This window comes from Mus musculus, chromosome 18, assembly GCF_000001635.26.
Source record: "Mus musculus strain C57BL/6J chromosome 18, GRCm38.p6 C57BL/6J".
Classification (NCBI taxonomy): Eukaryota; Metazoa; Chordata; class Mammalia; order Rodentia; family Muridae; genus Mus; species Mus musculus.
The window spans coordinates 69166788-69238876 of NC_000084.6; the positions used below are offsets into that span (position 1 = coordinate 69166788).

Below are 72089 nucleotides of genomic sequence, written 5' to 3' on the forward strand. Positions count from 1 at the left end.
TTGAAGAAGAAAAGTGGCTCACAGTTTAAGGGTACACTCCATCAGGATAGGGAGGTCACAGCAGCAAGAGATTCACAGAGCATCCGAAACCCAGAAGCAGAAAGGGATGAAACTCACTAGTGTCCAAAAGGCTTGGATAGCCACAACTGTCTTTCTCTGCCCTTTGAAACACTTATAGTCTGTCTTGGGAAGGCTCCCTTTCATGCCTGCAGCTTTCCTCGACAGATGTCCCATGGTCCTACTATTTCTAATGTCCTGGAGTCTTCACTGCAAACCGGCTTCAACTTTATGCAGTAGCATCTCAGGACTTCTATGGAGGAACTCTGAATCTGCCGCACATTGTCTGGCCTCAGCTGTTCTCCATGGCTCCATCAATGTTTAATGTATTCCTCTCTCTATGCTTCTAATTGTGACTGTGATGTTACCAACTTCGACAGGCTCCTGACATCCCGAGTCCCCCCTGGAACAATGGGCTGAACTTTGAACTGTGAGCCAGAAGAAACAGTTTCTCCCTTAAAATGCTTTGTCAGAGTATTTTATTATAGCAAGAGTAAGAGAAACAGCGACAGGAAATGAACACAGATCTTTTCATAACAACCCAGAAAAGGGTCCACAGAGTCTTGGATGCTTCTGATCTACTCTAAGATGGGAGAAGGATCTGCTAAGCTGCGTGAAATGAAATCCTCTCTCAGCCTTGGAATCTGTTAGGATTGTGGAAGAGGAAATCCTGTGTGGTTAAGAAGAAAAGCATGTCTACATCTCTAAGTCCCCAGATTTAGTCTGTATAATATGCATACACTCTTTATGGTGTTTTGCCTTGACCTAGGACAGACCTTCAGGATTCCTAGAAAAAAATTAAAGATAAGAGTCCTTGCTATTGTGGCTTATAATGCACACACACACACACACACACACACACAGAGTGTCAGCTAACACTCCAAGTATCAAGATTTTAACGTGGAAATTCATAAAGCATAATGTATTCTCTTTTGTTTTCAGGAAAATGACTGGAGTGGAGAACAAGCAGTTGGATTATTTGTCACTTAAAGGGGCCATTTTTGAATTTGTGAAGAACAAAGCCAAGGGCTGTGAGATTCCAGGGGCTCTGGAGCAAAGATAAAGAAGAGGTAATTCAAGGCTGGTAATAAGCTTGAGTCAGACTTACTGGAAGTCACAGTTTGTTTTTAAGCCTTGCTGGCAGCTGATTTAGTTTTAAAGGGTTACAGAAAGTGGACATTATTTACACCGCGCTCATACAGAAACACAAACAGTCTTTCCTCCACACCTGCAGCAGATGGTTAAGGGGAAAAACTGAGCTCACACAACCTCCAGAATCACAAACACACCAAGCTTCCCTACAAGAGTGCCTCTCCGTATGGGGAGCCCAGCCTGCCTTTGCACAAGGGTCACTCGTTTTAAGTTGGACTTGGATGGAGTGCCCCCTTAACCCACCTTTAATTATAAACCTGTCAGGTCATAGACACCGAATAGGTTGCAGGTTGGTCAGTGCCTGAGTGGATGGATATACTCCCAGGAAAATCCAGTGTTTCCTTGGAAAGCAGTGACTCAGAACGTGGCATGTAAGCCTCTGCTGTAATTCAGGACCTGTGGTCATGGTTCTCAGGAAGGAGGGGAGGACTCCAGAGCATCCTGTCTGGACAGAGAACACATTTCAAAGGGAGATTTCTCAGACTGTGTTCCCAGAGTTCTTGGGACGGCATGGGAACTCTTTAGACCTTTGCCTTTGGAGCTTGTCCGTGCCGCCTTTCTCATCCACCCGTCAAATGGTGGTTTTTTTTTTCCTGCATTCTTCTGCAGCCTGTCACTTAAGACTTCATTTCTTCCCATTTACCTAGACAAACTTAGTCTTGCTCTGATTGTTTGCCTTGGCTGGTGTGGCTCTCTTACTTGGGAGTCAAGGACGCAGAGAGGGAAAGAGATCTTCTATAGCTTACAGTCAGGAGAGAGAGTTGTTCTTGGATGTCTTCTTGTCTGTGCTAACATTCTCCACAGAGACTCACATTTGGAGATCAGTATTCGGACACAGTGGAAATCACAGGGGGAAAGCTTCGGGGGAGTGGGGCGGGGCTCCTTCTATGCTCTAGGAAACCCTTCCAGTACCTCAGAATGTGACCTCTCCTCTGTGAAGTGCTATCACCAGGGCAATAGTGTCATCTATGTCTCTTTAAGTAAGAAACCAAAGGCTTCACAGGATATGTTAAAGTAAATATTATCATCCTCCAAGATGGCGTGTTAGTTAACCACAGAGAGACTGCAGCTTATAGACCTTTCCTCATTCCAGACTTTGTCCCCAGATAAAATTCCCTTCCCTGGGCCACGTGCCTCATAGTCCTTCTTCCTATTCAAGACAAGCATATTCTGGGATGCCTGTGTGGTAAGACGTATTCATGGATACTACAGCGGGTATAAGAAACAGGGCTGTGGGTTTGCACTAAATTCAAGATAGAGCGCAGACAGCTGAATACATTAGTACCCAGTTCAGATCAAGGGCCAGAGTTAGAATCAATGGACAGAGAGTTAGAGAAGACACACTCAGGGAAGGGCAAGAGAAAGTCTGGGTAAACTAACCTAACAGGATTTCTGATAAAGAGTCCCTGGTAATCAGACCTAGGGCTGACGGAGGCTAAGAGCCCTGTCACTCTAATTGCTAACTCCATCAGATATGAAAGGTATGTGTGATGGGAAGGGGTCCCCCAAACTGACTCAGTGGGGATGCTTCTTGCTAAAACTAGATCTTTCAAGGAATGCAGATGGCCGTCAGAGCAAGTTCTAGAGGTTAAACACCCTCTGGTTAAGCAAAAGCCGCAGCCACTGCCCAATAAGCCCTCACTCAATGGGTGGAACCTTGGTTATACTGAACAGGGTAGAGATTTCCGGCGAGGGAAACTATGGTTACCATCTGACATGCCTAAGACCAAAACTCAGAAGGGGAGACAGGCTTGCCTGGCATTCATAAACTCCCAGATCCACTCCAGCACCTAGATCCTAAGCTCTGTCAGAAGTTCAGAGTCTATCTCTATTACACAGAAAGCTCAGGACCAGCATGGGCTACATGAGACAAAACAGTGGGAAATAAATAGAGAGAGGTGGGGGTAAGACTCAGAAAACAGTTGATTTGAACAAGAGGAGCTGGAAGGGATTTGAACATCATTCCCTAACCAGCTCCATCAGCCATCAGCGTCTACATAAGGAACCGAGGGGAAGGAATCCAAACCCACCCGCTCACTGGTGTAGAAGCCAAGGCTAGAATTCACATCTCCTGGCTCCCAGAGTCTCTGGAAACTACACTGAAGGAACAGGGCATTCACAGAAGGAGCATGCTGCTAATGCACACTGTGTGCAACAGGAAGACAGGAAAGAGTTTAGTTGTCTTATGGAAAGATCCCTCCAACCAACTCTTCCTCCTTCTCTCATTTCAGGCTCTGTGGCAGCCAATCGAGGCTGCTTCATTTCGCAGCCTTGGGGACCATTTTTTTTCTCTTCTCTGTGTGTGCAGAGAAGGGGTGGGGGACGGAAGCAATGAGCAACTGGCCTTCTTGGAAGCAGATTCCACACGACTCACTCCTGAAGGAAAAAAACATCTGTTGACTCATCCACTTAATGACTGGGTTATCTCCAGCCAGTTTTAAAATAATATTTGCTTTGCTGCATTCTAAAGCAACATGGATAACAAATTAGGGAGAGAGTGAGCTCTCATTAGAGAGTCCTCTACTTTTTCTACATTCTAAAGCACATGGTTAACAAATCAGAGAGAGAGAGAGAGAGAGAGAGAGAGAGAGAGAGAGAGAGAGAGAGAGAGAGAGAGTCCTTATTAGAGAGAATCCCCATTAGATTTTGGACAATCACTAAAACTTTGATTTATAATAACTAAATACAAACTTTGATTTATAATAACTGAGGTCAAGGTGAGCAGAAAATCAGCCAGGAGTTATGTTCAAAGAAGGCTAGCCGATGAGAGGTGAATTAAACAATTCTACAGTTCTTTAAAGCATCCAACAGGACTAAGAGAAGTGACTGGACTCGCCTGTGTTTTAAGACTTCTCATGGCTGCTTTTTGGAATGTAATTTCTTTATCAAATGCCAGGAGAAATAGCAGAGAGCTCCACACATGCCCTGGGGCTGTCTCTGAGCAACAGAGTTCAGATTGGTAGTGTTCATCTAATTATAGGCCATGGCATAATGACCCCAAATCACTAGGTTTTAACTTTTCTACACAGAAGTACTTTATCTTGCATTAAACATCTTCCCTAATTTTACTTGGTTTGCTGGTGAGCCCATTCTAGGAAAAGCCCTTTGTCCCTGAAGAAGAGCCATGGACACTTTCTGGGCTCAGTTCTCCCTGCCTGGCGTCCTTTGCTTCCTTCTTGTTTAAGAAGATGGCAGGTGGCATATCTCAGAAACTAGGTGAGGATGAGGAATCAAGTTCCTTTCCTGTCACATGCCTTTCCATCATCCGATCTTCTGAACTTGTTTCCGGCTGACCCCAGAGGTCAATGACCCATGAGAAGAAGGGAACGCCACTTACAAAAGAACAGAGCTTCACGGAAGGGGATGTAGGTTCAAGTACATTGTATGCTAGGAAAAATATTGAGTCAAATTACACCCCATGAATTATTTACAGTATTTTTCTTTGCTAAATCTAAGCAAACATTCCCCTTGCACCAAATCTACTCCAGGAGTTTTAACTGTTTATTGTAAAATCAGGCTCACAATGGTCCTTTCATGAAACATTTAGCTGTATGTTTAGCGCTAACAAATATCTCACATATATTATGAATGCTTCCTTATTACAAAGCCAAACATTCAGTCCATGAAACTTTCAGCCCTGTATTCCAAATCATTACGAACAAGACGTTTCCTCTCAGGCAATTTATTCTGGTGATGTGGAACCTTTGAATAAATAGTGACGCTAGTATTTTTTTTAATAGCTGTTTCCCACCACATATTGCAAAGGAAACGTTAACAAGGGCTGGATTCATAACTCATCATTGAACAAGTCACAGATTTAACAACATTTATGGCAAACCATAAATTATTTTATATGTGAATGTTCTGCCACTTGGATAATTTCATTTGGCTGCATGTTCTCCACCCTAATCATTTTAAACAGGAAGATGCCCCATCTATACCACATCCTCCGTCACCACAGGACATGGTAAGAGAGCCGCTTCCGAAGATGGCATGGCATGTTTCTGTATTAACTTAACCTAGCTTTTACTCCCCCGTTTAAAAGGACAGATTTCTAAGATAGAGCAACAATACCACCAGAAGGAGTGCTCATGTCTCACTGTTTCTCTAGACAACTCCTTTGGTCTTCTTGGTTTCCAGTATAGCATTCTTGCCAGGGTGTTGTCATTTTTAGAAGCACTGGGGTTTGAGCCAGGGGCTCTCTTGCTTTATGCTGTTCTATCAATGGCTGTGAACATCGTGAAGGGCTATTTGTTCTGGGATGGCAAGATGCCTCAGGGGGTAAAAGTGCTTTCAGCAAAGTTTGACAACCTGAGTCTGACTCCAGGGGTTCATATGGTGGAAGGAGATAGATAACTGACTCTTGTATGTTATCCTCTGACATGTACATGAACACACAGACTTATACACACACACACAGACAGAGAGAGAGAGAGAGAGAGAGAGAGAGAGAGAGAGAAACAGACACACACACACAGACAGACACACATACACACACAGACATAGAAAGACAGACATACACACACACACACCCAGAGAGAGATACAGAGACAGAGATACAGGTAGAGACAGACAGAGACAGAGAGACTTACAGACCCAGAGACAGATAGACAGACACACAGAGAGACACATACACATAAAAGGAGAGAGAGACACACACACACAGAGGGAGAGAGATAGACAGGCAAACACACACACACACACACACACACACACACACACACACACACTTCCTACTGGTTTTTCTGGCTGTCTGATTTCTTTTCTGATTTCCGTAGTGTTCTCCAGCAAGAGATCTCATTCTGTTTTTACCATTTCCTACTGAACAGTGAGAATAAACTGTATTTCATAAATTTCTGTGTATGATGAAGTCCTGAACTGGGAACACAGTATGGTTTTTGACTAATGTCCATGCTACTTTTTTTTGTCCTCACAAAAACAGCTATTTCTTTCTTCAGTGTAAGGAATCACATAAGGTCTAGCACATCACATTTTGAGGATAGAGGAGGCCTAGCAAGCCTTAGGAGAAAAGCTTTTATAACATGGTCATTCAGCCCCTGAGCCTTGGATTCCAGCTCAGTGCACAGCAACCATATTGTGGCTCACAACCATCAGTAAGGAAAGGCAAGAACCTGGAGGCAGGAGCTGATGCAGAGGGGCGCTGCTTACTTGCTTGCTCCTGGTGACTTGCTCAGTCTGTTCTTATGGAACCCAGAACCATCCAACCCCGTGGTTGTCCCACCCACAATTCATTAGTTAATAAGACAATGTGCTACTGGCTCTGTGTTTACAGCGCCATCTCTTAGAGACAGTCTTCTCAATTGTAGTTCCTTTCTCGGATGACTCTAGCTTGTGTTACGTTGACATAAAATTCGCCAGCATGCAGTCATTGATTGTTTTCTTCCTTGGAGTAAAAATTGTTTTTAAGAAGGAAAAGAAATTTCTCTGGTGGTTTTGATATTTGAGCCTTAATTTTATGAATGAAACAGAAAAAAAAATACAAACAAACTTGAAAGCAGTTAAGTGTCCAAACCACATCAATATAGTCTCTGTAGAGAACTGAGGACCATAATTTATATTTTCTGGAGCTGCTGCCCATGTAGTGTGTTTGTAATCCCACTGCTGTACAATGTTAGGACTGAGATAACAGCAACCAGGATTATCGCAAGGCCATGTTTACAGTTTCTCCTAGAGGTGTTTAGAATGTCGGTCATTTCACTAGAAGCAATCACACCTCAACTAAGTGTGATTTCTGGAGAGTCTACTGCACACTGGAGGGAGTGAAAGTCCAACACTGGACCTGGGGATGTGTGAGCTCACACCTCTGCGATGGTCACCCAGATGAGATAGTAATGTGTCAGTGGCTTTCACTTAGCTTAATCTCATGGACTCTTAAGATCAAGATGAAGAGAATCCGTAGGAAGAGAAATGACTCCACAGTGTACTTTTGAAATGATTAGTTTTGAAGTCACCTCTCATAGTTCAACTAATTATGGACAATTCCAAATGTCTAGCATGGATCATCTTCAAATGTCATATTCTCCCAGTTAAGAACTAACTAAGGCCAGTGCTCCTTAGTTTCTGAGATCAGACAGAATCAAGTACATTCAGAGTATTGGCCATAGACTCAAGTACCATGTTCAGATAGGCACTTTAGTATGTGGACTTAGAAATATATACTACACAGAAGCCAATTTGGTATTTAAAATTGGGTTACTTTCCAAGCTCTTTGCAAAATCTTTGAGTATGGACAGTTCTCCTAATTGAATAGCCTTGTGCATGTCGGGGTCTATTCATCAGACCTTCACGTCCAGTAGGCAGACAATAATGTGGGCTTCTCAAGATCATCGAAATAATTAAAGAATGTGTGCCAAGTGCCAATATCAGTCTACTGCAAAAGTGGATACAAAAGAAATGTAAAAGTCCTTCCCACCTTTTCCCTATTATAGAGTGCATATTGTAAGGTTGAAAATGAGCAATCCCCTTCACAAACAGGAACCAAATAAAGTCAGGGGTGATGGCACACATCTTTAGTTCTAGCACTCAGGAGGCAGAGGTAAACAGATCTCTGAATTCAAGGCTAACCAGGGCTACATCATAAGATCATGTCTCAAATTTTGTTTAATTAACTAACCAAATAAATAAAATCCCAGTATTTTTCCCATTTGATTTTTTTGTATGATACATATAGGCTGAGTACTATATAAATGCATATATATACATATATATAATAGGGAAATAAGCATTATTTATCATTACTTATTATTAATAAGTAGTTCTTATGCATTCATTAAGTCCTTAATATCTGATGCCATATGCTGTGTAAGTCAGGCTTTCCTGATGCTGTGATAAGAGATAAGACACCTGACAAAGCAACTTAAGGGACAGAGGGTTAATTTGGGCTCTTGCTTTCAGAGGAGATACAGATCATCATGATTCAGAAATCATAGTGGCAGGGGCATGACGCTGGCCTGTTTCCTGGGATCTCTAATCCCAAAGCACAAAGTGACCAGGAAGATGGGGCTAAGCTGTAAGACATCATAGCCGACCCCTAGTGACCCACTTCCTCCAATAAAGTTCCACCTCTTAAAGGTTCCATGACCTTGCCAAAGAGCACATGATCTCCAATACTGGGGACTAAGTATTTAAACACACAAACCTGTGGAGGGCATTTCACATTCAACCCACACCTCATGTGGCTGGCTGAAAGCACAGAGCACATTAATTACAATTGTATCATCATAACTGTTGTAGTTATGGGTTGAATGTGAAATCACTCTCCCAAACTTCTGTGTTTCAATACCTGGCCCTCTACTATAGTATCATTTGGGGAGGTACATTTTTTGGAATGGTTGATAAAGGCTGCCCTGAAAGCATCAGTCTTTGAGAGTTACAATCTGCCCTACTTCAGGTTAGGTTCTCCACGTTCTTCAAGGCATGAATGAGTCATCTTGCAAACTCCAGTTACCATGGAACGAGCTGTCCCAGCTGCCTTGCTTCTCCACCATGGCAAACTGAACCCTTAGGTAGAAATAAGTTGCTTCTGCTTCATATTTTGTCACAACAGTGGGAAAAAAAGCCAAATAATTTTATTGCCTCTATTTGTGTATGAACTGACCAATACTTTGTTTCTCTGGAGCTAATAAACTAGTGAGAAAGAAACACATGGACTTGAAAACAGGTAATATGGGCATCTTAAAAAAAGTATAATTAGGGCTGGTGAGATGGCTCAGTGGTTAAGAGCGCCAACTGCTCTTCCAAAGGTTCTGAGTTCAAATCTCAGCAACCACATGGTGGCTCACAACCACCCGTAATGAAATCTGATGCTCTCTTCTGGAGTGACTGAAGACAGCTACAGTGTACTTACATATAATAAATAAATAAATATTTTAAAAGTATAATTGGAAAAAGCATGAATTGAAAATGAAATTGTCTTATGTCAAATGAGTGATTTGATAAAAGGATGCCAAATGATACGGATGGTGAGTCATGCGACATGCAAAACAGAGAGCTGCCCATCTCCACTGGGTGGGGAGTATTGGATGCCTTTTCTGCATTTGAGGCATCAGAACACAAAGAACATGTCACTGGGAAGTGACAAAACAAGGGCAACTATTTCCTTGGTGGCATTCACTAGGCACTGAGTCAGTGGAACTTACTGCTAGCATTAGTTAGGAGAGATAAAACAAAAAAGAAGTATCATGTCTAGTGTCCGTAATTCTTGACATGTTGTATTCTGACTCCCACACGTGCATCATGGCATGCACACACACACACACACACACACACACACACACCAAACACAGAAATAAATGAAGAAAAAAATAAGAAATGAGGCCTGGGGCCAGTAACATGACTCAACAGAAAAAGGCAGTTGTCACACAAGCTTCATAGCATGAATTCAATCCATGAAGATTATTATAGAAGCAAAGGTCCAGGGGCTGAAAGCTGTCCCTGGTCTTTGACCTTCGCTCATCCCCTGTCCCTCTTTCTGTGATACACACACACACACACACACACACACACACACGATAATACTTATTTTTTTAACTTTAAAGAAGTAAAGTCCCAGGGGAATTGCAGGAGACTTACAATTTTGTCCTGATCTCAGAAATAGGAACGACTGTAGTCCAACAGAGGAGAAAGATTGTTGGAAAGGCAGATTAGGTGAAAGCTCAATAGCTAGTATCAGCTGCTCTGATGCCAATATTGGGAAGTGTTTAAGGGCTTCGGTAGCACCGTGAAAAGGTGCTGTGATGGGAAGCCATGGAAGAGTTCAAAGCTCATAAGAGAACTTTAGGAAAATGATCTTGACAAAGGCACGCTGACTCAGGTGGGAGGATGGACTCTATAAATGGGAGATTGGATAAAAGAGTTCTATGACTATTCAGAAGACAGATTACCGTGGACAAAGAGCAGAGGCAATAGGAGGAGGTGGCTGGTGAGAGAACAACTTCCATGGGATGTGGGAGCAAGGGGAAAGAAGAGAAATCTGAAGGGACACAAGATCTTTAACCCCATGAATGTAACAAGGTTTAGATTTCTCTTTCTGCCATAAACATTTAGAAACTGAGCAAAATTAGGAAAAGATTACATTCCCATGTCAGAAAGCAGACAGCATGGGACTCTGACCTCTGAGCGGCAAAGGGGGGTTTAAAAGTGATTCTTCCATGCACTGGCATTCTGCCTAGAAGAAACGGTTAAACTTCCACACCAAGGAAGGGACCCTCAAGCACAGCTGCCCAGAATTGCTCACTTGAAAGCAGAACACTGTGCAAAGGGGCCAATGTAACACAAGATTGAAGAATAGAACAAAAGGGAGTAGAAGGCTATGTTGAAGTACTCCAGAGATCTGAATGGGGTATTCGGCTGAATACCAACCTCTCTGTGTTAGATAAGTGTCTGCAAAGGCAACTTCTTAGCAGGACAATGATCGTGGAGTGTTAAGACTTGCAAAAATGCTTGACAGAATTCATACAAAAAATGAGAAATCATGTTGCTTTCCACTGGTTAGAATGGAGCCAAGCTAGTCATGGTGGCACACACTGGTATGCTGAAAAGATGGGCAACCAGGAGGATCTTGGGGTCAAGGGTAGCCAGAGCTACACTTTAGTGACTGGAGAGGTGACTCGGCAGCGAAGAGCACCTGCTGCTTTAGCAGAAGAACCAGGTTTGGGTTCCAGCACCCAGGTCAGGCAGCTCATAATTGCCCATAAGTTCGGTTTGAGGAAACCTGATACCACTTTCTAGTGTCCTTGTGCAACTGTGCGCATACAGACAACCAAGCACACGTACATATGCACATGCACACCACATACACATAAGTAAAAATAAATACTTAAAGTGGAATCAGATAATTCAATACAAACTTCAGTATATAACCAAGATTATGATTTATAAACAATATGATTTATAAAAACCCCTACAATACAGGTTAATCTTAACCTGCCTTTAAAATATATATTAGTATCCACACAGGGGAGACAGATGGAGTGGGAAAGAGAGAGAATAATTTTTTAATGAGAGAGAAACCAATAACTCCAGGAAGCTACAGATTAAAAAAAAATAGCAGAAGAGGAAAGCCAACTCACATTGAAATAATCAGATCAATGAGAAACAACAAAAAGAGATTTAAAATCACCACTGAATTTGTCTTGTGGGGAGCAGAGGGGTACAGGGACTAATTATGTGGTGCAAGCTGACTTCAAACTCACGATTCGCCTCCTGGTTCAACCTTCTGAACACAGAGAGTATGTGTGTGCCAGAAGCCCAGGCTAATCCTTGAAATTCTGAAAATGAAAATTATATAATTTTAATAGTCCATATGTTCAATAAAATCTTTAAAAAGAGACAAAAACTGGTTTTTTTGCATGGAAAGAAAATGAAAATACAACATGTTGAATTTATAGGAAGCCGTTTAAATGGTATCTAGGGGGAAATTTGCTAATTTAAGTACTTGTGCTAAGCATTTAAGATGCAGAATCTTGTCAGTTACCTAATTTCCCACCTGAAGGAAATGAAAAATAGAGTAAATGAAACTAAAAATGAAATTAAATAGTAAAACTAAGAACAGAAATGAGTAAAGTAGAAAGAAAGTAGATAATTCCAAGGCTTTGGAATTATAGACATCAATAAGAATAACAAACAATTAACAGAATGTGACAGCGTACATACGGGGTAGAATACATCAGAATCTGGAATTGAAAATGGGATGCCCCCATGGAAGGAATGTATTAGGAACTTTGTGCCAATGATTATGATATTTTAGCAATAATAGAATTCTTCAGACACAGATTTCTAAAGCTCTCTTGAGAAGAGGAAAACTGAAAATTCCACATCAAGAAGTTAAAATTGGGGCATGGGAGATGACGCAGTCAGTATAATGCTTGCCACCCAAGTGTGAGGACCTGAGTTCAGATCTTCAACACCCACATATACCGAGTGTGGTAGGGAGCATCTCTTACCCTAGTGCTCAGGCAGAGGCATATGCGGGGAGAGCCCCAGAGATTGTTGTCATTCTGCCCATCCCATCTGTGAGCGCTAGGTTCTACAAGAGACATTGTCTCAGTAATGATAACAACAACAATAATAATATGGTAGAAATAGAAGAAAGTACCTGATATGGCCCTCTGACCTCTGCATGCATGTGCATACATATGCACAGGGGCCCACATGCATACACACAAAGAGATCTAATTCATAAAGTAAACCTTCAAAAATCTATAATCCTTGCACAGTTCTTGACAACTGACAGCATAATGCCAACCATGGAGATTCTTCAAGTAAGCAGAGGCCGAGCAGGGTCTCTCAACTTGACTTGGAAGGCAGCACTGCCCTGCTAGGAAACAAAGGCACATGTCATTTATTAAAAGAAATATACATATTTCATAAAGGAAGCAGCATTAGCAAGATGCTGGCAAGCAGAATCAGCATCTCAGATCTGTTCCTTAATGAGTAAAGTTTATCCCCAGAAGGCAAGGTTAGTTACACCTCTGAACATTCATCAAGGAGCCAGGGAGATGGCCCTGCCAGACAACACCCTAGTTCCCAAGCCCAATGACCTGATTTTGATCACTAGAACTCACATAGTGAAAAGAAAAAAACCAAAGTACTACAAACTCACGTCTGACCTCTACATACATGTACTGAATAACACATGCCCACATGTTTATGTGCACACACACACATACACAATGCAAAAAACACAAAAATATAAAATGAATAAAAGTCAGTCGGAGTAATATACCCAAAATTATAGCTGAAATCATAATATAATTATTGGTCAAACACTAAATGTTGACCCTAAATTTGTGAGCAAGTCTAGAATGCTCGTCCTCACGATGTCTATTCTAAAAGGAACTCCAGTCTTAGGCAATACAATAAGCCTGGGCAGGATGCAGGAGTGGAGTTGGGAGGACATAAGTAAACATTCTTCATTTATATTTTCTAGGTATGCATAAAAACAAAAAACAAAACAAAACAAAAACAACAATAACAACAACAACAAAACAAAACATGTAAGCCATGAGAAAAAAGGCTCCCGGGAGCAAGTGAGTTCATCCAGGTCAGAAAATGCAAAGGTCAATTGTACCTCGATGAAATCTTTTAAAATGTTTGGAAGTTACACTGTGCAGTGCAACATCACATACAATTGAGTCAGCCTCAGGAGGAGTTTTAGAATAAATTTAACAAAATACACTCAAGATCTGTACATCAAACCTCAACAGCCCTACTGAGAAAGATGAAATAGTACAAATGGATGAATATGCCACCCTCATAGACTGAAATATTTACTTTTACAAACATGAAGATTGTCTCCAAATTTACCTAAATTCAATATAATGGCTAATAAAATCTAAGTAGCTTTTTGTAGGAATAAGGTTTTTCTAAGTTACAGGGAATTAAAATTCTTTACAATAGTAGTGGCCACAAATAATTGGGGGATTGTTTGATATTGATATTAAGCAATCTAACAATCTATAATAGCAGTAGCTTAAAGGAAAAAAAAACTACCTACACACACATACACACATACACACATACACACAATCATATCAACAGATGCAGAAAAAAAAACTCCTTAAACATCCAACATTAACTTGTAACAGAGAGTATTTGGTGCCTTATAGAAACAGGAGCTCTTCCTCAACTTTGTAGGGAGTATCCCAAATTACTGTTATCATCATAGTTTAAAAGGGCCAAGACAGCTGTCACCCAATGCCAAAGCCCAGAGGAAGAAACAGTAAAGAAAAACAGAAGACATCAGAGGAGGAAAAGGCAGAAGAGGAAAAGGAAATATGGAAAAGAGCAGAAGAAATCAAAAGAAAAATTTGGGCACATAAAGTATGAAATGCAATGTTCAAAGAAATACTATCTGTTTCCACCTTGGACGCATTACTTACTTGAGCTGCTTCTGTGACCATAGCAAAGTTTAGAAGGTAGGGAGTTCTTTTGGCTTACAGTTGAAGGGGATACAGTCCGTCGTTGCAGGGAAGGGATGCCATCAGGAGACAGAAGCAGATGGTGACATTGTATCTACAGTTCAGGAAATGGAACACCAAGGGCTGCTGCTCAGCCCACTTTTGTCTTTTCAGTGGGTCTGGAAACGGAGCCCAGGGACCAGTGCTGCCCACATTTAATATGGGTCTTTCCCTCTCATTAGCATAATCCTCATAATCCTTCGCAGCCAAGCCATTCTATTTTAAGGTTCATTCTAAGCTAGTCGGTTCCATAAAGGTTGTGAGGTTCCATAAAGGTTGTGAATGGTCAGCGAGGGGTCAAAACAGTGCCGCAAGTCGGAAAGGTGTTGGCACGGAAGTGTCAAAGACAAGTAAGAATCTCTCCTTTCTGATTAAGAGTCTCTCCCTTCTGATATCCGGTGCTAATCAACAGTAGAAAACCCCTTGGCTTGAGCATTATAAAAATGTAAGCATAATGTACTAGGCCTTGGTGAAGTGCTTGAAGCACTTCAAAGACAAAGGGAAGTGTTTAAATTTCAAAGAAGGCAGCCATTGATCAAGTAAGAGTCCAAAGAAACTACTGATTACAGATAGCTCCCTGAATGTGTAAGATTGTTGCCTGGTTCTTTTTAACAAATGCTTGCCCTAAAATGGGATCCATTTATAAAGGTTAGAAAATTCAAACTAAGGGTGAGTCTAATAAAATTAACTCATCAGAAGAGATGATTCCCAATGCATGCATTGACTCTGCCCATCACTTCGATATGCGGAGCTTCATGGGGAGACAAAAAGCAAACCTGCACGAACACAGAAAACCTCGAAGGCACATACTTGGGTGACACTGAACACGCGATCAGTCATCTTGAACTAACAGAATGAAAAAGAATTCAGGTCTTATCTTAATTCTTTAAAACCCTGAGGGCTTTTGTGGCGCTGTGCTAAGCAAAAGCACAAGAGGAAGGCCAAGTGGAGACCTAGCTGGTATGACTATTCTTCAATCCCCTTTTCTAGAAATCAGGTTCCCTGTGCCATGAAACACAGAGGGCTCTCTCCCGACCTGACTCCCTACCTCTCAGAGACTAGTTTCCTTTCTAAGCCTTTGGGACCTTAGTTCTTCCACAACTACAATTCACTACCTGTTTGCTCGCTTGCTCGCTCACTTACATAACTGGATTTTGAAGCAGGGTCATACTATACAGTCCGGCTGCTCTTCTTCTTGAATTCACCATGTATCCCAGGCTGGCCATGGACTTGGATTCCCCTTCAGCCTCTCAGGTGCCAATTACAGGTATGTGCCACCACAGACAGTCATAAATCTGCTCCGAATAAGCCCCACTTCTGTTTCTCTCATGAAAATGTCCTTATCTGATTCCCATGAGCACCTTTGCTGAGAGACAGGATGATTTAATAACTTCTGCCATGCATTTGCAAAATACATGAGCCAACCATTCTTTAACTGAAAGTTTATGCTCTCTTCCCCTTGACTGTATATTTTTATTCGGTTTCTCTTATGCAGCCTCATCTGAAATATGCGCCTGCGGTCTTCAATCACGCAGCCATACTTAGTTGCAACAGTAGTACTCAAACTGAAGATTTGAAATAGAGTAAAGTGAGTGACACACAAGGATTTGCAATTTATTTTTCTGAATTGAATTATCATTTACAGATTTTACCCTACAACTGAATCAACTATATGATGCATTATAAATTTTGGTTTTGAATTTAATGGATGCTATAAATAAATATTACATATTGGAAATATCTCTTGGAATAATAAGAAAAAGACTTTTCTCCCAATGCGTTTGTGCTTCTAACAGTGACTGCTACTTATGGTTAGAAAAACGCAGGGGACTTTGCAAGGTGGCTCAGCCAAAAAGTGTGCATTCTCCTCTTGCAAAGGACATGAGTTCAGTTTTCAGGACTCACACTTTTCACGTCCACCTGTGACTCCAGTTCCAGGAGATCTAGCACCTTCTTGTGACTCCCATCACTCTCGGATCAGTGTGGAAACATACATACACTCAGGCACACACGCACATAGAATATATATTTAAACAAAGACAAAGGGTTCCGGTAAATCTATAACTAATGGATTGGGACAGGCTAGCTAGAGCCTACACAAGTGGGCTTAGCATTGGAAATTTTTTTTTTTTAGTTTATTTGAAATTTGCTTGACATTATGAAATTGGACTTCTGCCCTTTATGCATTTATATTATTTATAAATATGAATGTGCACATGTGTCAGGGCATGGGGGTGGAGGTCAGAGAACTCATAAATATGAGTCCATTCTCTCTTTCCACCACATGGGCTCTGAGGATGGAACTCATTCAGGTTGTTAGGCCTGCCTCAGCAAGGGCCTTTATCAACTAGTCATCTCACTGACCCAACACTAATTTTTTAAGAGGGGAAAACAACTTCTAGAATAAGTACAAGGGAAGATAAAAGAGCCCAATGTGTTGTGACTTACATTAAAAAGAGAAATAGAAGCATATAATACATCATTATCTAGCAAAAATTAATCAGATAGATTCAAGAGACTCTAAGTAAATGCTCAAGAAAATAATGGTCAATGTTAATATGTGTTTCTTTTCTAGACAGTTCAGTATTGCTACTTTAGAAGTAAACTTGGAAAATCTGCTTCGTCTTCTTTTAGATGAAGAGACACAGATGAGCCCATAACCTCAGTTGACGCCCACGGTCTCTGCTTATGGATCTGTTTGCCCTGGTGCATCCAGCCCTGGTGACTCCAGATGAGTAGCATTTTTTTATAGTTGAAGAAACCTGAGGGATGAAAGGTAGAGTGGATGTCTGGTGCCCAGTCTTCCCCTAAGAGAATACAAGGGAACTGAGGTGCTGCCAAGCCCTCTTACATCCTGGTGCCCCAATCCCTTGCTCCACCCTCGTGGCGAAACCTTTGCACAGTCCCAGGTGAAGGGTCCCAAGCATGTATGGCTGAGAAAAAGGAGAGAGAAGCCGCCATGGGCTAATCTTCAGTCTTATGTCACCGGCGTTTCTTTTGCAGTTTCTTTCTCAGAGCTGCTAACCCAGGACAGCCAAAGATGTCGAGAATGTGAAACTAGATCTTTTGTATATTCCTAGGTTGAGTCTGCACAGCACACAGTGTCAGATGTTTTGTCTCCACATTGCCAAACATCTGGATTGCATGAAGGATCCACTAAATGAACTTGACATTCATCTTGTTCCCTGCTTAAGGGTGTCTTTTACTCCTCCTGGCTGTGAAATGCCCCTTTGATATCAGTAGCAGGTCTGAGCGTGAAGTCAGCTGTGTGCACCATGACACACACACACACACACACACACACACACACACACCCTACTCAGCTTGATCTTTCCATCCTTCCTTTCCATTTGCTTTTTTAAACTCTCTTGGGGACTTCATATTTTGGGGCCATGTCAATCAGCAAATGGCAGATCAGGTGGGCATCTTGTCAGTCACCCTAGACTTCAGTTTCTTCCACCTTATCAGGTCTGTGACTTTTGCCTGCTCTCTGTTTACTCTCAGAAGGCCCATCCCTGCTCTGTGCTGGTATCTTCACCGTATTGGTACCACAGGAAGTTAGAGGGAGGCAGCACAGCCCATCCCGGTGGGTGCCACACGTTATAAAGGAAGTAGCATAATGAGCCGCCTTTCGTTGAGGGCTCTCCAGGTCCCCCAAATCTTTCTCAAATATGATTGTTTATAAAATGTTTGATAAAAATAAATGATGCTTTCAATTTAAACAAAATTTCACACTGTTACTGGTTTTAATAACAGTTTTGACAGATGAGATTTTCATCATCTGTTTTTTTTCTTTGTGAAGGCTTCTTCAATAAACTAAAAATGCTCTAAACTAACAGATGTGCTTTTAAAGTAGGGTTTGAGAGTGAGACGTCAGGAGCTGAGGCTTGTCAAAGGCTTCAGCAGAGAATTTTACTCCCGGCATCAGAAAGCCCTGGTATCAGGAAAATCACACACCCAGTGACTGAGGGCTAAGGAGAGAAACTGCTTCTATACCACGGTGCTATTTCTCTCAGGCCCAGACTCAATCTGTGCGTGTTCTTCCCGGCTCTTTGATCTTGCAGTGTGCGGGACTCCTGCGAGCAGAAAGTGTTAAGATGTGAACTCGAACTTGTTGGAGCTGATGCTGATGTTTGACAAGTTGATGATTTGTGACTATTTTCCCCCATCAGCTCAAAAACTAATGAATTTTTTAGCAATATTCAGTTTGTAATAATTATTTTTGTCTGAATATATCAGAGTTGAAGGTTGACTGTAAGCACCCTGATTTTGAAATAGCTCTCTAGCTTCCAAATTACAACAGTTCAAAAGATTTCCTTCCCTCTTGAAGTGAGGGGTGGGGCAGCATACTGGTAAATCGGATTGCCAGTGACAGTGACCCTCAAGTTCCGGTCAACCAAGAGTGAACATAAAGAACACATTCTGTCAAGCTCTTCTATGATCTACATAAAAATCTCTTCCCCCCCCAAAAAAATGCATATATTGAAGTGTATTAAACACGCTCTCATGATCAGGCTAAGGAATTGAAAAACAGCGATTTGTATCTTATCTTTCCCACTGATACACTCTTACACCTCTCTCTCTATCTCTCCTCTCTCTCTCTTTCTCTCTCCCCCCCCCAACGTGTTTGTGTGTGTTGTGTTGTGTGTATTTCATCACGTAATCATTTAGTCCACAATTCTATACTTTTCTTGACACAAGCACAAATTATCAGTGAGTGGCTACTTCTAACCTCATTAGCCTTTCTCTGTGGCTCTGGTCAAAGATCCTAGAGACGGAGCTAGGTCAACCCTGAGAGAAGCAGGAGCTCCCTTCCTTCTAGCATCCTGGAAATTGCCAAAGGCAATCCTCTTGGGTATCATGATAGTATGGAGGTTCTGCCCAAGAGAGGGCATAATGGGAGAGCTCAGGCTGTCTTGGCTAGACTTCAGCCAGAGGCATATTTGGAAGACCTCAACAAAAGATGTTCTATGGAGGAAAGTGTCAGTGTACTCTTTGGAGCTACTTTATTGGGTTCTTACATCTACTTCCCTTCCAACTACTATTCCCTATTCCACCCCAACTCCTTCCAATTCTACAACACTAGGTAGGAGAGAATGAAGGTTTGAGAAGAAGCAGGACATTGGACTCTTTAGACTACTTCCTGCTGATTAGGGGCATCACCTTCCTTGGGGCACATCCAATCTCCATGGTCAGAATATCTCCAACCACTAATCTAGCAAAACACCAATAGAAAAAGCAGCCGCGGGGACAGCAGCAGGAGGAGCAGCAGCCACCACAGGCCTTCTCAGGGCTCTCCTATTTATACCCTCCCCAGAGGTCCCAGATGTAAACTATCTGCATCTGGCAAAAATCACACTCCTCCCAAAGCACGAGACAATCATGTTTAATGGCTGTGGACAAACTGAAGCAGCCCCATATCCCACACCTGGGAGTAAAACACAAACATATTTATGCAATATAACTGGGCTTTTAAAGAAACCTAAATTCTCACTGTAAGAGCTGCAGAGGAAGGTAGGGAAATCCCATCTTCTAGGCCCACAAAGGCCTTAAATGAGGAGCATCAGGTAGTCCCCAGTCAGAACCCCAAACGTCATAGTCAGATAAGACTTGATGTGCCTCGTGGTTGAAGCAAAGGGACACCGTACTCATGACTTGTTTGCAAAACAGGGTTTGGCTACATTTGCTGGGAAGGAGGTAGGACTTAAGCTCCTAGAATCAGGGGCTTGAACCTGGCAAAATTGAAGTCCTTGCTGGAGTCTAGGCTCTACCACACATGAAGCTGGCAGACTGTCACCATGAAAGGGACAATATAGGTCGATAGGGTCACGCACAGTGAAGCAGGCTTGTGCTGTAAGACCTCAGTGTGGCACCATATCCACATCTGTCACTCTGCTGGACCTTGGGCTCCTTTGAAAGATGCTACATCATGTTCTTCTCTGGGTCTTCAGCACCCACATCATTTCTGCACATGGAAGACCTTCTCCTGTGCTCCTGAAGGAGGACTATACGACCCATGATGGAAAATTAGTCAAGGAAAAATTCTGAGAGCACAGTTTATCTGGCATTCGAAACACAGTTTCACCAGAATTCTGCCTTTAGAGTAGAGAGCATTGCCTGACGATGACAGTGACGTGTCTTTCTAAATATGAATCCCGAACACTTAAAATATAACCCTGTGTCTTCATCCTTTAGAGCTTCTCAGACTGTCTTGATTATTTTTTAACCTGTCAACTCGACTAGACATGTCATATGGTGAGAAATAAGAACTACAAAGAAGATAAATTTAGGGGTTGGGGAGATGTCTCAGGGCCTAGAAGCACTTGCTGTAGCAATCTAAGGATGCGAGTCTGGGTCCCAGCATAATGGAAAGGCCAAGTGGGATGGAGTGGCCCCTCTGGCCCAGTGCTGGGCAGGGTGGGCAGGTTGCTAACAGGTAAACCTATCCAGACAACAAACAGTGGGCTCCCTATTCTCTCTCCCAAAAGAAAACCAGACGTAAAATGATTAAAGAAGGTACCAGTGTGGACCACCAGCCTCCACTACATGTGAATACATACAATGTACAGAGAGAAAGTGAAGGGGGGCTAGTTCAGGGGAAAGGAGATTTAATGTAAACTATGAGACTTAAGTGAGACTTAAAGGATATAATTGACTTTTGTGTTTGGTTATTTGTTTGTTTGAACCTCCCCCCCCCCAGCCCATTGGAGAATCAGAGTTAAGTGTTTCTCTTTTTATCTTAGTTGGGAAGAACTTGCAACTTTGTATCAATCTTTCCTTCCCCTCTCATGGCTGTGCTTCTGTGGTATATTTATATCTTCCCTCGGCATCTTTAGCTTGCTCTCCCTCCCCTTCTTCCTACCTTTGAATGCATCTGGTACCAAGGACTGTGGCTAGCTGTTGAGGGTGCATCGGTTCAGAAAGGCAGACCTCTGTCCTCAAGGACATGGGGAAAGATACTCTTATAAAACATACAACACATCAGCACCTTCCATCACTTCCCCTGTCCGGGGAGGACTTCCTTCTCACTGCATCTACGGTCCCCTTGGGAAGGGCCAAGGGGTTCCTTGCCATCACCACTCAAGCCTCCAGTCTGGGGTGACTATAAATGGGCCAAGAACTAGAAGTAGTCTTGGGGCATGTAGCAAAGCTTGGGGTAGCATATTGAGTGTTAACCTAGATGCTTTTATTCTTAGTAATGAGCTGGACCACCAGGTGCTAAATTAGGCTTCCTCATCCCTCAGAAACCTAGAGGAAAGTCATTTTTTTTCACATCCTGCTTCCCTTTTGGGGGTACTTTTGTCTTTCCTCTTGGCTTCAGGACCCATAATTTAATCTCAAAATTTGACCAACGCTGAGAATAGCAAATATGTGTGTCTCCAAGTCTTTCTAACTCACACTATTATGCTTTGAATATGTTTGGCCCAAGGAATGGCACTATGTGGAGGTGTGGCCTTGTTGGAGTGGGTGTGGCCTTATGGAGTAGGTACGACTTTGTTGGAGGAAGTGTGTCACTGTGGGCTTGGGCTTTAAGATACTCATCCTAGCTATCTGGGAGCCAGTTTTCTCCTGTTTGCCTTTGGAACAAGATGTAGAACTCTCAGCTCTTACCACATGTCTGCCTGAACGCTGCCATGCTCCCTCCTTGATGATAATGGACTGAATCTCTGAAAACTGTAAGCCAACCCCAATTAAATGTTCTCTTTTATAAGAGTTGCCTTGATCATGGTATTTGCTCACAGCAACAGAAACCCTAAGACACACACTAAGACTTATAAATCTTTTTCACCCTTTTTCTTGAATTTATGTATTTAGTTGTACGGTACTGGGGTAGGGAAGAGGGAAAGTTGGGAGATGCCCCAGAATATAAGGAAAGAAATGCGACTATCCAAGACATCAAAAAATATCTGTAATTATGCCAAATGTTCCACCTACATATAGTCCAGTCACCTTCTGTGTAAATTACTAAGAGATGGGGTAAATAACAGAAATGGAAGAATTTGGCCAGTGATGGTACCTGGTTTCGTCTAACAGGTAACAGAACCTTGATAACAGCAAAAGTTCGGTTTTACCCTATTTCTGTACTTGTATCTGCATGTTTTATACCTAGAGAGTGCTTCCTTCTTCTCTCTTCTTTCGTCTTTTACAATAAGCACAATCATTGATTCTTTCATTGTTGGCAGGAGGCACATGCTGCCGTGCACTGTGGAGGTCAGAAGACGACTGTTACGAGTGAATTCTATCCTTCTGCGTTGTGGGTCTCAGTGATCAAACTTGGACCATCCGGCTGGGTAGCAAGCACCTTTACCCACTGAGCCCGCTGTCTTCATCTCTGCATCCTGACTTCTATTTTCACTGCCATAGACAACCAGGCTCCTCGGGTTTACCAAATATTCCCTACCTGGCAATCGATGGGCTTCTGACCTCACTCTTACTCATATCTGTAAAGTTTGATCCCTGTGTCCATCTCATGATTATTTACCATACCCCGGTATTTGTTAGCCCCTCACTAATCTCACAAATACATTGAACAGGAATCCTTTTTATTTTCTTTTTTTATGTATTAGTATACTGTTGCTGTCCTCAGACACACCAGAAGAGGGCATCGGATTCCCGTTACAGATGGTTGTGAGCCACCATGTGGTTGCTGGGAACTGAACTCAGGACCTCTGGAAGAGCAGTCAGTGCTCTTAACTTCTGAGTCATCTCTCCAGCCCAGGAAACCTTTTGATAGGTGACTGTGATAGCAGTTGTCTTAGTTAGGGTTTTACTGCTGTGAACAGACTTCATGACCAAGGCAAGTCTTAATAAAACAACATTTAATTGGGGCTGGCTTACAGGTTCAGAGGTTCAGTCCATTATCATCAAGGAGGGAGCATGGCAGCATCCAGGCAGGCATGGTGCAGGAGGAGCTGAGAGTTCTATGTATTCATCCAAAGACTGCTAGTGGAAGACTGACTTCCAGGCATCTAGGGTGAGGATCTTATACCCACACCCACAGTGACACACCCATTCCAACAAGGCCACACCTTCAGATGGTGCCACTCCCTGGTCCAAGGATATACAAACCATCACAGCAGTATACTCTCTTTGTTAACTTATATAATTCTACCCTGGTAGGGCCAGAAGGAATTGCTTCTTTCGGCCATCTGGAATCAAAGTCCTCAGAAAAATCTGAAAACCCGGAAGTTGGAGAATTACGTTTTATCCTCAGCAATCAATGACCTTGGAGAATCACTCGGTGGTTTCATTGTAACAATCAAGGTGAACCGACTCAAGATGTTCAGTAGCAGCAGCCCTTAGGGATCGTAGATAGACACCAGGCAAACAGGCAAATTCTCCGTTGTCCTACAAGGGGTCCTCTGGGCTGAGAGCACCACACCAATGAAGAGTAAACAACACGTGGCACATCTGAGGGGTGTCGCTTAAGAATATATACAAAGAATATACTCTAGGCAATGAATGAGAAAAAGACTACAGGGAAAGGCCAGTAATGTCATGGTAGCAACTTTGAAGAAAGAACATCTGCTTACATTTCAGGCCCTCTCCTGTTGCCTGTGAAGATAGACAGTAAGCCACCAAATAGGAGGAAACTCCTCTGAGAAACTGTGTCACAAACTTCTTCTCAATCCTCTGGTGACCAATTAGGACGTATGTATTCCTAGCAATATTTATTCTCCATTGCAGTCTCTTAAGCACATTGTCTCATGCGCTGATCATCCTAACACTCTATTTGTATACAAAACAGATTTTTAAAGCCTCCACTGCATGCCCTGTACTTGAAGTACCAAAAAGAATGAGCTCTTTCTGAACCAAAGAAGCACCATTTTGGGTCATTTTTTTTTTTCATACAAAGCCAGTGAGGACAACTCCATGTTAACTACTATGAATGTGGATCTGAGGGTTAACACTGTCAACTTGGCAGTCTCTAGAATTACCTAGGAGACAAACCTCTGGTCATGTCTGTGAGGGCCTTTTTAGATTTTATTAAGGAGAGAAGGAAGGGAGGATGGAAGGGAGGAAGGGAAGGAAGAAGGAAGGAAAGAAGGAAGAAAAGAAAAGGAAAGTAGGAAAGAAAGAAAGAAAGAAAGAAAGAAAGAAAGAAAGAAAGAAAGGAAGGAAAGAGAGAAAGAAAGAAAGAAAGAAAGAAAGAAAGAAAGAAAGAAAGAAAGAAAGGAGGGAGGGAGGGAGGGAAGTAGGGAAGGAGGGAGGGAGGGAGAGAAGAAAGAAAGAAAGAAAGAAAGAAAGAAAGAAAGAAAGAAAGAAAGAAAGAAAGAAAGAAAGGAGGGAGGGAGGGAAGTAGGGAAGGAGGGAGGGAGGGAGGGAGGGAAGAAAGAAAGAAAGAAAGAAAGAAAGGAAAGAAAAGAAAAGAAAAGAAAAGAAAAGAAAGAAAGAAAGAAAGAAAGAAAGAAAGAAAGGAAGGAAGGAAGAAAGAAAAAGATGGATGATGGGAGGGAGGGAGGAAGGAAGGAAGGCCCACCGTTGTGCATAAGGGTGGCATCAGTCCATGATACTGGGTCTGGAACTGAGCATAAAGAAGAAACTGAGCTGAATGGCAGTGTTCATTTCCAGCCGCCCCACTCACACCCTGCTTCCTTACTGCAGATCCAGTGCGACCAGCCACCACACGATCCAGCCACACTGACTTAGGTCCTTGTTGTAAAGACTGTACCCTCAAACAATGAGCAAGGTAAACTTCATTAAGTTCCTTCTGTCTGGTATTTTGTCACAGCAACAAGAGCTGGCCTTCTCTGAAAAGCACTCTCAGGGGGCGTGGACATTGTCTCTGCAGCAAACTCTTCGGCCACAAGTGCCATACTGTTTAGACATTCTAATTGTCTCCCGTGCATTAGCAGCATCTCCTCTGTGGTACTATAATCTACTTAAGTGCAAGGTTCTGTGCTTACACTCATTCTTTTCGGTCACACACAAGACAGGGGATTACTTCCTTAGCTTTGCACTCAAAGACCTCTTTTATCTGAGGATAAGTCAAAGGACGCTAAAGACTTGATTGATTTTGGGGATTAAATGCAAGACTGGAGACATTTCCCCTTAGTGAAAACTTCTTAGTTCTTTAATAACAAAACCATCACTGCAATTTATATTAGAAATTGAATTTTAAAAACATGTTTGAGTGTGAAGAGGGGAGAAAACATTGCTAGTCCTATGACATTTTAATGCTTCGTCTCTTCAAAAATTTATTATCAGCTTGGTTTTCTTTCACTTAACTGTGCTTGTAATTTTTCCAATTAGCTCCAAACTCCATTCCCATTACATCGCTATTTTAGAGGACTATTAGGATAAATCTTTCTACAACCTATTGCACTAATGATAACTCTTATGATCTTATTTAGATTTTTTTTAACGTGCAAGAAAGAAAATCTCCTTCCTTCAAGGAAAGCTGCTTTTCTGAATACTACCTTTGGGTAAAGCTGGCCCAGCGGATTCACTGGTTGTCACCTATAGGTTTCCTTATCTGATGAGTCAACCTGGGTGTGGATTGTGGCGCATACCTGTAAACTCAGTACTTGGGAACTCGAGGCAGAATAACCGATGAGAATTCAAGGCCAGTACAGGCTCGATCGTGAGACTGCATCAAAGGGGACAAGGATGCTCCACTTGTCCTTTTAAAAAGCACCATGAGAACATGAAGCTGGTATTGGCAGGGAGAGGCAGTTTCTGTGTTGTAATAACTGCTGCCGTAGGGGAGGGAGGATCCAGGAACAGGTGAAAATAGAATTCTCCAGAGGCAGGTGGCACGAGACAAGCTGCCCATGACCTACTTCTTGGACTCTCTGATAGAGACTTGTAAGTATGAGACACGCCTTCTGGTCCTGACCAGAAAACCAGCAGAGTCATACAGAGTCAGAAAAATGCTAGAATCCCACTGAGGGAAGCCAGTGTCTGCAGTTAAGAGTACCAGAGAGTTCCAATAATCCATAGAGGATGTAACAAGATCACTCTGTGAATGAGACTGGGTGGTGTCAGGCAGCCTGGAGCTCCAGCTGAAGGAGCTTACTTGTAAGTAACAGACCAGGAATGACAAGGACTCTATGGGAAGTCAAGGCTACGGGTGGGACCAGCTTGCACGAAGCTCTGTGTCTGATCCCTAATGCTGCATGCAATCACAAGTCTGTGGTAGTAGACACAAGAGGACCAGTTTCCGGTCATCTTTAGCTACACAGCAAGTTCAAGATGAGTGGGATCTAAGAGATCTCTCTCAAAAAAAAAACCAGTTCATTCAAAATGTCATACATGCAGCTGTATTTTAAGTAAAACCTTCCAAGTCGCCAACAGTAATATTTAAAGTCAGATGTCAAGGTGGGAGGCAGATTTTTGAGACCCCCCAGTTCACATACCTTCTTCTTGCTCAGAGGCCAGATCCAGCACAGACATTTGTTCCAAAGAGAGGTCCTTTCACTTCCTTGTCCCTGCTTACGGTTGGAGCCAGGATAGGAGACTGCAAATCTGGCTCTTTTTAGTAAAGCTTTATTGGGACAGAGAGGTGTGATTAGTTTCCATATCATCTAGATCTGGTTTTGTACCAAGACCGCACAGTTGAACAGGGACAGGGGTTTCGGCAGCATGCAACATCTAACGCATTTACTACTACGCAGAGAATGCTTGCTAACTCCCAGAGCGCTGTGTAGTTCAAGACCACTGCGCTTCATTCCCTACATTATTCACTAAGCAGGGGGCTTTGTGCAAATCACTTGAGCTCCCTGATTCTCCTGTCTCAGAACTCATAGTGCCACTCATTACATCCCTTCTTCTAAAGACCCGTAGCTGTCGTAAGCGCTCTCAACCCTGATACAGACTTTGAAGTCTCATCCTTAACCCGGAACTTCTTCCACACAGTAGTCATCCAAGTCCAGGGTCAGATGCATGGAATGTCCCTGGCCCAGTGTCTATTGAGCGATAAGCATCACATAATATAGAACAATCAATGACTGCTATCAGTCAGGTGGTGACCATTTCAGAATCTCCTTCAAGTAGTTCATTTCTAATATGTCCCAATGTGTGCACTCTTGCAAATAATAATAATAATAATAAAAATCTAGTAATATGGACACTGGCCAGAACCAGTAGAATCTGAACAAGCTACTTAGTTTTAATAATGTCAATATCAAAAGATTTTAAGAAGATCTCTTATCATTCTTTATTGCTGACCATCTCCATAGTATCTTGTAAATTGCTTTAAATACGCTTTACACTGGTATTTAAAGTTTTTTGTAGACCTCTGTCAAATGCAGATAAGGGCTGTGAAGGGAAAAATTTACATTTCATCAGTATTAAAAAATTTATTAAAACTCATGAAAATGCACTTTATTGTGCTTTTGTGTGTGTGTGTGTGTGTTTATATTACAATCCCTGGGACATACTCAGGGAAAAAAAAATCATCTCACATTTTCCGCTTAACATCTCCAAGTCTCTCTTCAGCTCCGAACTCTATCCATTGCATCCTGTCTTCCGAGGGAGCCTAACTACAGTAATCTAGACCCGGAAAAAAAGGGCTTTAAAGTCTTCCCATAGGATGTGTGGGGTGGAGAGAGATGGAACATTAGTGTCAAAGAAGCATATTATTTGATTCTCAATATAATTAATAAACTCTTTCTCTTCCCCACAGGAAAATCTCCTAAATCTCCGATTCTTATTTGTGTTGAAGCAGAAGATTTGGCTACTTACCTAGCAGAAAGGGGGGTAAGAATCTGAAAAGGGCTTTAAGTATTTAGTACTTTAAACCCTGCATAAATTGGAGATTTGAATAAAAAATCAGCCCTGGTATTTTTCTATGAAAACAGTGAACAGAAGGAATATACAGGCTCAGAGGAATTAGCGTTTTATGCCAAACATCAATCAACCCGGCTTTAGAAGCCTATTTATAATACTGTGGGGGTTCTGGACAGTAGCACTTCACACTGTGAAGACCAACCCATGACATTAGACGGTGAACAATTGAAGTCTTTACAAATAATTAAAACTCTGTTTGAAAATGGAGACATTTTTTTTCCACAGCTTTCGCGTGCGCGCGCGAGATGTCATCGATATTCAAGAGTGTAAATATTGACTAGTTATTGCTGCTAGCCAGAAGGAGAAAATTCCCTTTGAAATAATAATGTGGAGTGTGTGTATATAACATATACATATGTATGCACACACATATGCATAGAGATGTTAAATATATAGTCATATAGGGAGAGAAAATATAGATTTCACTTTATATGACAGTTGAATAGCTATGCTTTAAACAACCTATGTTCCCTGCCAGTGCAGTTTGAGTGTGAGTATGTATGTATGTGTGGATATGTGTATGTGTATGATATGCAAAGAGACATGAAAATATTTCTGAAAAATTTTATCCATGATTTTTTTCTATAACATGATGAGAGACATTAGAAAGCAGCGAGCATCTCATCTTAAAAACCCTCTGTGTTGTTTAACTTGAGATCTAGAACTATATACTATTAGAGCTTGAAAGGACAGAATTAATAACCGTGTCTAGTTTTCATAATATTTTAAGCCCACCTTAAATCCTTTTGGGGTGCAGGCAAGGCACAACTAATACATCAATTAGAATCCTGGAAACGGCTCCTTAATTTGACCATTTTTCATTTAAGAGACATGAGAATTAAAATTTTTTTAAATTAAGAAAATCCTTCATGAGTATTATTTCAGGGTCCTCGTTAAGCGGAGAACTATTAGAGATCTCGGCACCGCTTTGGCAATATGGAGAGGCAGAATAAACAAAGGCCGTTACCTTTCTGCATGGCGCTTCCAATACCTCTCTGGCACCTGCGTGCATTCCATCAGTTAGTGCAGCGCCTCGTGGGATGCACAGAGAGAGCGGAAAAAAAAACAAGGTACACAGGAAAGAGAGCAGTCTGCATGGTGACTGCGGCCCGGAGAGGTGAGCCTCACCCCAGGTGAAATGCACTGTGGACTTGGGGAGGCCCCTGGAAAAGAGGATCGCAAAAGAAATGGCATTAGGGAAGAGAGAGAGAGAGAGAGAGAGAGAGAGAGAGAGAGAGAGAGAGAGAGAGAGAGAGAGAGAGAGAGAGAGAGAGAATGAATGACCTGTCGTCTGTTTCGAGAACAAAAACCAGAGAATGGGTATGAGATTGTGGACCGGACTGATTAAAGCTTGGTGTGGTTTTGCAAAGGGCTCAAGTAGGCTCCGTGACCGTCTGACTCCACCAAAGTCACACACGCCGAACAACAGGAAACAAACCTCCATGTTTACACAGGAAATGGAAACCGCCATCACCTAGACCCACGCTGTTATCCGTTTTAGGGAAGTTAGTCTAGAACGGACTAACCTGGATGTAGGAGGAATTACGGGTGGTACATCTGTGTGTTCTTTCCAGCCTTGTGGTTAAAGAATGGGACACACTAAATACCTGTGAACGTCTTGCTAAGGGCTTCTATAAATCACACACACCCAGGAGACTGAGAGAAAATTCCCTGCAGCCTTTTGTAAATGACCAGAGTTTACAGTGTTTCTGACCCCACCCCACCCCCGTTCCTAAGCGTAGGACACTGTTGGCTCAGGTTTTGTCGTGTAGAACACTGGTCACTGTGGCTAGTGCCGGATTCCCATGACAACCCCTGTGTCTACAGCACAACAGGAAGTGTGTCAAAGTTACTGGTTGTGACTAACTGCACACTGACAAAGAGAAAACACTCTAGCCCAAAAGTAAGTAAGCCCTTTGATTCAAGAGAAGGCCTTCCCCCAGGCAGACAGCTATCAAATCCCCCATTCCAAACTGGAGTTTAAAAGGTCCACTGAGAAGACCCCGCCCCTCCTAAGGACCCACATTAAATGGAGGCCCAGAAGTTAGCATCGCGATCCAAGTATCAGTCAGGACCCAGGTGGAGTCTGTTTCCTTCTGCTGCAGGCCTGTTTCCTTGCAGCCTTGGTTCAGTCAGCCTGAATTCAGGAAGTCACCAGGGGGAGCTCACACATCTTCCTTCTTTTTCTCCCCCTCTGACAGGAGGTTGGCTGTCACAAGATCCCAGGCAAACTGGTAGGTCACAAACAACATGGAAGGCACAGTGATTCACTGAAGTAAACAAAGATCATTCCTTCCATAAAAAGACTCTTCTTCCTTAGCACTACTCCGCATCTCTTGGACGGGATACACCTCAGCTGACTGGAGGACTGTGTGTTGAAACTCCTGTGTGGAGAAGACCTTGAGAAGCTCGTGGAGGGGGTGAATGTGAGGGAGAGAGCGGTTCTGAACAAGGATGTAGAGGAGGAGGGAGGGAGGGACTGGTATGTGTTGGGAGGTGTACAATGTGAAAGGGCATTTTCCAGAACACCCCACTTGCAATTGCACAGGAGGACAATGGGAGGGATTTGGCACAAGGGAGGTTGTGTCTATGAATTGATCCTTGGGATAGACTCTTTTGTTCTATTTAAGGAAAAGAACTATTTGTCGCCACACACACACACACACACACCATCCCCAGCCCTCTTCGCCCAGAATTGAAAGCCTGGGGCAAAGGACAGAAATTTAAAACATGTAACTGACTTCTGTGTCAATATCAGTGAACAGAATTGTAGTACCAAGCACTCGCAAGGGCTGGATAATCCATCCCTACACCTCGGACTTCCTAGTCCAGTTTCTCTAAGTGAGGAGTCCTATTATGAGAGTCAGAGAAAACTGACGCCTGCTCTGATACCTCACCCCCACACACAGCGCTCTTCGCTTTAAAGATGGAGCTCTAATCCTAAATTCCAAACTCCTGATAGCCCTCGAACATGCTTCATGGGGCTGACCCGCAACTCCATTCTTTGAGGCAAGTGAACTAGAATTGTTTTAAGTTTTAATTTATAGGTCATTCGTTGAAATTCTGGGAGGAAAGTTTAAAAAAAAAACCTTGGCCACAGACATCAAGTCTTTCTCACTAGGTTAAAAATCAGTTCTGTGTCAGGTTTCTCATCCCGCCACCGCCCCACCCCGCCCCAACGACCCTTCCTTGTAAAATTATGACTGACTTTTTTTGTCCCAAGTCTAACCTTTGAACCATCACAATTTAAGAGATGAACCACGGCGGATCCGGAGGACTTGCTAATAAATAAGATGATGGGGTGCCCGGGAAAACGTGGGGATTGTGTGTGTGTCGGGGAGCGGGGGTTGTTTCTCTTCCCGGGTGGGTTTTTCTCTGGTGGACAGACTGGGCCCGCAGGGATCTCAGCCTCCAGAATCCCCTTGTCGCACTGTGGCTCGATCTGTGTGGAAGAGGCCGGGGACGGTCTGAGACAGCACCCAAGGACGGGAACAGGGGGACCGCAGGCTCCAGGAGGAACGAGGAGGGCTAAGCCGGTCCACAACAGTGGCTCACGGAGGGTTCAGGGTGCGTGGGGTCACGGTCACCGTGGCCGAGGCGAGCGAGCGGGAGGGATGCTCAGAAGCGCGCAAAGTCACCTCCAAGCGCCGAATCGCCCGAACACAGGGACAGGGGCGGATGGGGATACCGGGGATGGGAATAGGGACACCAGCCCTGTATGCGGCTCACACTTTTTTTTCCAGGGTTTGAACATCGGAGACTTAACAGTCCTAACAAGCATGAGACGCATACATCAGTGTGGCAAATTTCGTGGAGACTCTGGGGGCGGGGGACGCAGCAGGACTTGGGGACAGCTGTGCGATCACCCTTGCCCCCACCCACCGCGTCTTCTGACCTACGGGAAACGAAAGCTCAGCTTGGAATCCAGGCGGCCAACGCGCCTCCATTCCGGGAGAAGTCTGGGAACGCGGGAAGGTCCTTCTCCACTCGCGCCTTTTTTAGGGAGCCTGTCCTGGGTGCGACAGGCTGACAGTGCAGCCCAGGGAATATTGGGAAATCCTGTCCCCGATGTCTGGGGCACCTGGTCAGAGACCAGAACCACTGCAAAGAAATTATCCTGGTGGGGCGTCTGGAATCTTTCAGTCACACGACCAGGAAGGAGGGGACATTTTCTGAACACATAGTTTATAGCCTTAAAATGTTAGTAATAAACTGGGTTCCTCACCTCTTCCCAAGATGCAGGATTTTTTTTTAACTTCCGGATTTGGGAGGGATTGCTGGTAGCCACCAAGAACAATTTCTTGTAATCAAGTCTGTAAAAATGTTTCCACGAAATACTATTGGGTAAAAAAGATCTGTTACCCAGCTGCCTGTATAATTTTCAACAGAAGCAACTCTGCCATATAAAATCCGACCTAGCTCTCATTCAGGGAGGTGGCACTCAGCACCCTGTCACAGAGGGGGCTCCAGAAACCCTAGCTGATTAGAAAGCTGTTCTCCAAAAGCATCAGTCCCACCCCCACCACCCCACACACAACCCCACCCCCTTTATTTAAGTCTTGACTTTTAGCTCAATGTAGAAATGGAGACTACAAGATCAGGATTGAAAAGCAGGGTTTCTCAGGAATGTTACAGGTGAGAAATCTAAGGTGAACACGTAAAACAAAGAAACCCCATAGCCTATGCCATGACCTTTAAATGAAGAACTAAGGAAAGCCCAAAGGGAAGAGAAGAAGGGCAACAAAGCTGTGCACTTCCGGGGCCAGCCCCGCCCCCACTCCCCTTACTCATAAAAAGCTTTAGTTATGTAACCTCACTTACTTTTCCCCCAGCCCTAGACGTGGGATAATATTTTTAACTTGGGTGTTTACAGAAGAAAAATGTATATCTCACAGGTAAATTGCTCAAGAGCCTTTAGCTAGTAGCATAGTATTTGGGCTGAATAAGGGCCACTACCTAGAGAACTCCCTGTTGGTTGTTGTTGTTGTTGTTGTTGTTGTTGTTGTTGTTGTTGTTGTTTTTGCAGTGGGAAACTGGGAAATCAATTACCCTTGAAAGGGGTTATTTAAGCTTAGAGAAGTTTTAAGTCTACACAAAGACAAGTAAAAAACAATTTTTTTTTTTTTTTGGTCATCTATTTAGTGGTTTGGGGACAAAGGTGACAATTGGAGTAAGCTGAATAGCTTCTAATCACTTTATGGGATTAAGTTGAAACTAATAGAATGGCCAGTTAGAACTAAGCAAACACACACCAAGAAACCAGAGAAAACCAAAGGAGTTTGGACTTTTTCAAACGTTAAGAACGATTTGATTTTTCGTTGGGGGATTAGATCAACTATCTTTAGAATTGGAACAGTACTCACAAACTCCACCCACCAAGGAGGACAGAACTTTTAAATCGGCTGTGAATTTCAGTGGTATCGATGTGACCAACATCAGTTAGTTGTCTTAACCCCTCCTCTAGGCTTCCGCATCCCTGTCTGGAAAGGGAGGGCAAGGAAAAACTTCTGTGAGGTTGTTGTGACATTTACAAAAGCAGTAGGGTTGTAAGCCCTTAACAGAATGTCTGATGTGTAGACAAGGCTTAAATGTATTAGCAGTGTTTCCTGTGATTACAGTGTGTGAGGACAGATTTGGTGAGAGAGTAGGGAAGCAGGATGGTGGGGCTCTCCCACAGTTTGCCTAAGGCTGGCCCTGGGGAAAAGACTGGAATCTCAGGAGCTAGTGAATCCTTGGTGACTTCCTGGAAAGAACAGATAGTCAGAGAAGTGCCTGAGGTTCTTGAATGAAGTATGGGGGCCTACTTCCCTTGAGCTTGAGCACTCTGAGAAACCACGCAAGATGACTCCAGCAGCTTTCAGATGGGTCAACACTGTTGCTCTCAGTAAAATACAAATCTTTGTCTCTTTTTGGAATCTTTGTGAAGGGAAGGGAATTCTGTTTCTTTGTGTGCTTTGTTTTTGAACAGCTTCAGACTCAGGTAACCCCAGGCTGGCCTCAAACTCACTATACAACTGAGGTTGACCTTAATTCTACCACCTAAGTGCTAGAATTATACAGGTACACTACAATGCCTAGCCTCTGAGGTGGTGGTAGTTGTTGTTGTTATTGTTGTTGTTTTAATATTATATGTATACACAGATATTTAACTTTTTTTCTTTTCTTTTGGTTTCTTTCTTTCTTTCTTGCAAAACTATGCACAAGTATTGCTGACTTATAATTTACCACCCCTGTACCTAAAATGAGTTACTATGTTGGAGCTTGAACTAGAATAGAAGGTGACACACTGCTTTGAAATGTTGGAAAACAACTCGCTAAAATATCTTCTACTAGAAAAAAGTAACCAAAATGGACTCTAGAGATGTACTTTGAGAATCCTGACATATTATGCTCTACTCCAGACAATCAGTGCCAAGAGGGAAAACACAGTCATAGAGATAGCAAGAATAGCTTGTTCCCACCCATAGGAATTAATCAGTTTTAATACTTTGTTGATGGTGTCTTGCCTTTAACCTTAAAAATAAAAACACCTTTCTATTATTCTATTGTATAGTTCTGGAATTCTGCTTCTTATCTTTATGAGGATTCCCCCCACATCACTAAAAATACTGTAGTAGATCGCTTTAGTGGCTAGCCTCGCATCATACAGTACTACATGACTCTTTGTCTTTGGATGCTGTGAGCTCCAGTTTGTGCTGTCGTAAACGGGGATGCATAAATCTGTGATTTTAACACCACTTTGCACGACCAACTTCTTTACTGTGTAATCTTAAAGGCTTTTGAACTCTATTGTCTAACTGCGTCGGAAGTTCTTGGAGTCTTTTTCCATCCTCGGCAGAGTTTATGAAGGATGCCCTTCTCTCTGGGTGTCTCTAGTGGGGACTGATATCTTTGCCAAAATAAAACCTCTTTGCTAAGTGCATAGTTTTAGAAGACTGGCTTGTTAGACATGGGCTTATCTGGGATGGCTGTCAGGGAAGGTGCTTCTTTAGATCTCCCTCGGCTGCTTCCATTCGCTGACTGATCTTCTTGTGTCATTCGTCCATTTCTGTCTTGACAGCTCGTTGCCCTCAAATCAACCCTTGCCAGGACTTCTTTCCCATTTACCTTTTCAGCTGTAATTTTGTTCATGATTTTTGGTATATGAAATTTAAGTTAGTCTGGTAAGTACATCAAAGCGTTTCTTCACGGCTTTTCTTTTGTCTCACATCGTTCTACCGAAATCATCCCAGATAGTCGCCTGTTAGTTTTCTGTTTGCATTTATTGTATTTGACTAGGTATTGTTTTGGTAGATGTGATTTTGTCCACAGCTAGCAAGGTAGTTTTTCCATGGACTCCACTGTGGAGAGGAGGATAAAAACCTGAATGAATGTGTGTGGTAGCCATGCCCCAGACACATGACAATGCCAAAGCCATTCCCAGGTCAGGCTCAGACAAACAGCAAAACCTTCTGCTGGTGTGTGTGTGCGCGCGCGCACGTGAGCGCGCTGATCTTGACAAGTGTGTTGGTCACAATCTAGCAACTGCCACTTCCCTTTCAGAAATGACTGCAGCCTGAGACTGCTCTCTCCAGAGATGCTCTACTCAAACCCTCCTCCATGTGCTGTACATAATAAACTCCCTGAGTTTCCAGGTTGTGTGGTAAGTGCCCTCGTCAGTGCTCCCCAACCCTATTGCAGCTTTTGTGTGTCTGTCATCTTGTCGGCATTTCTTCCTTTGCACATCGCACAGGCAGGCTCCGGGGAGGTGGCCTTCAGTATCACCTCTCGCTGGTTCTCTGTGCCTCCTGAGTTCTGTAGTCCGATGTAGAGGAAAGGGGTGCTCTTCACCAAGAGTTCGTGAAAGGGCATCAGTGAATTAGAACCTGAGTGGACAGGATGGGAGGACATCCCCAGGAGTTGCCACAAGCAAGGGAAGAGCTTTTCTTTAGGAGAAAGAGATGTGTATTTGAACTTGACATCTAAAGAGGACTCTCCTGTAAGTCCCAAGTAGAGTTTAGATTTTGAATTAGTCCCACAGAGTCCATTCAGGAAATGTTAGTTTAGCCCCCACTATGGCCGGACTCAGAGAATGAGATTCTCTCTGTTTCTGTCTGTCTGCGTTTTTCTCTCCCTTTCTCTCTTTCCCCTTCTCTTTCTCTGTCTCTGTTTTTCTTTTCTAACACTGTCAACCAGTGCTACTGAACTCAACAAAATCATATTAAGAATTATTATTGATTCCTCGTGTCATGCCCTGCCTTCTCTTCCTTTAGTTAAATTGTTACAGTACCTTGGGTCCCCTCATTTTTACTTTGTGTGATGAAGATTCCATGTGCAGCAATCTGGCTCATTTGTGTAAGAAGCTAATGGCCTTGATGGGTGCTGTACTTTGGAGAGGATGTGTGTGACATGCGTGCACATGCACACACATATGTACTTTGAGAATCTCTGTGGTATAGTAATAATGCTGGAAAACCATCTCAAATTTACATCCTACTTCTCCTTTCACGTTACAATACTCTAATCACGACAGGAGCTGTCAGTGAGAATACTTTCTGCCTGGAAAGTTTTTTTTTTTTTTTCCATTTAAGTTCCTGGAATTTGGACCACAAAGGAGGAGATCAGAATTTATTTTTTTCTCCAAATGACACAGAATGCCCACGCTGTTGTATTATGTAAGTGCATGATAGCAATCAGCTAATTACTGACCTCAAGGAAGACTCTTGGATTGCTGAGAGCCCAGTCACACTGATGGGGTTTGAGGGAGTCAAGACCCTCTAGAATCTGACATCTTTAATGGGTGTTTGTTGGGACTTTTGGCCAAGGATCTACTCTGTCAGACAACCAGGGTGTTGCCATACGTGCATCATTATACAGAACATGAAGTGAGGAACCACACCAGGGTTTATCACAAATGAGCACCGATCATGTGACCCCGCCAGGGTGAGACTCTGTTGAGGAGCTGAAAAGTGAGAACCAGACAGACTCTGACCTTGAGGCATGGGAGAGCAACAGAGAACTGGAATGATACTGTAGCAATCAAACTAACAGACATGAGCCATATTGGGGCTTTGGGGCATTAAGTGGAGGACTGACTCAAAGTGTCATTTGGTTTAGTAGAAAAGTGCAGATTCTGGAAGTCCTCTGTTGAATGTTAAAGCTAGACTGCCCCAGAGCTTAGATGTGTGGTCTGAAAGACTTTCTGGGTTCCGTCTTGTGACTTAATGACATGCTACTCAAGATGAGGGGTAGCATGCTGCTGTTGCTACTGCTGCTGCTGCTAGGGATTGCTCTTCCAGTCCCAAAGCCTGTTCGCACCCTGTGGACCGAGTGCAGCCATAGTGCTGATACCCCTCATTCTCTGACCTCATCCTCAGAAACTCCAAATGCCTCCGTTCTCAGATTGCATTACCTGTTGCAGTCACTGTTGGTGTCAGGGCAGGGGATGCATTGTTGCAACTCAGGGGATACAGGATAGTGTTTGCCTAGCAGGCTGGAGGCCCTGGGCTCAATCCTTACTACCACAAGAATAAAAAAAAAAAACCAATAACTCTTGAGCATACCATCCCTCCATCAACAGAGTAATTCGGAGGGTAAAGGAGGAAAATTCCAAAGAAAAGAAAGTTAGACCACATAGCAGACCTTACGTGAAAAGCCCAACGGTTTCACCTGGCTGGAAGGTTTGTGGGTGATTTTGTCCTTTTGCTTTGTTCTAAGATATCGTCCGTCCCAGTGCCCAATAATGGGTATGCATTATGCATATACTAAGAAAAAGTGCCATTCATTTAATGAATGTCTTCATCATTCTGAGACATTATAATTTATTTAACCTATTTCCTCAAGTTTTGGCACATGAAAAACTTATTGAAATAAGACCTCTTTGTAATAATAATTAATAATAATAATACCACACCACATCATAGGCACATGCGGTGGTACACACCTCTACTCCCAGCACCTTGGGGACAGGAGCTAAAGGATCTCCATGAGTTTGAGTCCAGCTTGCCATTCTTCCTTCAACACAATAATTCAGACATAAAGTAGTAAAATTAAAATGAGTTTGAGACCAGCTTGGTCTATGGAGCTAGTTTCAGGACACCCTAGCTACATAGTGAAACCGTGTTTCAAAATAAATAAATGAACAGAAAACAAATAAATGGTACCACACTCACATGGCAGTGAAGCCAAAGAGACAATGGTCAATAAGAGGACCCAACCCCATCAATAATGATGCATTTATTATTATTATTATTATTATTAATCATTTTATTTCAAATTATATCCCCTGCTTGGTTTCCCCTCCACAAACTCCTCCTTCCTCCTCCCATCTCCCTTCCCCTCCTCCCATTTACCTCTATGAGGATGCTCCTTCACCAACTCACCCACTCCCTCTTCACCGCTCTAGCATCCCCCTATATTGGGGCATCGAGCCTCCACAGGTCCAAGGTCTTCCCCTCCCATTGATGCCAGATAAGGTCATCCTCTGCTGCATATGTAGCTGAGCCATGGATCCCTCCATGTGTACTCTTTGGTTGGTGGTTTAGTCCCTGGGAGCTCTGGAGGGTCTGGTTGGTTGATATTGTTGTTCTTCCTATGGGGTTGCAATCCCCTTCAGCTCCTTCGGTCCTTCCCCTAGCTCTTCCATTGAGATCCTAGGGCTCTGTCTGATGATTAGCTGTTGGGAACAAAAAAAGGGGGGCCGGGGAAAAAAGGGGAGAATAGCCCACGTCTGGCCAGAGTTCCTCCTATGCTCTGGGCAGGCAGACACAGGAGGGCTGCCAGATGCTTTCCACTCAGCCCCAGGTGGGCATCCAAGCCTCTGATCCACTCAACGGGGGCATGGACAAGGGTCAGCCCCCGACCTGGGGGCCCCAGGGCCACACCCTGTAACCCCGGGGTTATAGGAGAGAGGGATAAGGGAAGAGGTTCCCAACACCTGCGAGAGTGGACACAACCTTGATGGAGCAGAGACTCTCTATGGTTTAAGAGCTTTATTATAGAAGTGCAGGGAGAAAGAGAGAAGGTAGAAAAAGATAGAGAGAGGGAGAGTGGGGAAGGCTAGAGAGAAAGAGTAAGAGGGAGAGAGGAGAGGACAAAAAGAAAGGACAGAAGACAAAGAGAGGGGAGAGAGGGTAAGAGAGAGAAGGGTAAGAGGGGGACCAGAGAGTAAGCAGTAAGAGTAAGAGAGTAAGTGAGGTGAGGCTGAACAGCCCTTTTTATGTTCTTCAGTGTTGCTAGGTAACTGAGGAGGAGTTTAGCCTGAAGGTCAGAAGCTTGGGCCATTGTCTATGTGACTACTGACCATGCTTCTCTTGTGGGGGCTGGTGGGGGGCGGTAACTTAGGCAGGGGCCAGAGTTCCAGGGGCATGAGGGAACACCTACCATGTCATGTAGGTGAATTATGACCATCAGGGTTCAGACCTCAACTCAACTGGAGACCAGCCTGCAATTCCCCACAATTAGCTGTGAGTATCTGCATCTGTATTGGTCAGGTGCTGGTAGAACCTCTCAGGGAACGACCATACCAGGCTCCAATCAGCAAGCACTTCTTGGCATCAGCAATAGTGCCCGGGTTTGGTGTCTGAAGATGGGATGGATCCATTGGTGGGGCAGTCTCTGGATGGCCTTTCCTTCAGTCTCTGCTCCAATCTTTGTCCTTGTCTTTGATGATGCATCTCCTACTCTGAAATGTTTGTGAATGAACAATGATGCCCCCCCCAACATGAATCATCACACCTGTTGGAAATGTTAAATACTTCATAATGTGTTCTTAAAAATGATGACATAATGAGAAATTCATATATGTAATTCTAAATGTACGTTTTTTTCTTTTTTTAGATAATTCGTTGGAAATAGCAGTAGTGAGTAGGGTCTGAAGGAGTGTTTAATATTTGAAATGTTTTCTATGCATGCTTTATTGTCTTGAGGTAACTACCTTAGCACTAACAGACCAGTTTTATTTCCATTTCTCGATTTCAAACAATAGGCCAATGATTATGTGCTTGCTTCTCCCAAAACTGGGGAAGTATTACCCCTATTCTATTATTATCCCTATTCTATTACTTGGAGCTCCTCTTGTTATTAGTGAGGATGACTTTCCTTGTTTGTTACTGGTCATTAATTTTTCTTTTCTGTGTACCACTGTGCATGTTTTTTTCTTGAAGCCATTTTCTTCTGATGGGACATGATTTCAGGAAGAATTTTTTTTTTCCACAGCGGCAGCTCTGCTCTATACTTCTTTATACTGGGGTTTCTATTGTGTAGAATTTCTGTTTCCTATTTTATAAAAATTCTCCTTCATCTGTTTCTAAAGCCATTTCTTGGTTTTCTTTTCTCTCCCTTTTGATTTAAAAGTAACCAATACCACCAGCCCCTGGCCAAGGTGGCGTTTCTTGACTCTTTGTTCTAGCTGCTTATCGATCTTCTCTAGCAATGATGGCTCTTCAGTATTGAACGCTTTATAAAGAATCTCTGTATCTTATGATGAACTCCCTGTTCCGTTGTCCCTTTCTTCTACAATCCTGGGCTTCAGTGTCTCCCTCAGATGAAGTTTCAAATTATTGCACCTATAGATTTTATTGTTTGTCAATTGTTTTTGACGTAACATTAGATCCATTGAGAAGAACTGAAAACTTGAGCCCCATTTATTAATACAGCATCTTCCACTAGCCCAGCAATAAAGCATCCATCTATCTTTCTTTCTTTCTTTCTTTCTTTCTTTCTTTCTTTCTTTCTTTCTTTCTATCTACATATTACCACAAGGCTTTGCTGTTCAGCCCCAGCTGGCCGGGAATTCCTTTGATAGAGCAGGCTAGCCTCAAGCCCATAGGGATCTGCCTGCCTCTGATTTCTGGGTCTACGTAGACAGCAAACGTTCATACCATCATGCCTTGCTTCAAAATGTTTTTTTTTCTTTTTTTTTTTTAATTACGTATTTTCTTCAATTACATTTCCAATGCTATCCCAAAAGTTCCCCCCCCCCACTCCCCTACCCACCCATTCCCATTTTTTGGCCCTGGCATTCCCCTGTACTGGGGCATATAACGTTTGCCTGACCAATGGGCCTCTCTTTCCAGTGATGGCCGACTAGGTCATCTTTTGATACATATGCAGCTAGAGTCAAGAGCTCTGGGGTACTGGTTAGTTCATAATGTTGTTCCTCCGATAGGGTTGCAAATCTCTTTAGCTCCTTGGATACTTTCTCTAGCTCCTCCATTGGGGGCCCTGTGATCCATCCAATAGTTGACTGTGAGCATCCACTTCTGTGTTTGCTAGGCCCCGGCCTAGTCTCACAAGGGACAGCTATATCACCGTCCTTGCAACAAAGGCTTGCTAGTGTATGCAATGGTGTCATCGTTTGGAGGCTAATTATGGGATGGATCCCTGGATATGGCAGTCTCTAGATGGACCATCCTTTTGTCTCAGCTCCAAACTTTGTCTCTGTAACTCCTTCCATGGGTGATTGTTTCCAATTCTAAGAATGAGCAAAGTGTCTGATTTCTGGGTCTACGTAGACGACAAACGTTCACACCATCATGCCTTGCTTCAAAATGTTTTAAAGTTCTCTCTTTATTATTATTGTGGCATATATGGCTTATGGGGTGGACACACACGCAACAGCACATGTCCAGAGAAGAACTCTGTAAAGTCGGTTCTGTCCTTCATCTTTATGTTAGTTCTGGGAAACAAACTCAAGCATGGGTGGAAAGTACTTTGACCTATCTTGCCAGCTCCATTAATCCAGGTATTACTAATTCTTTTTCACCTAAGTATTATGAATTTATTTATGTAGCCCCTAAACACTTATCAGGTTTATTTTAGGTACTCATAATTTACTGTGATGATAATATTTCAGTCAGGTTGACGACATGTTTATAGGGAGTGGGAGATACAAGACAGAAAGGATACTTCCATCAACTAACCTAAAAAAAAGATGATATCCTATGGGAAAAGATATTTTAAATGAAATAAAGGTGTTTACAATCTAAATAGCTGAGTATTTTTAGTGTAGAGAAAATTTTCCTTAAGTCATCAAAAGCAAGAGGAAGAGGAGGAGGAAGAGGAGAGATAAAAAGATCAAATATTCGGAAAAGGGCAAATCAAGCAGACATTTGAAAAAACAACAATTTTAGTTACAAGGAAATATCAACCAAGGTCATTGTGAACTATTTTCTTCCATTATCTCATCACGAAACATCTTTAAAAAACCACATAAAAGTCAGAGAACACTTGTGATTATAAATCGAAACTTAAAAAAAATCCATTTTCAAGGATTCTAATGACAATGTGTCCCCAAAGGTGCACAAAGATCATTTTTGCGGTTTTGTTTGCAAACTCACTGTTGGGTTGCTTGTAAATTTCAAGAGTGCGAAAAGGCTTGTCTGTGCAAGGAGAGGCGCCAGCACGGCTGGATGGTTGAACAGAAGAGGAAGGTAGAGACAAGGGAAGCAACTCAGAGGTAGAGCACTGGAATGAAGTGGGAAGGGCAGAACAAGGACAGACTGGCTTAGCTCATTCATTATCCATCTTGGCACTGGAAAATAATCATACTACTCTGGGAGCTATTGTGTCTTTATTACATCACTCCACTAAATCCACTAGTCTTTTATTTAAGAAATCTTTATGCCTATCTTAAAAAAAAAGATTAAAACGATGTTTGGAGTCACTTAGTAAAAAGAAAAATCTCAAAAATCTATTGATGTTGAATTTCATTTTGTTGTGTGTTTTTAAAATTTTTTATTTTGTTTGCTTATTTGTTTTATTTTAGAAGAAGGACTCTGATACTCCACCAAAACAAACAAATGGGGCAAAAATAAAATAAAATCATTTCCTGAATCCCTTTGCAGCTCATGAGATGTCAGTTCATGGGAAGGTTTTTTTCCACAGGAAACTGAGGCAACTGGAATGGATGCGTGCTTTTCTCTTTCCCCGTCTGAGTGGTAGTTACTGATCTTAGATGACACAGTAACCTAGACCACAGAAAGGAAGAAGATGATGCGGGAAGATAGAAAGTCCTGAGTTTTCATCATACCGAGATACCTAACTTTGTCCTTCAGGGGCAATTTGAAATGCTATTTGTCATCCCTAAAAGTTTTATATTATCTCAAAATTTGGTACCTACATCTTCTTTGTCCCAACTTAATTTTTATTCCTTTGGTTTACCCATCAATTAAACATCTTTATATATAATTATTTAACTCTGATAACCACCACTATCTAGCCAATATTCTATGTATACCTAGCCAATATTCTATGTATTTTGCATATATCAATTACCTTAGAAAAGTAAAAATAGCCTAGGTTTTTTTTAAAAGTCTATAGAACTCTATCTGTGGTCTTATACAAAGGTTGTCTAACCAGGTCCCTGGAAGTTGCTTCAAAACCTGTGGGGTTTCCTGAAAGATAAGAGTGCCTTTCTTATGCCTAGAAGGACACTCACAGTGGCCACCAGGTAGCTCCAGGGCAGAAAGTCTGACCACAAGATGCCTGACCTTCACAAAGAGGAGGAACTGGATACTGAGTTCAACCACAGGGCCAATTTTTTAGTGAATCACAGCTGTGGAATGAAACTCCAAGAAAATCCAGAGGTTAGTGGAGCTCTCTGGTCAGTGAACACAGAGGCTTACCAAGTGGTAAGGTAGTTTCTGCTCCGTGGGAGGGTGTGGCTCCCTCCCAGGGATCAAGTATAATCTAAGGTAATGTATAGTTCTTCCTGATTAAGTCATCCTGTTGAAACTTCCAAACTGATAAACAATTTTGTAGGAACTGGGCTGAGTCGTCTAGGATCATCCACGTGTTCAGAGAACTCAGCTTCTCATTTTTTGGAGTTTAAACCCAGATAGCTAGCTAGCATTGGCAGTACATTGTAGCATACACAGTTGAGCTGTGGATATTTCTGTTATTAAAAAGAAAAAAAGAAATAACAAGTGAAAGGGGAGGAAGAGAGACAAGGACAGGACAGGAAGGGAGATGAAAGGACGTGAATTTGACTTGCATTTTTTGGAAGCTTATCCTTGCTCCTACAATTACTTATTGTTTTCTTAATTATGTCATTTGTTCAATGGTAGACCATGTGTCTCTGTTAGAGATGCTCACAGATTAGGATTCTAGCTTATAAAATTCTTGAATTGGTAAGAAATTGGAAATGACTTCATGTGAGTAAATGACCCTTCCCAATTTCTTAGTTTCATTTGACAACAGTGTTTGTTGTAGTTGGGAGTATAATTGTAAAATAGATGTGGTGTGTGTGTGTGTGTGTGTGTGTGTGTGTGTGTGTGCTCACACTTGCATGTTCATATCTGTGTGACACATTTTAATCATTTGCCTGAAGAAGTAATTCTTAACCAGATAAGCTTGTTCCCCAAATGATATTTGGTGTAGATTTTAGGCAACACAGCAGGGATTAGGGTGTTACCAGGTTATTGCAGTGAGGAGAGTCTACCAAAGCAGCTAAACAGGAAGGCCAACCATAACAGAAAGTTTGTGGCCTCAAAAGGCAAACAATCAAAAATGATGAACTCTGCATGAAGGTTACATATTACTATGAGACGAGCAGAGGTTCAAGCCTGGTCCTTATGAACCCCAAAAGTTGACTTTAGGGTGATTTTCTTGTCAATGTTCTCATTTTCCTTCATTTGAAGCATCTTTCAACCTGATAACAGAACATTGTGTGGCGTCCCCTTACCTATCCACCCTGCTTCTGTTAGGCTCTACAGACTCAATGTGTAGCATCCGTTATCTCTTCCATTTGTTAAAATTTGTCTTCAAAAAGTATAAAACATCCAGGTTCTATGTGGTTCTGCCCCAAGGTCCCCATTACTTTCATATCATTCCCTCTCTTAGTGGTAAGAGCAAGCGTGCCTTGCCATAACATAAGACAGTGCCATAATTGAAAACAATTATTGCAATGACATTAGTTTTATCAGTAACACAGAGCAATGTAAATACCACTGTATCTATGAGACATCCTGACCCTTGATTTTGCTTTTGTGTTTTCCTCTCTAGGAAGAACTGTTTCCAAACTGGAAGCCAGTCCTGGTAAATACATCCTTACTTAACCTAAGAGAACAGAATGGTTTGTGTGCTATGAAAGTATATTGTTCTGCCATGCATCCGTTTTTTTTGTTGTTGTTGTTGTTGTTGTTGTTGTTTTTTAAAGAAGAACCAAGGCAGTATTTCTAGAAGTACATTGTACAAAACCAAAACAGACTTGGGTGACGACATCTTGGTACAAGGTCTTAGGAATGAGAAGATGCTCTTCCAAAAATAGGTGACGGCATTACATTAGCCTTTTGTTCCACCATCAAGGATTTATATCTGAGTCCTGAGAAGGAAAGATGACAACCAAAAATGTAAATCAACTTTACAGAAAGCTGCTACTTACTGGGTCAGGGAGTCAATGCTGGTCCTCTAGGAGGACTGAGTTGACCTTAGAAGGAGCAGAAAAGAATTCAGGGTCTAGTGTCTTGGGGTGAAAAGTGCTGGTCAGATCAGTTGACCATGGCTACCAGATAAACCCAGTCCTGGATAATATGATAAAGATGGAGAAACACAGAGTCCATATGGATACAGATTGTATGTATAAGCCCTGGAGAGCTCCACTGGTCATGTGGTACTAGGAATTGCTAAGGATGCTTGGAATCCCTCTAGTCACTCGAGAGGATGATAAACAGTGAGAGCCAGGAGTAGGTTATCATCACAGAAAAAAAAAAAAAAGAAAAGAAAAGAAAAGAAAAATAAAACATCACATCATGAGGAGCTTCTCTTGAGTCCAGTCAATTCAATCTCAAGTGAGACGCTTGGTGCCTACAAGGACTCAGAGAAAGCGTTCCTTTTGTGCACATCTATAAGATCAGAACAATTTATGTTATCTCAAGGGATTACAAAAGCCTGGCAGTTGGCTGTATGGCTGATACTTTTCCCCCTTCACAAGGCCCGGAGTCATCTTGCTAGATTACACGTTCTTAAGTTGAGTTTTTTGTTGGTGTTCAGGAACTGATTGCAGGCCTCCCAGATGAAATACACCGCAGAAGGACGTGATCTTAAGATCAAACTTGAGCAAAGCCTGTGTGCTAGAAATGGTTTGTCACTGCTGGCAGCTGTAAGCCATCTTGCATCTCCTCGGGCACTGTCCCTATCGGCTTTTCACTGTCATAGGACATTTCCATCTCCTCTCTTAGGTGAGGAACACAATCTGTTTACAGCCAACATGATTCTGATGTTTTGTATATGCTTGGCCCAGGGAGTCCCACGATTAGAGGGTGTGACCCTGTTGGAGTAGGGACGGCCTTATTGGAGTAGGTGTGTCACTGTGGGTGTGGCCTATAAGACCCTTGTCCTAGCTGTCTTGAAGTCAGTATTCTGCTAGCAGCCTTCAGATGAAGATGTAGAACTCTCAGCTCCTCCTGCACTATGCCTGCCTAGATGCTGCCATGTTCCTGCCATGATGATAATGGACTGAACAAACCTCTGAACCTGTAAGCCAACCCCAATTAAATGTTGTCCTTATCAGAGTTGCCTTGGTCATGGTGTCTGTTTACAGCAATAAAGCCCTATCTAAGACAATGAACTAGTGTCTTCTTGTGCTGCCACCATATGTCTGTCTTGACTGTACTATTATGAGCACAACATATCTCTCTATCAGAGTCAGGGGGGAGAAAGTCAAATCACTTCATATAGATCAAATCTCCAAATCAACTGATGGCCTCCCCTCCTTGTTTTTGCCTCTGCTGTTGCCACCAATGCCTTAAAAAGAATTAATGGGGGTGGGGAGCACACATGTGTGGGATACCCAAGGACGCCAGAAGACGATGTCAGATCTTCTGTAGCTGGTGTTTACAGTAGTTGTGAACGGCCTGTGAGTGCTGTCAGTCCCACGTATGTCTCTTGGAAGAACAGCAATTATCACTAACCACTGAGCCATATTTTCTGTCCCTACCACTTTTTTTTTATTTTTCTTAATTAATTACAAGAATATATGTCAGAACGTCTCAGGGGAAACCTGATCAACTGTGGATCTTAGGTTGGTAGCTTTCATTTACTATATCTATTCCTGTAGAAATGTAGATGACTGCAGAATAGGTGCCTTCCCTAGACTATGCCAGAATAAAACCCATTTTACTATATTCCTGAGTTGCTCAGTCGAGATGGACATAGCTGTCCCCAGGACCCGTTGCAGTCTGGACAGTTTGAGTCACTATGGTTCTGAAGCATAGCATGTTATGTTATGCAGGGCTCTCAAAGAGAAAACCAAAACCAATACAATGTGTGTGCATATTGTGAAAGAGGTTTCACTAGAATATGCCATAACAAATACCGCTCAGGTAACCCAACAACGGCCAGCTTCATTCTGGAAAAGCTGAGAAGCCACGTGTTGCTCACTGGAGGAAGGTGTGTGCCCAAAAGTCCCAGTCTGGGGCTGAAGCCAAGCGTCTGGAGAGTGGCTGGTCTCTATCCCATGTTAGAACACCAAAGAAGTTGGGTGTCACTTCAATTCTATTTATTTGTTATTGTGTTATGTGTATGATATGTTGGGGAAATCACATGATGCATGGTACGCTTGTGAAAATCGGAGAAAAACTTAGGGGAGTGGTTTTTCTCCATCTACCTTCCCATTGGGTCCTGGGATTGAACTCAGGTCTCCAGGCTCGCATGGGGTCTTAAGAGTTCTTATTGCTTTATGATCACCATGGTCAAAGCAACTTGGGGAGGAATGGGTTTATTTCAACTTAGAGTTCCATACAGCTCTCATCATTGAAAGAAACCAGGGGAAGAACTCAAACAGGGTAGGGAACCTAGAGGCAGGAGTTGATGCAGAGGCTGTAGAGGGTGCCACTCACTAGCTTGCTCCACATGACTTGCTCAACCTGCTTTCCTATAGAACCCAGGAACATCAGCCTAGGGATGGCACCACCTACAATGGGCTCGGCCCTCCTCCATCAATCACTAGATAAAAAAATGCCCTCCCAATCTGCCTACAGCGTATTATTAATTATTATTATAAGTATTATTATTATTTACATTTCAGCCATAACCCCCCTCCCGGCCTCCCCTCCCACCGTTCCTCATCCTTTTCCTCCTGCCCCTTGCCTCCAAGAGAGTGCCCCCTCTCCGAGTGCCATCACTAGGCCTCTCTCTTCCCTGGGACCTCAAGTCTTCTCCCACTGAGCCAGACCAGGCAGTCCTCTGCTATATATGTGCATGGCATCTCAGACCAGCCTGTGTATGCTGCCTAGTTGGTGGCTCAAACTCTCTTATGGGAGAGAAGTGTTCCTTTCTCTCAGATTTCTATAGCTTGTGTCAAGTTGACATCAAACTCTCCAGCACATATGGCAAGCATTGGCTAATCCTCCCTGAAAATCCCTTCACAGATCCACCCAGGGGTATATCTCTTAGTCCAAACCATGTCAAGATGGCTGTCCTTCTGCCCCTTGTGTCTACCTCATCTTGAAGAGGTTCCTTAAGTCCTTTCCTATGAAAACCACCTCCCCATTGCAGGCTTCACCCCACTGTCCTTTTTCTGAACTCTCAACAGAGTGGTTCTGAATGGTTTTCTAATTGCTTCACGCTACACTTGTGTTGCCTCCCCGAGTCGATCATTAGCTGTCTGGTGTCTATCCTCCTCCAAATCCTCGCGCAGTGTCAGACTTCCTTTCCTTCCCAACAGACACCAATTGACTGGCTGATTCAGGAAACACAGTTGTCAGCTTGCATATTGGTCAAATGTAGATTTTGTTCAGACATACGTGCTACTTCTAAAAATGGATGTTTGCATTCCTGGCTCCAACCTTAGCCTCTTGTTGCACCAAACCTCTGATTTCAAGGTTGTTTCTGTTTCCCTGGCTTTCCTGGGAGAAACTTTGTGAAGATGGATTGTACTGTTCTCCTAACCCCCCTCCACAGCCTATTGATTTTATATGTCATCAATGTCTATTGTATGTCTCCACCATTACCAGGAGAAGCAGGAGGTGCCTGTAGTTACGCCCCCACCTCAGCCCGCCATCCCACGCTGCGCCCTACGGGAAGCTACTGATTCTTACACTTGGAGCTGGTACAATGCAACTTAATCAGACTGACAGGAAACAGGCAGCAATTACAGTTCGCTGCTACATCTGCTGGGTTCCACTTCACTGAGGGAAGAGTTATCTCAATTTTAATGTACATCCCCTTTTTCATGTTTCATTTAACCTCTGCTGTATTATTAAACACATCAAAATATAATGACACTCGTTAAAGAAGAAAAAGAGGACAGTTGGGATATTTGGGATGGTATGGCCTATATTTGTAACTTAATTGTATCATTTTTGCTCCTCATCCACATCTCCCCCTTGTGAATAACTAATTCGGTATATAGGTATTTAAATAGCGAGCTGGGAGCTGGCTGTTTAAACACCTACATCAACACGGAGTTCAGTGATGACAATAAAATGTCCCTCAGTCATTTGTCTGAAACAGCCAAGAGCCTTTCTCTTTTTCAAAAACATGTTTTTGCAGTGTGTCAAAATAGCTAGTTTACCCATTACTGCAGTGCACAAACTGCTTGCAAAGCAGCTCAATGAAATCCCCCAGGAGTGTATTAGTGATGTGACTCGGGAAAACCTTTGGAACTCAAACTAGCAGGTGTCTCACCCGCTGGTCCAGCCCAGAGCAGCCGGAGCCCATCAGCTGGCCGATCCCGCTGACCTGAATTGCGGGAGCTATTAAGCCTTTCATTTCTGCAAGATGGATGTGTTGACACACCAGGCTGAGCCTCTCATCTGGGGCTTTGTTTTGGGCCTTTTGCTTTTCTCCTTTCTGGTTTGATTACCTGACCCCGTGTCTTTCTTTGAGCTCCGGTTTTATAATTGTACCTGAGTTATTTAGTAAGCCTCTCTAAATATTACATAACCATCAGATATTAGCCATAATCTCCAAATTCAGACTGCCCATGTTTCCAGAGAATAATGGGACTGTGATCTCAAACTCTCTCTTGGATTCTTCAAAGTGTTTAGCTAAGAAAGTACCAGCTAGCAATGGGGGGGGGGGGGCGCCATGGGAAGAGTGTGTATATTGGGGAAATAGAGGACATGACATGTATGTATCTAAAGAGCTTTTCAGGCAAAACCAAAAATAAAAAGGCTCTAACACCCAATTCTCAAAATTAAATTAAATTTAGAAACTTGGAGTTTAAAAAGAAATCATCTAGACTATTCTAGACATATCCATCTTCAATAGGATGTGATCCATCTTCATAGGTTCCTGTGAACCCGGGTGATGAAAACCTTACAACAGAGAGTCTGTGTTATCAAGAAGTGCACAACCTACTCATCAAGTCAAAACAAACAGAGAAAAGATAAGCCAGAGCCAAGTGGCTGCCATCAGCAGGGCGACTCCACGGCGCGTTGTGTTCATAGTCGGCGAACAAGAGAGAGCTGAGGCCCCTAGGTATCACTCTAAGCCAAAAGCAACCCGAAGTCCATCCAGCAAGCACCTACATCAGCCTTGCAAACGCCTGGCACGCTCTCTAGTCTGCCGTGTTCTCTTATCCAGTAAGTTGTGCCACAGGGTTGTTCATAGTTTAAATATTATTCTGAGCAAAAGCCTCCAACGAAAGCAAAGCTAATTAGCCCTGGTTTACTTATGAGCTCACTCCAGGGTCATGACAATCAACCTTGTAAGGGCAGGGTACCGTTGAGGGAACAGGACAGCAACTTGACCAATGAGGAGCAGCGCAGCCTACACATTTCCGGTCTAAACAAGTCATGTGGCTGAATCTTAAAGGGCCTCCTAGTGTTGTCATAAAACCTGCATCTGAAGGCTGAAAATTTAAAGAAAGGGAGAGATACCAGAACCGTGTAAGGAAATCCTGCCCTGTCTCTCCATACCTACTGGACAGGGAAGGCAAACTTCAGGAATGATAAATGAGTGAGTTTAACACTTATCCTCGCTAATACCTTCTAATGAATTATTAATTGGGGTTTTGAATAAACTTTGATATGAAGACTTGAACATTGGGAATTAATGCAGGTTCATCTAAAACTAATAATGATGATCTTTGACCAGGGTAGGTCTCAAATTTGCAGTTAGACTTATGCATCTACTTTATAGAGGGCTTTAAAAAAAACTTATTTTTTATTTTATTACTCTCAATATGAAAAAATAAAATAGATAAATTGTAGGTAGATATTTAAATACATAGAAAAAGGATCCCATTGATAAAAACACATGGAATTTTCTGTTTCATTCTATATTAATTTAAGAACACGTATCCATTGATATGCATAAATGTATAATGGGATTTTAAACAAATTCTTTTTTGTTTTTTTTTTCATTATCTTTTTTTATTAGATATTTTCTTTATTTACATTTCAAATGTTATCCCCTTTCCTAGTTTCCCCTCTGAAAATCTCCTATCCTTCCCTCCCCCTCCCCCTGCTCACCAACCCACACACTCCCTCTTCCTGGCATATAACCTCCCCTATACTGGGGCATATAACCTTCATAGAACCAAGGGCCTCTCTTATAGTGGGGTTTGAAAAAACTTTTTATTGGTTCTTTGTGAATTTCACATCATGTACCCCAATCCCACTCATTTCCTCATCCCCTTGTATCTACCCTCAGCCCTGAAAAAGAAAAAAAAATCTCATTGTGGAAGCTGTAGTTCATTGTAATGAGTCACTGGTCGGGTTTGAGGCCTCTGGCTTCTACTACACTACCAATACTACAACCTTACTGGGCTCCTCTCTGATATCATTTTTGTTGCCCTGTGTCATGGAGATCCTGTAGCTTTGGATCTGTAGGACTGACCACCTCATGAACTCCAGCATCTATGGGGTAGATGTTAGGATAGGTTAAGTCAAAGTCAAAGCCCTGGATCTGAGCCTGGGAGGTAGGTGTTTGATCTGGTCAGCCCGCCAGCTCTCCCATACCCAGATCACCAGGGTGAGCTCTCCAGCACTGCCCCAACTAGCTCATCCAATGCTGCAGCCAGCAGAGGCAGAGCCTGTTTACCCACTCTCATGCCCTTGGGCTGGCTCACCTATGCTCACACCACCAGGACCAGCTCTACTGGGCCACCCAGGCAAGGTGCAGGGTCCGTGCTCTCAACTGTTGCAGCCCATGAAGGACAGGGCCATCTCTAGCACTCTCATGACCCAAGGCCTATTTCTCTGGCCTGCCACCTGACAATTGGTGGCAAGGGACAAGAGGAAGAGGAGGACACCTGTCCCTTCACTGCACAGCAGACAAGTACTGAGGCCAGCTCATCCTCACTCAGGCCCACTCATGCCCCTGACATTAGAGGTTTGTTTTTTTAAGTGAGTTTTTCAATTTTTTTTGAAGACTTGACACAATTTGGAAAACTCAGATATATCACACAGCCTAGAAGAATTGAAAATATTGGTTAAAAAAAAAGCAGGTCACAAGAAAATGTACGTAGACAACGGTCTATTCTGTCGTGTGCTATCAAAAAAAAATCTAAAAGAAACTCACATGAAAAATCATAAAATGTTCACAACCTCTGAATGCAGGACAGACCATATGATGTACCTGGAAACACCTGGAAACGTTAAAGGAAGTGCAAGCCAATGGGAGGAGGTGGCGTTCACACAGATCAGTCTAAAATCAACTTGCTGTGCACTGCGCCTCTGTGACAAGTCTCCTCCTGCTGGCGTCTCGGTGAGCTCTGACATGGGAAGGATCCCTAACCATCACCAAGTGAATAATTTGTCTCTCCAGTAAATTGCACATCACGGTAAAGAGCCATTTCTCTCAGGCTTCTCGCACTTCAGCTTTCTGTAATGCATCCAACACGGAGATGTGTGGTTCTCACCTATTTAAGTCATTGATGAGGTTAGTGGTTGACAACAGGCATCAAATTAGGGGGTGGCCAAAAGTCTCAGGTGGGTTTTGGACTGTGTGAGCCAGCAGGATATCCCCCTGGACTATTCAAGCTCACTTCCAGACCCCCAGTCCCACTTTTAAAATATCTATCTATCTATCTATCTATCTATCTATCTATCTATCTATCTATCTATCTATCTTTTATTTATTTATTTATCTATCTATTTATTTAGCACGTGTGCATTTGTCTGTGTATGTGTCTGTGTATATCTCAAGCATGCAGGTGCCCTCAGAGGCAAAAAGAAAGCATTGGATCTCTGGATTCCCAGTTTCAGAAAACTAGTTGTAAAACTGCCCAACATGGATGCTGGCAACTAAAGTCAAGTCTTCCAGAAGAACAGTACTCATCTGCTGGCTCCAGCCCCTCGATGCTACCCTGGCTCTATAAAGCAGACTCTGTAGGAACCTTAAAAATATGTCCCACCCTTTGGGAGCCAAAGTGGTTCTTCTGATTTACGAGTTCTGAGTCTACATCTGGCTGGCAGAGACGGACAATCATGAGGATGATAATTCTTTTATCAGAGCGTGAGGGAAGGGAAGAGTGAAGACGGTTAGCATGGGAGGAGGGGTAGAAGAAGAAAGGGAGAAAGGAGTCTTACCTTAACATTGCTCTGTTTTTCAAAGTGTTTTCCCTTGAATAGTGGTCTTACATTTTGAAATGTTTTTATCTTTTTTTTTATTAAAAAAAAAACGTGTGTGCTTTTGTATGTGCGCGCATATATGCAGAAGTCAGAGGAAAACAGGAGTAACAGGAGTCAGTTCTCTTTCTTACTATCCTGGGTTGTGGGGATTGAACTCTGGTTGTCAGGCAAGGCAGCCAGCGTTTCTCCTCTCTGAGCTAGCTCAGCAGCTAGCAGCTCCCTCTTATGCCACATGCCTTTGTCTTTGCTTCTTTCTCTAACTGACATCACTATTTATCACCCTCATTCATCTCTAAGAACAGAGTCCCCGGACTCATTGCCACTCTGGGAAGACGTTGTTGGTTTCTGTCTTCTCTTTCTTAGTTGCTTCACATAAATCTTTCCCTACTTCTCATTCAAAGCCCCCACTAGGATTTCCTTATTGATTGTCAGAGGTTGGCAGAATTCTGGGGTTCCATCCATGCTCCACTGAATTCTCACAGCATGCTGTCCCCCATGATTCCTGTCATCTGGTTCTATATGCCATTGTCTCTTTAAGAAGCAACAGGTTCCCCTCCCTTGCTTTTCCCTGACTCTGAAAAAAAGACTTTAAAATGTCCATTGCACGCACTCTTTCTTCCTTTAGTTGTAGCTTTGATGTCTCTGCTCATATTGATGACTCTGCTCCTTATTCATTCTGGCTTTCTCTTCACAATCTTAATATAATATTTAGCGAGCCTGGGGCTCAGCTGACTACTTGTATGATCTCTGTATATTTCACCGAACATCCTGGATCTTAGACATACCTTTGTCTTCCTTTATTTCGGTGCTGCAGATCTTTCCCTTGACCCTGTGGCTGCCCTGCTGCTGCTGGGAGACAGCCATTCTCAGCACCATGGCGCAGGTGGAAGGAGGCCTCGAATGTCCCGTGTAGGTTACACGCTGCAGAGTTTTGGAAGAAAGTCTCTGCCACAATGGTGCTGAGCCCAAATCTCATGTACTTCCAACACAGTCAGTGGCTGTCTCTTTCTTGAATGCTAAGGCTATAACTGGGGTGCCCCAGAGTGTGCACAGGACTGCCAAGTTCTGGACACAGCATCTTCTTCAGGTTGAGTCACCGGGATGTTGGAATGAATAGTGAGCAATTTGATAATTCCTCAAACTCCTCACTAAGCAGGCTCACATTGGAGTTCTCCGCTCCACTGCCATTTGGGGGACAAGACAAAACAAAACAATACTAGTTGTGCCACTCTGTGCCTGGAGGGAAAAGATTACCTATAACCAATTCTAGTCCCTAGCATTCTAGATTATAAAAACCTTCATGTGGCTGAAGCAACTGAAATTCTCTACAGTTCTGAGGGTTGCAAGACCAAGGTCAAGGGGTCAGCAGACTGTCTTCTCTTTCATTGGCTGGATGGCTGTCTATCCCTATCTTTCCGTCTTCTCTCCATGAGTCCTCATTCCCATCTCCTCTTCTCACGGAAACATCCTTTTGGATTCAAGTCCAACTTAATGATCTAATTTTACCTTGGCATTTTTGAAGATGCCGTATGTAAATGGGGTGATATTTTGTACTCAAGGGGTTAGGCCGACAATGGAGGAATCTGGAACCACATGCAGATCTCTGGACTGTGTGGATTCCCTTTTCTTGCTCACATCAGAACTGAGTGGCCTTGTCTACATTTTCTGAAATCCAGCCCATAATGCCACGACTATTCTCATTAACTTCAGCCTATAGCCACGGTGACGGTTCATGGTTTGTATTGCATCAGGAGCTTGCTGCCGTTGACAAAGTTGACATTATACCTTTGTGACACCCCAGAACCTCTGGCAGTGTTCAGCTTCCTTTCTAGTTCTTCCCTGTCAAACAGTGGCTTCTACTAGACCTTCATCTCTATAGTCACCCGTGGTCACATGGTAGGAAGCCAACTGCCAAAGGAAACACTTTTAACTGAAGTGAAAAGAAATAAATGTGGTTTTCATTCTATTGGTTTTGCTGTTTGCTTACTCACCTTGTAGGGCAAGCGGGGGACAAACCCAAGGCCATGAACAGAAAGAGTGAGGCCAGCACCATCCCCAGCGTTTACTTCTTCGAGACAGTCTCACTATGTATCCCAGACTGACCTAAGCGCAGAATCCTGCTGCTTTTGCTGTTTGTGCGCTTGGATCCCAGGTATACACTGCATGCCCAATTTTACTGACTTTATTTTATATCCACCAAGGACATTATCTAACAGTGACACCATTCTTACTCAGTTTGATAAAGACGGACAAGTCACACCCAAGTAACGATACTCTCAGACAATCTAAACTAAGAAGAGATATGCCATCAAAATAATGAAACTTTTCCAAAGATTACACTAAGAAACGTCTTTAGCAGAAACCCACACAGTGCTCATTTGGCTTTTGGCAGCCCAGGAGTTTAGAAGGTTACATTGCCATCCTGTGACGCTGGGGCTGGAGAAATGTGTCAGCAGCTAAGGAGGCTTGCTCTTCTTGAAGAATTCAGTTCTCGGCTTCCGTGTCTGGCAGCTCACAGGGGCCTGTAACTCATTTCAGGGGACCTGACACCCTCTCTTCACCTCCTTGGGCACCTCCTGCATACACGTTACACTCCTACAGATATACATACATATGCAGAAGTAGAAAGAAACAGAAATCTTTTTTAAGCAAAGTAAAACTGTCCTGCTGCCTTTTGAAATGGAAAAGAGTTCACGAAATTCGTTTGATAAAATGAACATTGTGTGTGTTTCAGGCCCCTGTGAGACCTGTGGTGTCTGCAGTTTGAACCACACGAACATAGACATTTGGCTACGTTAGTCTGGCAAATGTGTTGTGGAACCACTTGCTAAAATGATAGCTGCGAGGCTCAGGTAGTTCAAAGTAAACCAGACGAAGCCAGGAACTTCAAAAATACACAAACAGAAAGACAAACAAACAAACAAAAACCCTCATCACACAAGCCCATGGATGTACAAGAGGAACTTTTAAAATGAGCTGATTCTATTAAATGCAAAGAGATGTTTCCCAATAAGGATCAGTTGGCATAGTATATTGAGCTTACTAAGCAACTCTGAAAAAAAGGAAGGAAGGAAGGAAGGGAGGGAGGGAGGGAGGGAAGGAAGGAAGGAAGGAAGGAAGGAAGGAAGGAGAAAACAAAAACACAAACCAAACAACAACAACAAAACATGCATTGAAAGGTCTAAATTGTTCAGAAGAACCAGAAGTCTTTTTAAAAATTACTGTAATAATTCATATGATCAGTATTTTAAATTTAATATGCATGCAGTTAGATTCAAAGGGGATTAAAACACATTGATCAAAAAATCGAAAAGGGCCAAAATCAAAACAAAAGTTTAAAACTTAAGTAAAGGCAATAAGAAGAAGAAAGCACGCAGCTGTAAAAAAAAAAAAAAAAAAAAAAAATGGGCAAAAAAAAAAAAAAGGTAAAAATTCAGGGGATAAAGGTTGGCAAAGCAGGGAGCACTTTCGGAAGAAACTACAAGAGTCACTAAAGTAATAAGGACAGGCTTGCAATGAAGAACCGGGCAGCTGGTGATGAGATATGCCTTAATGATAACTTGAATATTGTATAAGAAAACTGACCCTCCTTCTGACTGTGTGGAGGTAGGTCATGCACTCTTACAGGCGTGATGGCTTACTGGTGTGTAATTCTCTGAGAGACCTGGGAAAACCTTGGCCAGTTCCTACAAGGGAAGTTTCTTGATCTCTAGCTGTGCATTGATACATTGATACAAATGTCTAGTTTCCATTTGGGGGAAACGTTACAGTCAGTCTCCATCATGCCCAGCTGTAATGGCTCATATTGCATTGTGCCTTCGATTATGGCCCGAGTCTATTCATCCTTCACTAATCTGAACCATAACAAAGGGCCTGCTGCAGACACCATCATTGGCGGAGCTCCGGATGCTGTTGAGGTTGCATGTCTTTCACACGGATTTTAGCACTGGGTGTTTACCAGTTTGCAAGTTGCTTATGTGAGGACTTAGCCATCTTTTCCACTGGGATACTTGCCATTTTCTTATAAGAAAATCTTCTTTCTGGACTGAAGATTTTATTCCTTTGTCCATTGTCTTGAAATTAGCTCTATTGCAAATATCTCTGATTAATTAAAACACGCATCTCTTACCAGACTGGAGGAGTGAGACGCCATGTGATTTTAGGTCCTGGACTTTAACAAGATGGGAAGAATGGAAGGGACTTTCCTGGCAGTCAGCTCAACTTCTTGCTGATGAAAATGTCCACCTAAAGACAATTGTCCCAGGCAACCACATTGAGGAAGGGAGTCAGAGAGCAGGGGAGTGGCTATAGCAGGTGACTTTTACTGCATTCCCATCCCCAAGTGTAGGAGTTTGTGAGGGAGACAAATATTTAACTTTATGACAGCAAGCTAGAGCACCTGTGATAACAAGAGAGGGACTGATGCCCTTCACAGAGAGGGAGAGGTAGGAGGAAGAGCAGGAGGGGGAGGGGAGAAGCCAGAAGAAGGAAGAGGAGTTAGAACCAGAAATAGGAAACAGGAGGATAAGTCAGAGGGGAGACTACCCTCGTGGAAGGGAAAAAACTCATACATAGAGATATGTACCTATGTGCCAATACAGTTCTCTGTGTGTGTATATACAAGCCTACAAAAGGAAGAAAGTCTGAGAATGGCTAAGTGATTACCCTTCTGCACATGAAAATGTATTTTTTTCCAATGTAATGAGAAAGCAAGGGTAGAAAGTCTCAGGACGAACAGAACATGATTATGACAAATTGGAAATGAGAGGATGACCAGACGAACAAGAAGACAGACAACAAGGCAAGCCGACAGCGACACCTTGTCCCACAGCCACCTGTCTTCTGTGTGTTTACTCTTTGAGTCACCTAGCTCCTTGCGTCAGCTCTCCCCTACCTTTTACAAAGAGGCAGTAGTTGTATTGGATGAAGTTATCAGTAGCTATCGTTAGTAGTGTGGACATTGGCTCTGGTGTGTATATGTAAAGTGTGTGCGTTGTTTTCAGTACCATCAAGAGTATTATTATTAACTCCACTTTACAGATAAGAAACCGTGACACAGAAAAGTCAAATAAGTTGCTCAAGGTGGCACAGCTGTTGGAGCAGAGCCGAGATTCAAATTCAAGGAGCCAGATTTCAGAATCCAGCCTCCGCACTCTGGCTGAGCAGTGGAAGCAAAGAGCTTGGCAGGCCACAGGAGACAAGGGTTTAAGTCCATACACTGACCTAGAAGCTGTTCACCTCGAAAGATCACTTCCTGGCTAGAACCTTTGTGTCCTCATTTTAAATATGGCATTAAAGTCTTTGCCTAGGAGAGTAATGTAAAAAAAGTAATTTGGGTCTTGTCTTAGTTAGGGTTTCTAATGTTGTGAAGGGACACCATGACCACTACAACTCTTACAAAGCAAAAAATTTCACTGGTGCTGGATTATGGTGCAAGGGTTTAGTCCATTGTTATCATGGAAGGAAGCATGGCGAAGTGCAGGCAGATGGCATCATGGTGCTGGAGAATAGTCGGGAGTTCTACATCTGGATTGGCAGGCAGCCGGAAGAGTGAGACGCTGGGCCTGGCTTGAGCATTTGAGACCCCAAAGCCCACCCCAAAGTGACATGCTTCCTCCATCATCACCACACCTACTTCCACAAGCTCATACCTCATAATAGTGCCATTTCTTGTGAGTCTATGGGGGTCATTTTCATTGATCTCACCACAGGATTGAATCTTGGGAACTGCTAAATCACACCCCTGACTCTCTTATCTGCTTCAGACACAAACAGCATAGAGATGACGGGACAGCATTTGCTAAAGGCAATGAAGCCATGCCATAATACCAAGCCCCTTAGAAAAGTGAGAGATTTATGAAGCAGAACCCTGGGAACTGAAGCCAAAGCCTGCCCTGACCCACAACAGCCAACAGGGTAATAAGATGACTTGTTCTTAAAGAGACAGTTCTCCTATACACAGAGGCTCTACCCTGGCAGCCATAGTCTAGGTGACAGGGAAAGCATGAAGAGTTTGACTCCTGATAAAACTCTGTGGTTTTGTTTGCCCAGGCCTTTAAAAGACATAGGTGACAGAGATAAAGGCTGTTGAAACCCTAGATGGGCTCACAACAACACTCCCTCCATGGTGTGAGTGATACTGGGTCTACCTGCCACTGAGTTTTATCATGCTGATCTGAAACACAGACATGTTTAGAGCTACCTAGGGTCTGCCAGGGAAGCAGACCACAGAGAGGATTGAAGGGAGAATGTTCACTTTGGTCTCGATGCTGCCATGTTATCTGTAGACCTGTTTAACCATGGAGACTTGCAGACAGACCCTTCTCCTTGCACAAACCTTTAGGAGAGAGGAAGCAACATGGTTTAAACTGGCAAACTGGGTAGTTAGTCACCAGTGATGTTCCATTTGGACGCTGAGGAAGATGCTTGGGAGCAAGGACCAGAGAGTAATTGTCTATTATTCTTACTGATGTCCTTTGTGTGTTTGGAATCATGTATGTATACGTGTTGTATGCAGTCATAAACTCATGGATGTGTATGTAGAGGTCAGAGTAGTATCTTCTTCCTTTATTGCTAGCTGCCTTTCTTATTTTTTTTTAAAGATTTTTCTTTTGAGTATGGGATGGTGTGTGTGGTGTGGTGTGAGTGGTGTGGTGTGTGTTTTTTTGGGTGGGAGGTCATCTAATACCTTTGCTGAGGATAAAATTTGGGTCTCCTATAAGAGCAGCGTCTGCTCCTAATATTGAACCATCTCTCAGCCCCCCTCCACTTTTTAATTTTTTTTTTTAGACAAGGCCCCTCACTGACTCTGAAACTTGGTGGTTCAACTAACCAGTACGTTTCCAGAAGCTTCCTATCTCTGTCTCTTAATGCCAAGGTTCTAGGCATTTGAAGCTATGGTGAACTTTTTATGGGAGTACTGGGGATTTGAACTCTGATCCTATTGCTTTCACGACAGTCACTCTTACCCAGTCATCCATTTCCCTAGCACCTAGAAAAAGGTTTTAGGTGTTTAAGAGGATAAGGTAATTCTTATATATTGACAGCAGCCCGTTTTCTAGGTTACATTAATGTTCTTTTAAAATATTCTAGTATTAAGTATAGCACAACCAAGGACTGTCAAGATGGATCAGCAGGCAAAAGTTTTCCCATCCAGGCCTGGTGACATGAATTCAATTCCAGTGACCGTGGTGGAAAGAGAGGATCAGCTGCTGAAATTTGTCCTCTGGCTTCTACATGCATGCCTTGACCTGTCTGAGTATGTAGTCATGAAGGGACACACACACACACACACACACACACACACACACAGAGGTAATAATTGTTAAAATTCTACATGTCTATGTAAGAAATGTTTTGTTAGAAGAGCATATTAGAAACACACGTGATGCTTTAAGAGAGAACAATGTTCTGAGAAAGAAGAGAGACTTCCATTTTGTACATTTTATTCTATCAAGTTTTTCCATATATTTGCACTACTTTATACTTTTCAATGGATTTATCTTTATAGTAGAATGTTTTAAAGCTTTCCACAAACAGATTAGAAGAGTTTAGGATATGTCAGCTTTTCCCCCTTGAACACTGATAAAATATATCTATCTGCTCATCACCATCTGGCTTGGTTCCTTCATCTGTTTGTTTTGGTAAGGTTGGCACATACTAGGGTTATCTGGGAAAGGAACTACAATTGAGAAATACCTCTATCATATTGGCCTATGGGCAAGTCTGTGAGGCATTTTCTTGATTCGTGATTGATGTGGGAGGATCCGGCCCTCTGTGGGTCGATGCTACCTGTGGCCAGATGGTCCTGGATGGTATAAGAAAGCAAACTGAGCAAGCCATGGAGAGCAAACTGGTATGCAGGCAGTACTCTCCATGGTCTCTGCACCAGCTCCTGACTCTAAGCTTCTGTCCCTGACCTGACTTTCCTCAGTGATGGAGCATGGGGAATTGTGGAAATTATAAGCTGAAATAAACTCTTTCTTCCCCAAGGTGCTTTTTTGTCATGGTTTTACCACAGCAATAAATCCTTAACTAAGATGCCATCTAACCACTCAACACAGCTCTTGAACTATGAGAGTGATTCAAGCTAGTCTTACATCTGGGGTTGGCTACACGTCATCATCACATGAACCCCTGAAATGGTAACAGCTCTACACTTGCTTTGAAGTTCTCCTGCTGTCATCTGGAAATTCTGGACATCATGGATCATGAGGCTCCATGTTCACACTGTGTGTGAGCCTCGATCATTATGTATTTCTTTGGGTGTGAGCACTGGCTTGGCTTTGGACATGTGAGGATTAGTTTTTCTCTGTCCCAGTAGGATGTGTAAATCGATGGGATAAGGATGAATGAAATCCCAATAGTCACGTAGAGAGAATGGCAGGGAGCCAGTGCCCTTTGCTCCACTTCAGAGTTACCAGGAATTAAGTAGAGTCATGTGTCCCATCTTCGACCACACACACCTCTAGATAGGTTAAGACAGGTTCCCACACTGAACCCAAAATTTCCTTTCTTTCTTTCTTTCTTTCTTTCTTTCTTTCTTTCTTTCTTTCTTTCTTTCTTTCTTTCTTTTTTCTTTCTTTCTTCCTTTCTTCCTTTCTTCCTTTCTTCCTTTCTTCCTTCCTTTCTGTCTGTCTGTCTGTCTGTCTTCCTCTCTCTCTTTCTCTCTCTCTCTTTCTTTCTTTCTTTCTTTCTTTCTTTCTTTCTTTCTTTCTTTCTTTCTTTCACTAGGCTGGCCGGCCATCAAACCTCAGTGAGCCTTCTGTCTCCACCAGAGCCCCAAGCCTAGCACTCAGGTTTCAGGCATGTGTAGCCACAGCCAGATTTATATGTAAGCATTGAGAATCTGAACTCAGGTCACTTCATACTTGGGCACTGAGCCATCCCCAGCCACACACCCAACATCATGTAAATTTCCCAACTTTGAAATGGGCTTACTTGATAGGTAAAACATATTTAGAATATTTTCACATAGTCTTAGTTTCTACACTACTGAATTTCAGCTTGTCTCCCCAACCCCCACTGCTGAATACACGACACCAACAGTAAATTATAAGAAGCAATCTTTTGTCCAGGGCTTGGCTCTTACATGATGTAGACAGAAAGTTTGCCCTCACCGAAGGGGACTGACTATGTTAGCAAAACTCAAAGCTGTGGCTGTGGTTCATATGGGAACCACATACTGATGCTCTTAAATACTGCCAGTGACATACAGACTGCAGTGACACATGAACTGCAGTGACATACAGACTGCAGTGACACATGAACTGCAGTGACACATGAACTGCAGTGACATACAGACTGCAGTGACACATGAACTGCAGTGACATACAGACTGCAGTGACACATGAACTGCAGTGATACATGAACTGCAGTGACATACAGACTGCAGTGACACACGAACTGAAGTGACACATGAACTGCAGTGACACATGAACTGCAGTGACATACAGACTGCAGTGACACATGAACTGCAGTGACACATGAACTGCAGTGACATACAGACTGCAGTGACACATGAACTGCAGTGAAACATGAACTGCAGTGACATACAGACTGCAGTGACACATGAACTGCAGTGAAACATGAACTGCAGTGACATACAGACTGCAGTGACACATGAACTGCAGTGATACATGAACTGCAGTGACACATGAACTGCAGTGACACATGAACTGCAGTGACACATGAACTGCAGTGACACATGAACTGCAGTGACATACAGACTGCAGTGACACATGAACTGCAGTGACATACAGACTGTAGTGACACATGAACTGCAGTGGCACACAAACTGCAGTGACATACAGACTGCAGTGACACATGAACTGCAGTGACACATGAACTGCAGTGACATACAGACTGCAGTGACACATGAACTGCAGTGACACATGAACTGCAGTGACACATGAACTGCAGTGACACACGAACTGCAGTGACACATGAACTGCAGTGACATACAGACTGCAGTGACACATGAACTGCAGTGACACATGAACTGCAGTGATATACAGACTGCAGTGACACATGAACTGCAGTGATATACAGACTGCAGTTACACATGAACTGCAGTGGCACACAGACTGCAGTGACACACGAACTGAAGTGACATACAGACTGCAGTGACACAATAACTGCAGTGACATACAGACTGCAGTGACACATGAACTGCAGTGACACATGAACTGCAGTGATATACAGACTGCAGTGACACATGAACTGCAGTGATATACAGACTGCAGTTACACATGAACTGCAGTGGCACACAGACTGCAGTGACACACGAACTGAAGTGACATACAGACTGCAGTGACACAATAACTGCAGTGACACACAGGCTGCAGTGACACACGAACTGCAGTGACATACAGACTGCAGTGACACACGAACTGAAGTGACACAAAGACTGCAGTGACACATGAACTGCAGTGACATACAGACTGCAGTGACACACAGACTGCAGTGACACACAGACTGTAGTGACACATGAACTGCAGTGACACACGAACTGCAGTTACACACAGACCGCATTATTACCAGAAATACATCTTCCAACTCTTCATTCCTTATTGGCTGAGCTCAGAATGTTTTAGCATGATTGTTACATGAGAACCTGGAGCACGTTGCAATTGCTTCTTATTTGTCAAATGGTCATGATGTGAAAAATCAAGTTTAACACACAGAATCCCAATATATGTATGGAAAGTCTCGCTTCGGAGCAGCACCATTAGAGAACTTAACAAAATGAGAACCAGACCTTGAATATTCGCCCATCACATGGGGAATCTGCAATGCCAAACACTCCAAAGTCTTTGAGAATCAGAGGATTTGAAAGAGAGATTAAAGTGACGTTCAAATTAAGAACTTTGTGGACCACAAATAATTTAACATGTTTCCATTCCCTGCCGTTCAAAATGAATCATTTCTTAGAATCATACACTTGAATAGACTTTTGAGTGATTCCTCCCGTCTCCAACCTAAATTCCAAAAACTTCTGTTTAAGATTATATACTTACTGGATTTGAGTTCATTTTAATTTTTAACAGGGTTAAAAAAATTAAGACCTTTATCATCTTAAAGAAATGGAGACGATTTTAGCTCTTGCATCTTTGTGAATGAGTGTGTGCACGCACAGCACATGTGCTGTCTGTCTGTCCTCTCATCACTGAACTACTGTGAAGTCAGAGGATAAGCACGTAGGTTGGCCCTAACCTTCCTTCTACCTTGTTGGAGATATCATATTGTTCTCTGCTGCCTAAGACTAGGTTAGCTGCACCATGAGCTTCTGAAATTTTCCTATCTCCGGTGCCCGTCTCACCATAGCGGAACTGGGATTACAGATATGCTATTCCATCCGGCTTCATCTGGCTTCTAAGGAACTTAACTAATGTCCTAGCACTTCTCCAACTGAAGCATCTCCTTCAGCCCCGTGAGGACCATACTTTAAAGACCTGGGGAGATGTGCTTGCACATAAACCACGTTCAACCCCATAGCGAGTTATCCACCCATCTTGTGCCTCTCCTGACCTTTTTAACTCCATGTATCATTACCACCTTTCGAAGGAGATCCTAAAAGTGATCTTGGCCCCAGCCTTTGGCAATATATCCTTCCTGGGATGAGCTCTCTGATCTAGACCCTCAGTGGCCGCTTAAATTTATCCCCATGGCTAACCGTTCCAGTCAATCAGTTTCTGGTGATTGTGACGGGTCCAAGTGCTCGAGACATTCGTGACAAATGATTAAGGAAAACAACTGACCATAATATAACAAAAATCTGATGGGGCTCATCTCACTGAGTGGCTGATTTTGCAGGTCCATGTGAAAGCATGCTGGCTTCTTCAAAGAACAGGTCGTATGAATGCATTTGTTAGCATGTCACTCAAATACAATAACATTTTTAAAACATGAATTCTAGCTCACTGTATTTTTCCACTTAAAGTTTTATAGGAGAATCTTCTGAATTTATCTTGGGTTATTAAGAATTATATTGGGAATAGAATTACTATATTTTTAAAGTAAGAAACTTAGCTAGATCATTAAAATGTTTCCGTACGTTTCTCTTTCTGAGTACACTCCCCTATCTCTCTCTGTCCCCACATGCATGCATGTGTGTGCATATGGTTCATATGTATGTGTGTGTGTGTGTGCGTTCATGTGCCTGTGTTTACACATGCTTAGGGGTGGGGCAGAGGAGGCCATCCATCTAGTGTCCTTCCCCGTCACCCTCTGCCTTATTCCCTTGAAACAGCATCTGTCATTGAATCTGATGCTGAGCATTTCTGCTAGACTGGCTGGAAAGCAAACCCCAAATCATCTCCCCATCTCTGCCCCCCCACCACACTGGAGTTACTGGTACCTGTGATCATGCCCAAACTTTTACACAGGTGCTAGGGATCTAAACTCAAGTCCTCATGCTTGGTCAGTTAGCAGTCATACCCACTGAGCCATTTCCCTAACAATTCCTGTACAGTTGGAGAAGAAATGTTAAAAAGGAGAAACATTGTCTTCATCAGCTCCAAGTTTGCTCGGTGACTTTGCCCATCTTATGGTTGTGAACAAGTTCCATGAACCATCATTTTACACTGGGGCCAAACTCTTTTGAGTTTGCCCCGATGCTATCATCAGTATAAAAAAAGTAGAATCATAGTTTTCTTCTGTTTTGTAGGGTTACATTTTAAATTTTGGTATACAAGTGACCTTAGTAGGTCCATTTCCCACCCATCAGGCCTGTCAATACTTTACACTTGATGCAGCCAGCTCACTGGTGGACTTAAGTTTGTGAGGGCTTGGTTGTAACTAACAGTTTCTTTAGTTTCTTATTAGCATTGCATTACAGCTCAGTGTTAATCAAGAATGTGAATTTCCTTTTTTATATATATATAGATATGCACAGGAATAGTCATATTAGGAGCAACAGCATCACCTTGATCCTCCAGAATAAAATAACACACACACACACACACACACACACACACACACACACATACTACTACTACTACTACTACTACTACTACTACTACTACTACTACTACTACTACTACTAACCAGATACAATGTACATTTTCCCAAAGCAATCCCATTTCTTCACACATTTGTTATTCTGTTAGACATACATAGTAGATAATAATGGCTACCAGCTTACAGTTCAGTTACAGATGATAAGTATACATCTATAATCATGTTTAGCTGCTTTGCTGGTCTGTTCCAGGAACATCATCACTTCCTCGTGGTGAATTCTTTATCAATGACTTTTCCAAACCAATCTGGCTGCTGGTTTGTGTTAATGAACTGTCACGGGGCCCGATTCCTTTCCCATAGCTGTGCAGCTGGATTTTTTCACAGGTGCTCAGAAAATTAAAATGATGCCGGTTTGGGGTTTCAGCCTGATACAAAAATCACTCCTTCAGCGGATTGTTAAGAAGTTATTCATGCAAGAAACACATCCTCACTCTGTAGACACACCACTTCCCCACTCTCTCAACACCCGCGCCTTTGTTGATACTTTGTGCTTCTGTCTTCCTCCCCGAGAATTACAGAGAGAGATTGTCTTCCTTACTTAAAACACTTCTTTAAAGAACCACACACATTGCAAGCATTAAAAGAGAGGAGAGAAACGTGTTCTTTTTAGTCAATCCTAACACTGTGTTCACAGATCACAAACGTTAATTACTGATGTTTGCAGACTATATATCTTCTTGAGTTGTTTTGTTAGCATCCATTACCCAAGGGATCAACAAAAGAGGAAGAAAATTATTCTATGCTAACTATCCAAAACCACATGAAAATGTTCCCTTTTTGTATCTAAGCTATCCTTTGTTTGGAAATGCTTTCCCTGGTACTAATGTCTAACTACTGAACATGACTGTACTTAACAGGTAAGGAGCTTCCTTCTTAGACCTCAGGTCCCTTGCATTGTTCCCATGCCTGCCTTCACTGTTGGGAATAACTACAAGCACTCTTTTCTTTGGACCACTAGAATGCTCTGATGACCACATCCAGAAGGCAAAGCATGACCCAACCTGCAGCGTGTCAGCTCTGGCTTCCCACTCACTCCCACAACTTCCAAGAGTAATACGTTGACCTCGCTTGTTTATTTTGTTCATATTTACTCTTTCCTTGATGTAAAGCCTTTTTCCAAATCGCTGTATGATTAAAAACTGCCCACACATTTGGATCTTTGAACTCTCCATTTCTGTATTTGCAATGTAGATTTAAAAAGGCAGACACCAATCCTTTGAAAGTAAATGAAGATGTTTTCCAATTTCCCTCCTGAAAGCAAGTGCCTTAGACTACTGAGTTGTGGCTGTCTACCCAAAATCCAATATCTGGTGAGTGTATTTTCCATGAGGGAGGGGAGGAGGGAGAACTTTTCCCAGCTTCCCTTACCTGATGGGCTGGTCACATAGAAGACTGCATGGTTGCATGGTGGATGCGATCATTAACCATGCAAATGTCATAACTTTCAGAGGGAGGACCACAGGTGAACACATCTAACTGTCTTTGAATTGAGTAACTACACTGTTGTACAAGATGCCTTCTCTGTTACCATTTTGACCAGTAAACCTTCATAGCATGTAGAAAGTATGGAGCTCTTGACCATATTCAGGTTCCAAGCAATCAGCAGGTCAGGTCCACTGTACCAAGTGGGAAGGAAAATGGAGCCCAGAGTCACCTCTGCCAGTCACAGGCATCTGTTCTCAACTCCAGTCCCAATACCAAGGGGACTCCAGTCCTGCGGGATCTGTATTTAGGATTCTCTAGAGTAAAAAAAAACATATGGAATGAATATATATAGGGAATTTATTGGAATGAATTATAGGCTGCATCCCAGATAACCCAGCAATGGTCAGCTGTGGATCTAGTAGTTGCTCAGTACTATGATGCTGGCCTATACTATATATGCTGGGATGGTGAAGAAGTAGGCTCCAATAAATGTGTTGGCAAAGTTAGCACAAGCAGGCAAAGAACTCTCAGCTCCTCCTTTAGCACCATGCCTGCCTCTGCCTCTGCCTCTGCCCCGCCATGCTTCCCACCATGATGATAATGGACTGAATCTGTAAGCCAGCCCCAATGAAATGTTTTCATTTATAAGAGTTGCCTTGGTCCTATTATCCCTTCACAGCAATGAAATGCTAATGCAGTATTCCATTCCTTAGACACAACAGTCACTTGCGCCTGTACTTCCTTACCTTGACAATGTATTCTCTTCCTTTGGCCAACTCAAATACCTATAGGTTTCACACAAGAAATACATTCTGCCTATAGAAGAATTATCCAAGCAGACCCATACCACCTATCCTCAAGGGCACTAGGGCATTATGTGGGAACTCCACAGTGCTTACGGAATTGTCAAGGAGGAGTAGGTTGGCTCTTGGGAGACTTTTCATTTTTAACTGAGTGGTATAAAAAATCTCCTGTTCAAAACTCCTATCACAGAGAGGCCAAGGCAGACCATAAAGATGGGGCCTTGCATATAACCAAAGGACCCTTCATCCTGCCACAGAGACATTTTCTCAGTCATGTTAATTTCTGTTCAACTCATAATAGTCAGATATTGGAAACAACCAAGATGTCCATCAATGGATAGATGGGTAATGAAAATGTGGTACGTGTGTAGAATGGAATATTATTCCTATGTTTAAAACATGAAATTTGCAGGCAAATGGATGGAATTAGAAAAAAAAAATCATCCCAATTAGAGTAACCCAAACCCAGAAAGATAAATATTGTGTGTATTGGCTTTTATGTGGATGTTAGCTGTTAAGTCAAAGATAAGGGAGCTACAAGAACCACAGAGGTTAAGGGACCAGTGGGTAGGGGCACAGATCTCCTTAGGAAGGAGAAATAGAATACACAGCTATGAGTGGACTGGGAGGAGGGCAGAACAGGAGTATAAATTGGAAAGGGGGGTACTACAGGGAAAGGAAGGACAGATAAAATTAAGGGCCATTTGAACAGTCCTATGGAAATCTAATACAATAGAAGCTTCCTAAATTGTATACATATGTGAAATCAACCTAAATGAAATTGCAAAACAATCAAGAAGACAGAGTCCCAGTTGGACATCTTTCAGCACAAATTGGAGCTTCAGTATAAGGGATGGGATATATATATACTCAAGTCATTGGGCAAAGCAGTCCCAGGTGGGAACTTCCAAGCAACCCAGATTGTTGCAAAGGTGATAGGTTGCTATCCACAGACTGATGACACTGATGATTACTGAAAATAACACCCAGTTAACTCATTGAACATGGCTAAGTCAAACTGTTGCCTAAATAGAATCTTCACTCCTCCTGGCTTGTGTTCTTAGTACAGGAAGACATTCTGCTCATTTTTGTTGTTGGTCGTTTTTTTGTTTTGTTTTGTTTTGTTTTTCACAATAGAACTTCATAGACTGTATATTCAAAACAGTAGAATTTGATTTATTTTTATAGTTCTGGAAGATGGGGGTGTCCAAGAACATGACATTAATATTGGATGAAGGTCTCTTTGCTCTATCGTAACTTGTCAGAAAGACAAGTGAGAACCTAAAAGACAGAGAGATGAAAAGAGGGGCTAGACTTAGAGCAAGCCCTGTTTCTTAGTAACTTCTATTCCCAGGGTAACATCATTAGTTCATAACTTAACCACCACTCCTACATTACTACTTTAGTAAGTAAATGTCAGTTTTCAATATGGGTTTGGTTTGGGAGGGAACATTCTGATCATCACATACATATCACATACAGGATTAAGACGGCTATTTCCCTCCTCCCAGATCATTCACACTGCACTGAAGGGTTCCAAGAATGCACTTTGAAACCCTGGATGGAGCCTAAGAATGGACAAATAGAATGAGAGATAAGGGCACATGTGACGAATCGTGCCACTATGGAAAATGTAAAGAATAAAACCCAAAGGTAGGCAAAGAGGAGCCACGATATGGAAAGCAGGACAATGAGATTCCTGTGGAGAGGCTATTGAGATTCACGTTAACCTGTTTAGGTTGAGACCCCTGTAGAGATGTGAATGGACCTGCTGATTCTGTTCACTGATGCCTGAATAGACATGTTTCTACAACTGTCCACTCTGTCTTTTATAACCAATCAGGCGCCTCATTCCTGGGAAAGACTAATTCTTCCATCAGTTGTTGATTGCTAGTAACTCTTCAGTTATGGGTAGTGATCCAAGAATTTCCCCCATCTGAAGTGGGATGTCAACTCTTGCTGAAATCATATAGTTGTTGTTTAAGCAGCTGTGATGCTTAGAATCCATGGATGTATCTTCCCTATCATAGTTAGACAGCACAATATCACAGCAGAAGTGACAGAGACATCTTAATTTTTGAGACAGTCTCACCGGACTCAAACTCATCCTACAGTAAGTAGGCAAGGCTAGCTAAAAAAAAACACCTCTCCAGTATTGGAATTATGTCACCAGCCTTGTCTTTGACATAGAGAGGATTTCTAAGGCACCAGAAGTATTGAATATGATCCTAACAGTGGTGGCTATGTGTCAAGATACATTTGCTCAAACTCACTGATGATTGTGTCATTCCAGCAATTGACCCTAAGTTAACTAAGACTCAGCAGATAAGGAAGCACTGATGGCAAGGAATGTACCCGCTGGTGGCGAATGTTGACGCCTGAAGACTCTGTGCATATGAGCCCTTTCCGTACTTACCACTTAATTTCTCCTTAAACCTATCTGAAAGCTACAGGCAGCATGGAGCAGGCAGTACCCAACTAGCCGGCATCTGTCCTGCAGGACTTTTTGGAGGCTATGCAGAATGAAGGAGCAGAGCTAGCTTTCCTAGACCAAAGCCAAAGACTGTATGACTTTTCTCCAACATTTCAAAAGGCTGGTGCTTGCTGAAACCCACGTTAGAAATGCGTCTCAGTGCAGTGCTTTGTGGAAATAGCAACTTTTATAGCAAAGGTCTGAACACATACCAGGGCATTAAAAAAAAAAAAAACTTTGAGCAGTGGTTCCTAGTTCAGACTGAGTCAACTACAAATATTTTAAAGAAGAAGAAGAAGAAGAAGAGGAAGAAGAAGGACGAGGAGAAGGATGAAAAGGACGAGGAGGAGGATGAAGAGGAGAAGGAAAGGAGAAGGAAGAAGATATCAAGTCTAGTTGTGCATACCTATAGCCCCAGCACTCCAAGAGCAGAGACACAAAGAGACTGAACTCAAAGCTGGTCTTATCGACACAGTGAGACCTTTTCTCTGAAAGGAAAGAGGGTGCTGGGCAGAAGACTTCTGGCTAAAATGCTTGCTGTGTAAGCGTGAAGAACTGAGTTCAGATCTCTAGTACCCACATCAAAGCTTGGTGCTGCAATACACATCTGCAAACCCAGCAATGGGAGAAGAAGGGGAACAAGTGCATCCCTGAGGCTCTACTCAGCCAACCTCACCTATCTGGTCAGTTCCCAATGAGAGACTGTATCTCAAAAACAAAACAAAACAAGATAAAACAACAACAGCAGCAACAACAACAAAACTCCTCAGAAGCAACACTCTAGGTAAACACAAACACAAGCTTAGCTATATCAATGCACTGATCATGCACACACAAGTCTTCTAGGTTGAATCTGAGATGGAAATGTGTTTCTCTCTTCAGGGAACAG

General features: G+C 42.7%; 2 long non-coding RNA genes across 4 annotated transcripts; one reads left to right on the plus strand and one right to left on the minus strand.

The window, feature by feature from the left end:
- Positions 1–5137: 5137 nt before the first annotated feature.
- Positions 5138–22722, plus strand: Gm41768. The gene is made up of 3 exons (XR_877532.2): positions 5138–5176; positions 16824–16965; positions 22373–22722. It is a non-coding gene; the product is annotated as a predicted gene, 41768 (long non-coding RNA).
- A 489-nt stretch (positions 22723–23211) lies between these two features.
- On the minus strand, positions 23212–29951 carry Gm31294. 3 transcript variants are annotated; one of them, XR_003952574.1, is made up of 4 exons: positions 29507–29951; positions 28948–29143; positions 26549–26676; positions 23212–23556 (listed from the first exon to the last, which is right to left on the minus strand). It is a non-coding gene; the product is annotated as a predicted gene, 31294 (long non-coding RNA). The 3 variants fall into 3 exon arrangements; XR_003952573.1 differs by lacking the exon at positions 29507–29951 and adding an exon at positions 29265–29314; XR_386318.3 differs by lacking the exon at positions 29507–29951 and having other exon boundaries at positions 28948–29303.
- Positions 29952–72089: the final 42138 nt, after the last annotated feature.